Source organism: Pseudorasbora parva, chromosome 7 (assembly GCF_024679245.1).
Source record: "Pseudorasbora parva isolate DD20220531a chromosome 7, ASM2467924v1, whole genome shotgun sequence".
Classification (NCBI taxonomy): domain Eukaryota; kingdom Metazoa; phylum Chordata; class Actinopteri; order Cypriniformes; family Gobionidae; genus Pseudorasbora; species Pseudorasbora parva.
Window position 1 is genome coordinate 11,219,034 of NC_090178.1, and position 72,089 is coordinate 11,291,122.

At 37.5% G+C, this 72,089-nt stretch overlaps 2 protein-coding genes across 9 annotated transcripts in view; both read left to right on the forward strand.

The window, feature by feature from the left end:
* Positions 1-239: 239 nt before the first annotated feature.
* Positions 240-59,253, forward strand: cspg5a (chondroitin sulfate proteoglycan 5a). Of its 7 annotated transcripts, none has more exons than XM_067448118.1 (6): positions 19,655-20,162; positions 32,294-33,254; positions 45,003-45,191; positions 49,451-49,526; positions 53,333-53,389; positions 58,508-59,253. In XM_067448118.1, exons 1-6 carry the CDS (start codon positions 20,066-20,068, stop codon positions 58,676-58,678), a joined length of 1,551 nt encoding a protein of 516 aa, XP_067304219.1. In that variant the 5' UTR covers positions 19,655-20,065; the 3' UTR covers positions 58,679-59,253. The 7 variants fall into 7 exon arrangements, with proteins under 7 accessions (XP_067304222.1, XP_067304219.1, XP_067304217.1 ...); XM_067448117.1 differs by having other exon boundaries at positions 19,657-20,162; positions 49,448-49,526; XM_067448121.1 differs by lacking the exons at positions 19,655-20,162; positions 53,333-53,389 and adding an exon at positions 240-385 and having other exon boundaries at positions 49,448-49,604.
* A 10,111-nt stretch (positions 59,254-69,364) lies between these two features.
* Positions 69,365-72,089, forward strand: part of ppox (protoporphyrinogen oxidase) — a 16,547-nt gene continuing 13,822 nt past the window's right edge. The window contains exons 1-4 of one of the 2 annotated variants that reach the window (XM_067448122.1): positions 69,373-69,471; positions 69,846-69,944; positions 70,121-70,229; positions 71,413-71,547. In XM_067448122.1, coding sequence (XP_067304223.1) covers positions 70,143-70,229; positions 71,413-71,547 — 222 coding nt within the window. In that variant the 5' untranslated portion in view covers positions 69,373-69,471; positions 69,846-69,944; positions 70,121-70,142. Of the gene's footprint in view, positions 69,472-69,845; positions 69,945-70,120; positions 70,230-71,412; positions 71,548-72,089 lie in introns of both variants that reach the window. The other variant, XM_067448123.1, reaches the window with a different exon arrangement.

Consider the following 72,089-nt stretch of genomic DNA (forward strand, 5'->3'; position numbering starts at 1 on the left):
AAAATACAATATATTCCCATCCAGATACCACAATGTTCTCAGATGGCATTTCCAAGAGTCACTCACATAAATTTCATAGGGACCCGGAGCCGGGGAACCAGCTGTTGGCAAGTCTGAAGTCCACTAAACCAGTAGTCTTTCAATATTTATAACAATTACTCTGCGTTTCTTTTCACATGGGTTTTTTTGTGGATGTGACAGGTTGTTGATTGGTGAGCTCCAGTGCGGGTGTTGGAGGAACTCATTAAAAATGGAAGCTGTGAAAGTAGGCCAGCGGTTCACTGATGTGAAGGCAATGGGTAAAGAGAAAGGAAAGTAGTTCCCATGTTCTCCTTCGCCTATCCCATGTCATTGTCTACTCCTAGTCCATTCCCTGCATGAAGAGGTTGGTGTCTCCATTTTCCCAATTACAACTATCTATTAAAACAACATCTCATATACAAATGACTTGCACTGTTTTGAGTGAGGAATAAAGCCTACTTGATTGAGTGCTTTCAGACAACAGGAGAATAATCACTGCATTATTTATCTCTGCTAAAAGTTATCCAAATATTGAAGCCAGTTTCTTCTGTTTTTGAAGCTGAGGAATTAAGTTTAGTTCTGTGTCTGCCAAATGTCTAGCCTAGAAATCTAGCGGCAACAAATCTAATCTGCCCGCGAGTGTCGTCTAGCAACTCTCAATACCCTTCTGAGCTATATTTGCCAAACTCTTGCCCGGCCAATCACATCGTGTATAGAGTCGGTGGGCGGGGCCATAATGACGACGGCCGAGTTGCGTTTGCGTGCTTCTAGTAAACACAGAAACTGGCGAACGCCGGCGGTCTTTCAAATCAGCTTTGACCGCGACTCTGAAAGACTTGGAGTTAAGCTTTTCTCTGAGAAAACAACAAAGAACGGCACTGAAGTCATTATTAAAAAGGGTAGATGTGTTCGGAGTTTTGCCGACCGGATACAGCGAATGTTTAATCTATCAACAAGCTCTGTTTCACCTTCATTGCTCTGGTTGGTTGTAGCGCTATCCTATCGCGTGCAGAGGGAGTTTGAAAGACAACCGTTCATCCCGCCCCTTGGATTGAGCCCTGTCTATGGTGAGTTCCCAGACCAAATATCTTGATGTGGGTCTGGCTTGTCAGGCTACCAAATTTCATCTTTTCTTGTAAAAATTCCCTCACTACTTACCATTTCTTTTTTATGTCAACAAATTTACTCTGTTCAATCTTTGTAATGCTGAATCTCTCATTTTTTGCCAAGACAGAAATGTTCCTGGATCAACATATTTTGTTCAAAAATGTAGTCCTATCCAGTGTTGGGTGTAATTAGTTACTAAGTAATAAGTTACTGTAATTTAATTACTTTTCCCATGAAAAAGTAAAGTAAGGGATTACTCTTATTTTTTCTGTAATTTAATTACAGTTACTTCTGATGTAATTGAACTAAATACTAAATCTAATTATACAAAATTCAATAGTGGACTTAACATCAACATTTAAAGGCTAACTTTAAAATGCATATTTTTATGTATCCTTCTCACATTTGTAAAACTTTGGTCAGTTAATAAGAGTATTTTTTTGTAGTTTTATATTATGTATTTGAATGAATTAAGAGCCGTTTCATGTCTGACCTTGAATTCCTTAACTCAAGGGGTGATTTAGAAAGTAATTAAAAAGTAATAAGTAATTAAATACTTTTTGGCGAGAGTAATTTGTACAGTAATCTAATTACACTATTGAAGATGTAATTAGTAACTAGTAATTAATTACTTTTTTAGAGTAACTTACCCAACACTTGTCCTATCACTACTCATAAACCTATCCGTTACCATAACTTGTCCTTAAAATCAGAGTGAAATGATAATAATAACTGATGTAGAAGCACCTAAACCTGGTTGTAAGCCCAAACTTGACATAAACTGTAAACTTGTCCCTCAAATCTGATTATAATGTTGTTCCAGGAAGGATCAACAAAGATGTTGATTCAGGAAAATGTTGTACTTGGTGTAAGCACGTTCACCATGCAAAGCTGTTGGAAATTCAAGCATGTCTTTGCGTCATGTCTGTAAGTCTGTATAAAGAAAGAGTCCTTCATTTCCTGGCTCTTCCAAGCTTTATAATACAATGAATGGCTTTTTCTGTTTTAAGTCCATAAAAGTGCATCTATCCTTCATAAAGTGCTCCACACATTAGATTTAAACTACGATTTAAATCGAATGTGTTTTTTTCCCTCTCAGTTGGTCATAACAAAAGTGGAAGACATGCTACTTGCTCAGATGACATTTTGCATATTTTGGTCATAATTCCAAGACGTAGAATCTGTTATTCCGAAGAACAGTATCCACACCGGTGTGATGAATGAATGATAGCCATACATACTCCTCAAAACATTAGATTCATTCGCGCTGAAGAGCCATACCAATGCACAACCCACGTAAAAACGATTATTCCGCAAATAACTGCAATTGCAGGTTTCAAACAGAGATGGCAACAAAGAGGCAAATCTTACAGATTGCAGCTTTAAATGGTATACTTGTTCATTTTTCTCCACCGGCACCTGGTAGCTTTTTCAAATATTTTGTTGTATAAATATCTGAACAAAAAGAATGAAAGAAAGAACAGAGCCTCTGCTTTTAAACAGACAAACAAAAACGTTTTATTCTAGCTTAATGCATTCTTTTTTTATCAACACTTGAATCTGGGTAAGTTCCAACACCCCAACAAAAGCAACATTTTAAGCAAAAATCTGAGAAAATCACATTTTTGTCAAAGACTATGTCTGGATTGGATTCAGGACGATGATCAAAACAGTAGATTGAATGTATCAACAGCCCCAAAGCTTGCACAGTCCTATAGCTCGCACCTGGGTCGACATTTCATTCAGTCAGGCCGTTTTGATTAATATGCTGTTTAATGTTGATGATCGTGTTATTTCAGCTTTTTAGTCATCTGTTATTTGATCTGGATATTCTGTACTCTTGCAGAAGATGTCGTAGACAGACACGTTTTAACTTGAACAGAGTTTACTGTCAAGTACCTGACCGTGAAAAAGACGCAAGATGGTTAAAGACATCAGTTTAGGGCGTATTTACATAGAAAAACAATGGGAAAGCAATGCAGTGTAATGCAAGAAAAACATGTTGTTTGTAAATGGCTCCTAAGAATTGTTATAGTTTCCATAAATTTGCCAGCAAACATGTTGATTTCTTTGCAAGAAACATTCTGATGGAGGGACTAATGGATTTGCCCCAGTAAAAAGAAATATGAACAAGACAGTGTTTAATCTTATGGACTTTTCTGTGGACTTGTAGTCTTATTATTCTGACTAATGCCATCATATTAAATCTCAATTGTTCATTATTACAATAATGTGAACACTGGGAAACATGCTAAAAGCTCTAAGCTGCCGTTTCGATTTACATTTGCTTCCAAATGGATTAAGGAAGTGCCGTTAGCAAGCTTTTTGTTTTTGATTTATACTTAAAGCTACACTGTGTAACTTTTTTTAGTTCATTCTTAGCAAAAAACACGTAGTTCTTTCTAAAAATATATGTGCTCATTAATGTATATTTACTTCTTTCAAGTTATAAAGTATTCTCGTAAGTTTATAATATGGCATTGAAAATACATACGGGTGAAGGGTTTGAATGCTGGTCGCCATGTAGGCCCCTCCATCTTGAAAGTACATTAGCCAAAGAGGGACATACCCATAAATTCAAGCTTCGCCTTTCACGTTTTAACACTTGGTGGCACCGTGTCGAATGTGAAGAGGGGGATTGCCATATTAATCTTGGACTAAATCGGCCACCGTAGGAGTTAAAACGAAATCAGAATTGAGAGGAACAGAAACTAATATTCCCTGGATGGTCATATACCTTTTCACCGCTAGATGGGGGAAAATATCACACAGTGTAGCTTTAATAAATGGAAAAGAAAGCTGGAAACAATTGCCAGAGCAGACCAAACATTAATGAACACGTGAAGTGAACTTATTTGACCATCCTCATTTTCGGACTATTATAACCTGCATATAGCAAGGCTGAATGCCCTTTAACCGAACAAAGAGTGACAAACATGCCATTGTGCTTTGATTGTCCCATTACCTTCATTCCCTTTGTTTCCAATTATCTGAACCCTTCATTAGAAGCTTTAGTGTGTTACATAACAATGGACTTCATTGTTTTCTGTCATTTTGTGACTTGGTGAGAGTTAATATAGGCAACTGTTTAGCTGTGTGGGCCATTGGCAACCAGACTGCACCGCGCAGGACTAAAAGATCTGTTTAATTTGTTTTGTGGTATTTGTATATGGAAAAACGCGGTTTAATGTACATACATGCTGTTGCCGTTTTGCAGCAATTAAACCTCGTTTTGCACTTCCCGTATTCGTCCTTAACATTTTGGCAACTAGTAACAGAACGCAGCACTGCTCAACACTAGGACTGTTGAAACTGGACTGCAATATTCCTACAGTCCAATATTGAGATTCCACTCTCCAGTGTTCTGCCAAGTGTCTATTCAGTAAATCGTCTGTGTACCATGCGCCACGATTAGCTTGCAGTGTGTATGTTCTATTCCTACTCAGGTGTCCTTATTTGTTCTAAAGTCTGCGGTAGGAGCGTCATAACTGTCTCTTTCTCTCGCAGTCTCCCTTATATTTGATGTCCATTCTGAATGTCACCTCTCCTGCCAGCATCTTTGGTTTGATGCCACAGCTAAAGCACACTTGGCCTGTATCAGCCAGTTCTCATTGCCTTTGAGTCTAACATCTGGATCTGACAGGCTTCTGATTGGTTGTTATGATTCATATGAACCATATGTTGTCCTTGCTGGTCTGTCATCATCTGTTCGCTTCAAGCTATTCCCAGAAGGAATTTGTTTCTTGACTGGAGAATTATACCATCACAATTACATTTCGTCATTTACTGAAATATATGCAGTTTATTTAAACGCTTTGTTCACATTGAGCTCAGTTCTGATTTAGATTTTCAAATTTGACTGTTTGCATCTCATTTAGCAGGTGTGATCAATATCTGATATATTTATATTTGACTCCAAGAGGCTTTCGTCCACATTCCACAGCAGTCGAGAGTGACTGTCAGTATGGCATGAGAGGATGGAAATCTGAAATGTTATTAAAATCTGAAAATTCTATTGCATTATAACATTTTACACAGTGATGCATGTAAAACCATCCTTTTGCAAAGCAATTTTTTTCTACTTGTTTTTACAGTTTCAAATTATATCATTAAAGAGAACAAAAAAAAACATTTAGGCATTTGAACAGCTGTAGATATTAATCTGAAAGGACTAATGAGGTTGAAATATTTCCAACAATCTGATTTTAATTGGAAATGTTTTTTTTTATAAAAAAGGGACTAAGCAAAATGGTGGCAACCATATTAATATAGGGTGTTCCTGTGGTTTGAATGGTCACACACACACACACACACACACACACACACACACACACACACACACACACACACACACACACACACACACACACACACACACGTCTGGTTCACTATCTTTGTGGGGACTCTCCATAGACGTATGGATTTTACACAGTACAAACTGTACATTCTATCCCCCTACACTGCCCCTGCCTCTAAACCTACCCATCACAGGAAACATTCTGCATTTTTACTTTCTCACATAAACTCATCCTGTATGATTCATAAGCATTTTGAAAAGTGGGGACCGCTGGCTGTTTCCCACAATGTAGGTGATCTCAGGTTTTATCTTATGGGGACATTTGGTCCCCAAAATGTAATATAAACAAGGACGGATGGACGGACACGCACGCGCACGCACACGCACACACGCACGCGCACACACACACACACACACACACACACACACACACACACACACACACGTGGTCAAAATTATTGTCTGATCAAAGATGGCTGTAGATATAAATCTGCTTTGTTTATGCTTTTAAGGGGTACTTCAGCGCTGGGAAGATTAATCTGTATTTAAACTGGGTCATCAATGTAGTAGAAAAGTGAAATTTGGTGCCTTCTAGACTGAGAAAAGACAGAAAATTTATTTTTGTGTCATGGGGATGAAAGACTACAATTCCCAGAATGCTTCTCTGCCCTGTGAGGCCGTTCCCAAAGCCAAAGCTACTGGATTACTGTGACTGAGTTGGAGAAGACACTACAGTTAAAAACTGAACGTGTCTGTTCAATATAATGAGTGAGTCACCGCGCGAGTATCGCAGCACTGTGCACTAACTGCAGTAGTCAGATAAATGAGCTGATGAGCTCTCGTGATGAGAGCTGAGGTAATCGCGACTATACACTCGCGGCATACATTCACAACGCGAGTTCAGTCTGGCCTGTTTCAGTTCATGCCTTTGCAAGCTTAACTTTCATAGAAATTAATTTGAGAAGTTTAAAGACTTACATTACTCACCATAGCTCTGTTTAAAATGAGTGCCTGTAGCTGAGCTGAGCTTTGAGTGTGATCTCCATCCCCCATGCGTGGGTTCAAAACATGCGGAAATGGCTCTATCTGCTGGCTGTAGTCTTAAGCCTTTGGCCAAACATTCCTCCTATGATGCAAATATCGTCAATTTGCATCATAGGAGGAATTTTTCCAGAAATAAAATGCATAAATCTCTTGTCTCAGGGGGATATGAGGGGGGAAAGCACAATCATTTGAATATACTCCACTGATACAAAGCCATATGCTAATCGCTGAAGTAACCCTTTAATATTAAATTATTTAAAAAATAATTCATCAACCCCACTCCTAATATTTCACTGAAGTAAAATATTTGAAAATAGGGGGGAAATCACAATATGAAATGTTTTTCTCTAAAACACGTTTGCAACAATTATTGGTACCCCTTGAATGTAAGTTTATGAGTCAAATATCTGTGAAGTACCATATATACCCATTATTATTTATATTTGTCAATCTAGGGTGACTAGGAACATTACAATTTTCTAGCTATGACTTCTTGTTTCACAGGAGTATACATATGAGAAACAAAAATTCCTTGAATCTTTCGCCACAATGAGTTACACCAAAGAAAATAGTTCTGAAGTGCAGCAAAAGATTGTAGATTCACAGAATAGAAAATGTAAGAAAATGGCTAAAGCATTGAAAACCCCTATGTCCACCATCAGGGCAAAAGTTAAGAAGTTACAAACAACTTAAGATGTTACGGCTCTGCCTGGAAGGGGACGTGTCTGTATCGTCCTAATGCACTGTGAGAAGGAGAGTTGGAGTGGCCAGAGACTCTCCAAGGATCACAGCTGGAGAATTGCAGAGATTAGTTGAATCAACAACAAAAAAATCAAACAACCATATGTTGTTTGGGAGGGTTTTAAGAAAAATCCTTCTTGCTCATCAAAAAACAAACTCCAGCATATTCAGTTGTCAGACTGAAACTTCAAAAGGGACCTGGTTAAATGGTCAGATGAAACAAACAAAAAAAGACCTTTTTGGAAGCAAACCAACAAGATGGGTGTAAAAAGTACACCATACCCATGGTTAAATATACTGCTGGATCTTAAATGTTGTATAGGCCTATGTTTTTTTCGGGAGGTCCTGGACATCTTGTTCAGATATGGATTCTAACAAATACCAACAAATTAAATTAGATAAAAACCGTAACTGCTTCTGCTATAAATCTTATAATGGGCCGTGGTTGGATCTTCCTTCAGGACAATGATCCAAAACAAACATCAAAATCAACACAAATATGTGTCACTGAGCACAAAATGAGCTTCTGCCATGGCCCAGTTCCCTGGCCTGAACCCTAAAGAAAATGAGAGGGGTGAACTGAAGAGAAGCATCAACATGGAGGTGGGAATCTGAAGGATCTGGAGAGATTCTTTATGAAGGAATGGTCTCTGATCTCTCAGGCGTTCTCCAAACTCAGCTGTTATTGGCAAAAGGTTGAAAAAGTATTTAATTATGGCCAATGTATTTTGGAGAAGAAGAAAGGGGGGGGGGGGGGGGGGGGGGGGGCTTGATGAGCATACGAGACTTCTTTCAAAAACAATACTGACCCCCAAAATAATGCTGTGCAGGACACTTGAACCACAGGAACTACATAAATGAAATGAAGTGATATCGTTGATCATCATGCTAATCCACACTGCTGTGTTTTAATGCTCGTCAATAAAAACATGGAACCACCGATCATGTTCCTGTAATCTGTTAATATGGCTTTAATATGTCACCACTCGCACAAGTCAACATGACATGAGTGTGTGTGAGATATAAACACTCCGCTGTATAGCAATGGAGCACAGCCGAGAGAGACGGAGCATTCAGGGAGCACAGACGGGGGGATGGGCCACTGCTAATGGTGGGGAGGGGGGCTGCACAAACAGTTTAGTTCTGCTCTGGTTGGCAGCACATAAGCCTGTATGATCCAAACTCCAGCCTGTCCAGAGCCAGGAATAGCAGCAGTGCGCTAATGACACTTGAATAAAGGGAAATAAAAACGCTGAAGTAGTTGTAGGAGAAAAAGGAGGAGGGGCTTAGCTCTGGCCATGTGGGAATTGGATTATAATATATTTTGCATATAGCCTATACTACAAATTAGTAGTGCTTGAGTTGATTGTCTGAGTAGGTACTACATTTAATTTACCTTGTGACCACCAAAAACCCAATGAAATGTATTCTGAATGAAATTCAGACGTTCTACATCCTGTTGTTACTGTCACGTGACCTACCAGGGCCAGTTTTGCTTCACTGTCATTTATAAATCCCCACCTTTGGCCTTACAGGATGGTAAAGTGTCCATCAAATGTATACTTCAGAATCTGGGCGATAGTTGTTCATCCGGGGACTTTTTCCATACTATATAGAGTGGGGCAGGTATGATGTAGGCCAATGGGCAGCATCGCACTGGTTCCCTCGTCAAAAACTCAATAGGATTATCACAAAAAACAATGTACTTAGATGTTTTATCTATCAAGATAATTATCATAGATGAACACAACTGAATTCTGAAGCCAATGCAGTCGTCAGAAGTAGGCTAAAAACGGACTACAACATGTCCTGCGATTTCAACGTCACCCTCACTAAGCTTCAGACAACTCTTCCAGTCTTTATCTAAAATCATTTTCCCAGAACATATATGAGAATAATGAGGCTGTAAAAGCTGACTGAGCTTACCTTCTCATTTCGATGACATCTCCCCGACAGCCTTTGTAGTCCCATTTAGCCCTTTGTTAGTAACCACCTTTTTCAAAAGACATAAACGCCTTAAAAAAATCAAGAGTAGGGTAATACTGGTCGATTTTATGTCATAGAATAAATGTGAAAGTGTCTTGGACTTGTGTTCACCACAAATATTATTTCAGCCATTTAAATAAAATCCCATTCAATAATCCCATTGACTCTGGGACGATGGAACCGGAAGTGCTAAAATGCTAACTCTTGCTAAAGAGCTTTTGCATTTTGCCCTACAAAGTGATGTCATACCTACACAACTCTATCCACAAGTTTCCCCCCATGAAGACTTGCGTCAAAATGTGTGAAGTAAACAAGTAGGATGTGACACTTATGACATTGACATTTAATAACTGACAGTCATTCAAGCTATCCAAATGTGCTAACTATGTGGGAAGACAACCTCAACAGATGTTTGGGTGGTGTTTTTAAGTTCTTCAGCCATATTCTTTTTGCTTAATCGTTTCTTGGGAGGCAATAGAAGCTGCACCATCGTTGGCAGGAACAGATTTTTTGGCTTATGTTTAAAACACTTTGACACACGTTTACGCCAATGAATTTAGTTTAGTCTGGTTATATGTACAACCGTGAACTAGACATGTTGTCCCTGAGCTCTTCAATGACGTCACTCTTAAAGGTCCCATTCTTCGCGTGTTTTCGAAGCTTTTATTATGTTTACAGTGTGCAATATAACATGAGTTAGTCAACAAACGGTTCTAGTGACGTCATTACATCCCTGCACTTCCTGCTGTAGTCCAAACCGGCCATTCGCTGTAGGCTTTGAAAGGGAACTTCTGTTAAATAAAATATCTCGCTTGGCATTGAACTTTGAGCTTTATAATTTTAAAGGTATTATTTATGCTCTAAGAGAAACATTACACACTAACTAAAGTTTGAAAGATGGAATCGCGAAGAACGGGACCTTTAAAGGTTTGCGACTTTACACAGTAAACAATGCCGATTACGATTCTGTAATTCCGATAAACACTTAGCCTCTTCACTAACTAACACACAAAATGCCATTGGTACACAACTTCCGCCACCTCTCCGGAAGTTGTACCCACGTTCTTTTTTTTACAGTAGCACCCCCTGGAAAAAGGTGAATAGTAGGGAAGTACTGAAATTCAGACAGTGCAAGCAAAATGAGATCAGGGCTGCGTCCGAAACCTGGAAAATGCTGCCTTCGGAGGACACATTTGAAGGCAGGAAGGCATCAAGCTGCGTCTGAATCTAATATTTGCTTCACTTCCTGTCTCCTGAGAGACCTTCACCTGATCGATTTTTGAAGGCAGCGTACATATTTTCTTAGCTGCCTTTGATATCCCACAATCCTGTGCTGCGCTGACAGATGAGCTGGGAAAAAAAGATGGCGTCCAGAAGTTGCGTTTGCGGGTCAGTTTGTGTGTAAGTGTACGATTTTTACCAACATATTACACTTCTGATGTCATTTCTAGCAAGAAATCACTACTGTAGTAATTAAATATGTGTTTAGTTCTCACCAAAGCTCTCTCTATTTTGCTGTAGATCATTTAACTGATACACTGCCTTAGAAGTCTGATGGGACCTTGATACTGCGGCTCCACCTCATGATCACTACGTGCAAGATGTCAACAACCATTCTGGGAAATGTTGCCTTTATTTTTCTACAGTTTCTGAATGGAGACATGCCGTCCATCTTTTTTACAGTCTATCGGCTGAAAAGAAGTTAGTTTTTTTCTTTTCTTTTGCATTTTTTCCCCCAACAAAATAGGAAGCTTGCAAGAGCTGAAAGATGTATAAGTATACACTCATTCAAGGTTATATTTAGGAAATATTTACATGTGTATATAGACGCAATCGATCAAAAAGAGAGCTGTAAGATTTTTAAATGTTTTTAAATAAGTCTCTTCTGCTCACCAAGGCTGCATTTGTTATATATCATTTTAAAAAAAGAAGAACTTAAAGAAATTAATACATTTATTTAGCAACGATGCATTAAATTGACCAAGTGACAATATAGCTTTATATTTCAGATAAATGCTGTTTTTAACTTTTTATTCATTAAATAATCCTAAAATAAGTGTACACAACTGTTTTCAACTGATAATGATAATAAATATTTCTTGAGCAGCAAATCGGCATATTAGAATGATTTCTGAAGGATCATGCAACTCTAAAGACTGGAGCGATGATGCTGAAAATCCAGCTTTGCATTACAGAAATAAATAGCATTTTAAAATTTGTTAAAATATAAAAAAGTTTTTAATTGTAAAACTGTTTCACAAAAATGATGTTTTTGCTGTAGTTTGCTGTATTTAAATGCACCCTCGGTGAGCAGAAGAGACTTTCTAAAAAAACATTTTTAAAAATGTTACTGTTCTCAACACATACATAAGTGTGTGTATGTATATGTATATATATATATGTATGTATGTATATATATATATATATATATATATATATATATATATATATATATATATATATATATATATATATATATATATATATATATATATATATATATATATATATATATATATACATACACACACAAAGGTACACAGATATTATGTAAACACTTTTATTTTGGATGCAGTTTATTAATTTGACAGCACTAGTTTTTTTAGAACTCAGTATTTTAGATGGATCCATCAGTTCTTGGGAGATAACTGTACTTTGGGTAACTGTTTTTGTTATTTTGGGGATTAAATATGTTCCATATCTTGTTCCTTTTTAATTAAACCAACGGAGCTAACGCCATCAAAACAACACTATAATGCTTAAGAGATGAAAGGATTATGATGCATCTTTAACCTAAATATTTTTTCTTGACTGCCTATATTGGTATTGTGACATTATTATTTTTGTAGGTAATCTGCTTGGGCCTTACACACTAGGAATTAATACAACGTTTTATTTACTGCTTGTCCATCTGATGAAATTTTGCTTGTAAATCAACTATAATTTTTGACAAAAGAAAGTGTGCCGCTGATACTCCATGTGTAAAAGCGTCTGTGTTTGTACAAAGAGCAAATATATTTAATGCATGCATTTATGATTGATTGTCTGTTGCAAAACTATTCAACATACCACAACATTGTTTTAAAGTTTAACTTTGGCACCACAATTCAGAGAAGCTCTAGAGCAGGATGTTATAATGCAGGGTTAAAAGTGGCCTTTAGCGTGGGTGAAAAAGACCTTAAAGGTGTTATAGATTGCATTGGTACAATATTTTAAATTGTTCTCTGATATCTATAGAAGGTATGTGGCTTCGGTAAAGGCAAACATTCTCCAGATATGATTTTACATGTCCCTTTACAACTCTAGGATTTGTCCTTAGCATTTTTTTGTTTTTGCCTTATTTGGAAGGGTCATGATGATTAATAATGCTGAGCTCTGCTCTGATTGGCTGTTTTACAGCAAGGCTCAGTTCAGCAGCAATTCAAGGCTCAATTCTGCAAACACAGTCGCAAATAGTCGAGAGATTTAAGCAGAAAATCTCAAATGTAGATTGCTTAAATGCAGCTTACTTGTTTATTGGAGTTTTCAGAGTTTGCGTGCGCATGGTTGCCAGATTGCAAATTTTAACCGCAAGCATAAATACCGAAACTTATTTTATGTCATCTTTTCATTAACTAAATGAATACTTGTCAGAGCAGCAAACTAGCAATTCATTAAATTGGTGCTATATGAACTATGAATTAATTCAGTGCTGTTATACATAAACATAAACCGTTCTGTTCTGTGGGAAGGGTATGAAAAGTGCTCACATCCGCTGCACAGTCTGGATCATAATATTTATATCCATCCACGATTTGCCATTTTCGCTGTTGTCCTCGCTTGCTTGCTTCTCAAGAACTGCAGACTTCTGATAAATCGGCTTTGCAGGTCTATGTTAATACTGCCTGGCCTTGAACATGGGCTGGTATATGCAAATTTTGGGGGCATAAATATTAATAAACCCGACTGTTATGTCACAGTCCGTGTTATGTTGGGATTCAATTCAGTGGTCTTTTGAAAGCACAAGATTTACATATGAAGGAGGAAACAATGGTGTTAGTCTCGTGGTATATCAGTTTTATGTACAGAACGCTATTCAACTATGCCGAGGGTAAATAAAGGTTTCCACTCTATGGCACTTTTAAGGGTTAGGTGTAGTTTAAAAAAAATCCTGCTTACTATTTTTTTGAGGACATGTTTGTTTGTGTAGTGGTTAGAGCTTACAACAAGTCCAAGGACAAAGTGAACCACCTGATCTATTTGTGTATTCTTGTGTTGTCGTGTGTTTTCCCAGTGGGGTGTTTTAGCTTTGAAAGAGGAAAAGGCCTAGAAGGCGTAGTGCCGGCAGTGCTCATCCAGGGGCCTTGTCTTTACTGATTTTACACTTTAGCCAGTCAATAATGGATCATCATTTACAAATGTTAAAAATACAGAATGTAATCCTAAATAAATGTTTACACCAACATTCAAATTTTCTTAAAACTATATTTAAAGCAATATTGCATTTGAATAAAGTTTAACAGAAACATCTCATAGTGCACTGCCCTTAGCCTTTCACAAAGATGGATAATCATTATTATTCATTTTTAATAGGCATTCCCGCTGTGACTCTATTTTTAAACCTAACCTTATTAATAATACTCATTTCTCATGAGTGCATTAAAAGAAACCTATACTGCATTCATTCATAACCAGATAAATGTGCATGTTCAGCAGGGAAAACGTGCAGTTTTACCTCTGGCAAGTTTGTTTAAAATTTTGGGAACATTTTTCATTTAAGAAATTAACTTTTAAGACTGCGTTAAATGGATTTTAAAAAAAAGACAGGAAATACATTTATAATACAAAAGCCCCGATAAGCATAAGAAAAAAAAAAGATTTTTTTTTTTTACCAAATCTTACCAACTCCAAAATTTAAAACAGTTGTGTATTTTTTATATATATATATATATATTTTATTAAGCCTACTTATAATTTAAAAAAAGTAAAATCTATTAAATTTGAAATCTAAATATTATATCCACCTTTGTCCTATACCCCATGGCACTTTGCACACATTATGGAAGAAACTTACATTAAGCTAAGAACAATCAGTGAAAGGTTCGCTCTATGAATATAACAATAAGCGAGGTTTTTTAACTATAGTTACAATGAAGTGACAATATTCTACTCACCCTTCAACCATCAAACATTAAAAGAAAATGTATAAGTGTAAAAGCATTACCGAAATACGTCAGATAATGAATAACCCACAAAAGCTTGATTATTTCCACAGCAATATTACAGACATGTTAAATATCTCTGTAGTAATATTATATAACTTGCGTTACTTTAAAGATGCAGTCTGTAACTTTTTTGGGTTACAAATTATCCAAAAATCAATTTTAGCAAGTACATACCCAACCAGTGTTCAAAATGATCTCCTTACCATAGCCCGATTCACAACAGTAAGCTTGTAATGTTATAATTTGAGTGGTACTGGTAGCTTTTCGCGGGATATGCGAGCTAGGTTATATTGTGTAAGTGGATGCTGCAGGTGGTGGATCATTTGTGGCCTCTTCTTACAGCAGCTGGAATGTAATTAAACTTGTAATTTTGATGCCGGTTTATATTCCAGAAAGTTCAAAACGACAATCATCGTTGACAATGTGTGTGTTGATAGACAACCCACACATACACCTCAAAACATTAGGTTCTTCCACACTGAGGATCCGTGCTGATGCACAATCTACGTAAAGAAGCTAATTCTGACTGCAATTTCAGGGTTCAAACAGAGATGGTAACAAAGTGTTGACACTTCCAGACTGCAGCTTTAATCAAAAATGTTCATTAACTTTAGCATAGAGTGATACTATTTCAAAGTGCTTTGTCATTTCGACATTACTACGGTGGCCGAGAGAGCTCAATGAGCTCCAACTGAAAAAAACGCATTCAAATATAAAAAACACCAATAAATTAAGAAAACATCATCAGTTTGACAACAAATGCTGCAAATACTCACAATGCAACCAAATACAGGAACGTGCTGCAAAAATTTACAATGCATCCAAATACAGAAACTAGTGCTGTCAAAACAATTAATCGTGATTAATCGCATCCAAAGTAAAATTGTGTTTACATGATATGTGTGTGTGTGTGTGTGTGTGTGTGTGTGTGTGTGTGTGTGTGTGTGTGTGTGTGTGTGTGTGTAAACTGTATATAATTGTTAAGTATGGACACATTTTTATTATGATTAATCGTGAGTAATCGGTTTGACAACACTAAAAGAAACACACTGCAAATACTCACAATGAAACCAGATGAAAAAAATGCATGCAAATACTCACAATATAACCAAAAACAGAAACGTACTGCAAAAAACTCACAACTTCTGTATTTGGTTGCGTTGTGAGTATTTGCAGGCGTTTCTGTATTTGTTTGCGTTGTGAGTATTTGCAGGCATTTCTGTATTTGTTTGTGTTGTGAGTATTTGCAGTGTTTCTGTATTTGGTTGCGTTGTGAGTATTTGCAGTGTTTCTGTATTTGGTTGCGTTGTGAGTATTTGCAGTGTTTCTGTATTTGGTTGCGTTGTGAGTATTTGCAGTGTTTCTGTATTTGATGCGTTGTGAGTATTTGCAGTGTTTCTGTATTTGGTTGCGTTGTGAGTATTTGCAGTGTTTCTGTATTTGGTTGCGTTGTGAGTATTTGCAGTGCTTCTGTATTTGGTTGCGTTGTGAGTATTTGCAGTGTTTCTGTATTTGATGCGTTGTGAGTATTTGCAGTGTTTCTGTATTTGGTTGCGTTGTGAGTATTTGCAGTGTTTCTGTATTTGGTTGCGTTGTGAGTATTTGCAGTGCTTCTGTATTTGGTTGCGTTGTGAGTATTTGCAGTGTTTCTGTATTTGATGCGTTGTGAGTATTTGCAGCCATTTCTGTATTTGATGCGTTGTGAGTATTTGCAGCCATTTCTGTATTTGGTTGCGTTGTGAGTATTTGCAGTGTTTCTGTATTTGATGCGTTGTGAGTATTTGCTGGTGTTTCTGTATTTGGTTGCGTTGTGAGTATTTGCAGGCGTTTCTGTATTTGGTTGCGTTGTGAGTATTTGCAGGCGTTTCTGTATTTGATGAGTTGTGAGTATTTGCAGGTGTTTCTGTATTTGGTTGCGATATGAGTATTTGCAGCCATTTCTGTATTTGGTTGTGTTGTGAGTATTTGCAGCCATTTCTGTATTTGGTTGCGTTGTGAGTATTTGCAGCCATTTCTGTATTTGGTTGCGTTGTGAGTATTTGCAGTGTTTCTGTATTTGGTTGCGTTGTGAGTATTTGCAGTGTTTCTGTATTTGGTTGCGTTGTGAGTATTTGCAGTGTTTCTGTATTTGGTTGCGTTGTGAGTATTTGCAGTGTTTCTGTATTTGGTTGCATTGTGAGTATTTGCAGTGTTTCTGTATTTGGTTACGTTGTGAGTATTTGCAGTGTTTCTGTATTTGGTGCGTTGTGAGTATTTGCAGTGTTTCTGTATTTGGTTGCGTTGTGAGTATTTGCTGGCGTTTCTGTATTTGGTTGCGTTGTGAGTATTTGCAGCCATTTCTGTATTTGGTTGCGTTGTGAGTATTTGCTGGCGTTTCTGTATTTGGTTGCATTGTGAGTATTTGCAGTGTTTCTGTATTTGGTTGCGTTGTGAGTATTTGCAGTGTTTCTGTATTTGAGGCGTTGTGAGTATTTGCAGTGTTTCTGTATTTGATGCGTTGTGAGTATTTGCAGTGTTTCTGTATTTGATGCGTTGTGAGTATTTGCTGGTGTTTCCGTATTTATTTGTGTTGTTTTTGCAGCACATTTCTGTATTTGGTTGTGTTGTGAGAATTTGCAGCATATGTGTTGTCAAATTAATGTGTTTTCCTAATGTGCTTGTGTGTTTTTTCTGTTTTCTTCAGTTGCAGTGCTTTGAACTCTCTTGGCCAACATAGATCACAAATGCTGTATTTACCTGCTTTAGAAATGTTTCAGTTAAGCACTGCTAACGGGGATAACAAGTGAAAAGTATAGACAATTACATTTTAAATCATCTGTTTAAAAATCTGTTTAAATACAAAGCGTTATGTTATTCTTCTTACGTCTGAAAATAAAACAATAAAGGTGTTTCACAGCTCATTCAGTCAAACTGATAAGAATTATTATCGCATCCTTATTATTTGAAATTATCTATTTCAGTCTTTTTAAATGGAAGTCCCCCAGACAAGTCTCATAATACAAAACGCTGGATAAACAGAGCTACTATTTACTGCTGTATGGAAAAGAACCAGGACACCTTTTTTGTTTCACAGAAGAAAGTGATATCGGTTTGGAATGACATGAGACAAGATCCCTTTAAGCATATAACTGATCAAAAGCATTTTAAGATCTGAAGCATAAATTCAGTCAAGTGCATGCAAACCTTTGACTAGTACTATCAAACAGTGTTTCTCCCAGCACCTATAAGGGAAATGGTATATGGTTGTATATTTGTATTATTGTAAGAGTGCTGGTTGGAGACCACAGTACACCAGCTCTTAGCTTCCGCGGTCTCTTTGAAGCTGAGCCTGTTGGCACTTAACCCGAATCTTGCACACGGAGAGCAGTGTGGGAACCGGTAGGGGGGGAGAAGGAGGCATAGAGACAGGGTTAATGAGTCTGTGGGAAATATCAGTTCTATGGGATTTTTTATGGACTATTATCAGTTAAGATTTTCTTAAGAATAATTTATTATATAATGCAGTGTTTTTATATATATTAATGTATTTTGGTGTTTTTTATATATTGCTGTTGCAGAAACTCACTACAGTAATGCCGTACCAATATAACTTCAGTGACCAGAGGAAAATAATATATCCTGTTTGAAATATTTATGTAGTAATAGTGTATGACCTCTGCAGGGTCAGGAAATGCAAAAAGAAAAAAGCAAGAAAAGCCACCCAGTGAGACTTTCCATAGATTTTAGAGCCTTTTCCTTAATGAATGGATTATTTGTCTATACAAGTGCTAAACAATTGCTATCTGCAATTGTTACCTGATGAAATTAATAGCTAACATGCCCCTTTTAATACAGTGGTATGAAACTTACAGAAGAGCTTTTTTCATTAAGAAAAGCTTTCAGAGGATTTTATTCTCCATACCTCAGCTTCATCAAGCTTGGGCTAGCTGAATAGGTTTAGATGAAATTCACATTGTAAAATGAGGGGTATTCTGGTTCATTCGTCCCATTATAAAAGGACAGTCAGTCGCTTTATTAATTCTTGATGGTGCAATGAATTTTGTGTTCTTCCCTTTTTGCTGATAGCATTATTAGTTATTTTTACTTTGGTCTATTAACACACACACACACACACACACACACACACACACACACACACACACACACACACACACACACACACACACACACACACACACACACACACACACACACACACACACACACACACACACACACACACACACATAGAACACAAACCCAAGGCATTGGTGAACCGCCTGTTGCTGGTCCCTTGTGTTTCTCAAAGGGGCTGTGTGGAAGAATGCTGCCGACCCCCACCGACACCTCCAGCCCTCATGCATTCATCACCACAGCCAGAGGAGTGTATCTCATGCCTCCCGCCCCTCCTCTTCCTTATTGTCCTATTCTCCTCTCCCTAAACCATCAACCCGTAAACAATCTGGACCATATCACAGCCCTCCATAACACATGCATCTCCTCTGCCCTCTTGTCCACTATTAATGGATTTAAATTCATTATTCAAATCTGCATGTTTCGGCATGTAAAGGGCTCGGTGTATGAAGCATTGCTTGATAATGGTCATGAACAATTTAGATTATTTTAGGTAAGATAAAATAAGATGCCCCCTTAAAATATATTGAAAAGCACTGAAATGTATATATTTATTTGTTTATTTAAACATTTATTTTTGGCCTTGTCTTACTCAAACATTGCACAATATAAAAATATTATTATGGTAATTTATGTAATTTACAAAATTATACAAAATAAACAATTATATATACATATTCAACAATGCAGTTCTATTTTCTTCTTTCATATTTACCATATATGCTAATGTTTGAAAATGAAAAACTAAACCACAAGCAGTAAAATCCACTTATCCACTTTATTTATTGATTTATTTAATGTTGACTTTGTCTTAAATGGCTTAGACTTTCATATTTAACAAATGTATTAATAAAAATAAAATCATTTGAACAGTATTGTTATATGTAATTTACAAAATTATTCAAAATAAAAAATGATATACATATTCAACATGTGCAAATATTTGAAAATGAAAGATGCAAGCAGCAAAATCAGTTCCAGCCACTGCTCTACCGTCAGTGGTTCCAACTATCCCAGATAAAAGCCCATTGGATGAGTAAAGGAAAAATCGAGCTTGTACAATGGAGGGCTGTTTTTGTGTCTGTCAGTAGTTGAACATTATTGAAAGGAGTAAGAACTTGGGGAGGGGTTGGGGAGAAGAGGGGGTGGGGAGACAGTGGGAGTCGAAATCATTTTCCCTCTCATACTGTGAGAACGCGTAGAATCGCATCTCTCCAAGTGGACGCGCGTCGGTTTGGTTTCCGGAACCGATTGATTCGGCCAGCGTCCGTCCGTCCGTCCGGTTCTCAGCAAGATCACCGACTTGCATTTGGTCTGTGGCAATGGGATCATAAAGGAACAAATTCCATCGCACGAGAAAAAAAACAGAAGTAAACAAATACGACAAGAGAAGACACCTCACAAAAGAAGTGGACATGGAGAAGCGCAGAGGAGATACGATATAACAGATCGCACCAAACGCAACTAGGATTTACTTCTCGAACTGAACATTTCTGGTTTCCAGGAGACTATAGAATTTTTATTCTGCTAGATTTCTTAGTTACACGCAAGCATGAACCGAAAAGAGATGAGGTTGTGTTCGAGATGCTGGAGCGTGCCGATGCTCTCTGTCCTCCTGGTTGTCTTCTTGACACCGCTGTTTGCACATGGTAAGATTTTTTACACGCACATTAAATCAGCTGATTAGTTCAAACTCGGTAGCCTTCAAACACGAGGTGGCATGACAGAACATCACCACGAAATGAGAATGTCGGTCAGTAGTGCAGGGTTTTGCAGCGCGTAAATCATGACTGCGCGCCGGCTGCTGCTGATGTGCCTGGACCGGCGCCGTGGAAATGTAGGTTAAATGTCGAACTGGGATATTTGGGGATTCGTCCAAAGTGCACATCATTAATTAACCCACATTAAAAGAGAGAACACCACAGAAAACATCTGCAAGCAATTTGCAACCTTTTTATACATATATAAATCTTAAATAATTGCTCATAATGCGCAAATGTATTTTTTCTCCTGGCCATTTTATGCAGTAGTATTCGTAGTAGTAGTAGTAGTGTAGAGTTACTGCGCTGTGGTTACGCCAAAGAGCAGCTGTTGTCACTATGGCAATGATGGAGGCGCACAAAGGCAGGATTAGAGCACCAAATAATTTATGCTCGGACATTCGCGCGCAACAAATCACACTATTTATCCGTGTAGTTTGATTTTACGCGCAGAACAAGAATGCCTTTGTAGTTGTAATGGTCAGTCACTTGGGTTATTTAAGAGATTGTGTCGTTCAGCCAGGGAAGGATGGAGGACCAGCCCAATGGGAGCGACTGTTCGACCCGTTGTGTGTTTCAAATTCCGATAGATCCCAGAGCATTAGGCATGATCTCATTGACGCGCTCAGTGTTTGTTAAAAAAGCCGGCCTTTTTATTAAACATTATAATGTATATTGTATAATTCTGCAGTGGTGGTTTGGAAGGCTCATTGTCCATAGTAGGATGCTCAGTTCCTGCATTTTGTCGCCCAGCAACAGGACAGGGGAAATCTGATGTCTTAATGTTCTTGAATCTGTTAATAGACATGTGAATATTTACGAGCTTTATCTATACTATGTTGTTTCTTTTATCAAATTTTACTTGACGATGCCCCAACCTGCACTAGATCAGCAGTACACCTTTGTTAAAGCTGTGTGATGGCGGTTAGTGTGGTCAGGTAAAAATGATGTCACCGGTGGCCATGCCCTTTGTTAGCTGCATGTACCGGCTTTTGATTTTTAGTTCATTCACTTCATCTCTTTGTTTGAACAATGCATTTTTAGAGATTAAAAAGCAATTTTCGGGTTCTTTGTTGACTGCTGGTCATTCGAGTAGAAGAAGAGTGCCAATGGCCATCATAGACAGCCTTTTCTAATCCATTAGGTCCTTAGTGGTGCGGTGAAACCTTGCAGGAAAATTATATTTGTGCCAGTAACTGGTTTAAAAATGTATTCACTTTCAATATTTGCTGAATCGCCTTTTTATTGTCACAAGAGCCCAATGGACACACTTGCTTGTGCTGAGAGATTCAGCTGCTGCTAGGGAGAAAAAGGTGTTGCCCGCCTCATCTCGTCTTGATTTTAACATCATTCTAATACGATTTTTTCACACATTGACACAAGGACGATTAAAAGCAGTTTGTGTGCCACCTGTTACTGTGCATCAGTCCAAAGCCATGAACGCTTAAAGCAGAATTCTGATCTCAATCCCCTTAATTGAGGAGGATATGGCGATACTCTGTAACCTCGGACACTAGCCCTTGCTCAAATTGAGGTAATTCTGTATGCCATTATATTTATCAATCCCCACAAATGGAATCCACTGTTCTGAATGTTGGCTACTATATTCCCAAATGAGCCAAGGCATGCAGTTTTAGTCATTTTTAATACATGTCCAATCCCCGAGTATTTCAAGGATTGCAGTTCTTTGTTCCAGGGATATGATGTCATGTACACAGCTACTTGATAAAAATTAAGGTTCTTTATTGGCATTGACGGTTCCTTGAAGAACTTTTAACATCCATGGACCCTTTCAAGGTTCTTTAATTGAAATGATCTGCACACTAAGAGAAACGGTTCTTTTAAGAACGGTTCACTGAAAGGTTGAAAATGGTTCTCATTTTGGCACCGTGAAACAACAACAACAAAAAAACCTTTTGGAACCTTTAAGGTGTAATAAGTCTTATTGTGCATTTTTGTCCTTACATTTATGGCTGTTGTGCGGATACATTTGTGCATATGAATCGGATTTGTAGGCAAAGGGGCTGTGTCTTTTCTGCTGGATCTGTTGCAATGTTCACGAAAACAACAGCTCACACGTTTTAGATGGTTTTAGGTGAGGTTAATCAGATTTGCGTTCATTCATAATCATTTGCTGCCAAACAAAGTCAGTGCAGTCTGTTTTCAGAGGAAGGGGGAAAATACATTATTGGGGATTGAGTTTATTTGTTTGAGCAATCTTTTGAAGGCATTCATGTTCTTTTTTTCTTTTTTAAATGAATTAATTTAAAGCAACCAAAAGAAGGGGGGGGGGGGTGGATTATAAAGATGTGCTGTGTTAATGTGGGCTGCTGCCATTTTGTGTTTCATCAGAAACTGATCACCCCACCCTCATGTATCTACCATCTGAATTCATACATGTAATGAAAGCTTATTTAATTAGCTTATCAAAGCAGAAAAAATGACAATGGAGAAGACATATCAGCGGTTGTGCAGATGCTAGAAGATTGAGTAGTTTAAAAGACAGCACATATTTGTTTTTCAAGGTTTTTACTTGAAATTGTGTTGATGTGGACGAATGAATTTGAGATGATGGTTTTTCACACAGCGCATTCGAGCGCCACCGTTGCATTCGCTCTGCACAGTGAGGGCAAGCTGGTTCCCATGGCAACACATCCCTCCTCCATCCAACCACCTGTTGAGTACAGAAATGGAAAGATTTATGCATTGGGAGGTGGAGAGATGTCCAGTGGCAGCTGTGTGACCATGTTTCAAGGTCAAAAGATCTGACTGCTAGTACCTGCATAATTAGCTACGGTAAACTATTGGGGGGGATGGAATCAAAATGTACCCCCTATTTTTTGCACAGAAAACTAAGCCGATTCACAAAATCCTATTGAATAGAGGCAGCGAGTTACATTTTTTTCCATCTACATTTTCTCCTATGCTCCACATCCCTTATTTATATTTCAGATTTAATTATTTTTAGTCTTTGCAAAGTTCTGGAGAAATACAGACAGTGATTAAGGTGCTTCATAATCAATCTCTTTTGGCACCAACTCCCGGATGTACTGTCTCTCTTGAAACAGACCAAAGGACAAAGATGTCTTTATTTACAAGTTCATTGGCTTGGTCTGCTGTTTTAGGGGCCGTTTACACGACACCATTTTCAACTGAAAAATGAAATTGATGCATTGTAAATTGTCCGTTAATTAACATGACATGGCATTTTGGGGACCTGAATGCCATGTATGCCTATGCCATTTTAATTATATATATATATAAAAGGATCATGTGACACTGAAGACTGTAGTAATAATGTTGAAATCACAGGAATTAGTGACATTTTTAAATATTTCAACATAGAAGACCTTGTAGTAATATTTCACAGTATTACTGTTTTACTGCATCTTTGATCAAATACATGTAGCATCGTTGAGCTTAAAAAACATATGTCCTTAATACATATTCCCAATCTTATTGTTTCATGTTATTCCAAAGAAACTTTTTTTCTTTAGATTTTTATATTCAAAGGCCCATTGAAATGCCTTGAAACTTGCAGCATAATTTCCACTGAAACAGGAATACATGACATATCGATCAGCTCCTCCCCTTAAAAAAAAAGCCAATAGCATTTAGTTTATATCACAGACAGCTTGGCCAGAGCCGTTGAGCTTGGTAAAGCCACATCATTTCTAACCGTTCCTCCTAATCTCTTCCATATCACTTTGAAATATAGCATTCTGTGTAGAATTCAAATGGATCCGATACGTTTTATACGATGCGCTCTGTGCTATTGTGTCTCAGGTCTCTGGACACTGTAGCGATTCGCATGTCACTAATGTTAAACTAGACTTCATTTGCACAATGGAAAGCATATTTACACAGTATGAATAGTTCCCTATCCCCTATATAGTGCCAACTATGTGCCATTCACAATGTCGAAAATTGTAAATGCGTGAGCAAGTGGTTTTAGCCACAGCGTGTAGTGGACGGGACGCTTCAGATTCTAGAGAGGATTTGATTGGACAGAAAATCTTATAAGAAGTTGAAGTGCAATGTGATGTCATCAAAATAATTTATCCAAATTGGCAGAAGTGAGAGATTGTTGGTCCTATTTTAATGGTCTGAGCGCATTGTCTGAAGTGCATGGCGCAAGTGCACTTAGGGGCATGTCAAATTCCAACGTTTGATGTGCCAGGTGCACGGTCCAAAAGGGTTGTACTTATTCTCTTAGTAGTACTTATTCTCTCTTCATACTTGTAGTTCGGTTAGTTTGGTCCTGGTCCGCTTAACGTTCACACTGGCATTTTTTAACAGCGAACCTAAAGTTACCGAACCAAAGGCAAGGCATGGCACTTTACCTCCTTGTTACTCCACGTTTGCCCTCTAATGTTAACGTTACTCATTTTGGACACACGATCTTTCCGCATCATCAAATCAGCTGATTTGTAGCGTCGCATCTTGTGACATTACCTCCTGTTTTAGGTTTGTTTACGTATCTTTGGTCCGTGTTGCGTTTATATATCAGTCGAACCGCACCAGAGTTCGTTTGGAAGCGGACTGAGACCCATCTATTTAGCAGTCTCAGTCCGCTTGTTTGGTGAGCACCAGGGTTCGGATGACAGCGTTCACATTTGTTCAAATGAACCACACTAACCAAGCAATCGCACCAGTGTTTGTTTTAATCGAACCAAACATGACAAGTGTGAACGCACCCATATTGAGTCATGGCATGGGTGTGTTTTGGGCTTAACATGAAGCAAACCAATCAGAGTCTCATCTCCCGTTCTCTTTAAAAGTTAGTTGCGCTAGCACCATGCTGGATTCGCTATTTACATGGCAGAATTTGCAAGCTCTTTCCAAAGAAGAAAACTGATAAAGTATATGCTTTAAAAACAAAATTACTTGGAAAGTAAAAGTACTTCAATGCTGTCCGCCTTTGGTGCACACACCTATAGGCACATAATACTAACGCGCTCTTTAAATAATAAAAAAATACTGTGCTATTGGCTTCAGACCAGGTTTTAGACTTTAGACCAAAAGCCAAAAATCTTCCGTTTTGATTTCATGGTGACTTTAATATTCATGCGCCTCTCTCCGGCCACCACTTTTCATGATTCAGCCAATTCCTTATATGGATGAAACTAGATTTTTTTTCTCTTTGAATATTTGAATACATTTATTGCTGACCTCATAGAAATCACAATGTGACTAGACCTATAGATGACTGAAAAACGTTAAATGAAGCTGTTGGGTCCATGGTCTCTGAGTTGTTCCTCCCACAGTTCTTGCTCAGGCAGTCTGCCATCAGAAAAGCATCTGAGGTACAGACGAGCTGTCAGGGCTCTTCGCTGTCCTCCCTTCCCTGTCTGCAGTGCTGCACAAACAAAGAGTCTGGCATCTCCCCAAAGTCATGCAACCAAGACCCGTGGCCATCATTCCTCCAAGCCTGGCCACTAAATAAGGGCCAAACCCCAAATTACCTCCTCCCCTCTGGGCTGCATTGGGGTGCCTGAGAGAAAAAAAGGGGTAACTGAGTATTATGTAACAAGATTTGACCATCTGAGAGAAAAGGGGAAACACAAGGACCCTTTTGTGTCCGCTTTGCCAGGGGCCCCCGGGTTCCTCGCTTCTGTAGTGCGTCCCGTCTGGGAGACGCATTATGGCAGGAGATCTTTGATAATGCCGTGGCTGTAAAGATCTAACCCAAATCTGGCAATTTAACCTACACAATCTGCAAAACCAGCATTCCAACCATAGTGTCAGATGTTTTTGCACTGAACAAATAGTCTTGACTGACTGACCGCCTTGGTGTATTTTACAAAACGAAAAGGAGATACATGAAGGCGAATGTGAAAATCCTGCTCCTAATTAAGTTACCGGCAAGTATCCATGACACGTTTGCTAATGGTTGAAGGACGACGTGCATTAACTGTTCGCACTTATCAAATTCAGACCTTCCACACCAGAGTTTGGTTTCCTATCCCCAGTTTAATCACTGGCTGCTCTCTACATGAGTCACACTAAAACATTGTTATACAATTTAGCAGATACGCTAAACTGAAAATATGATTATGCTACTCAAATGAAAGCTTTATTACTTAGCATTGGCCATGATAATAGTGTAAAAGACTTTAAATGTAGAGATCATGTGTTTTAACTACACATCTGGTTTATATCTATTCTGATTAATGATGTCTTCCTGTATTAGTCATCATATTTAAAACTACTTTTGTATTAAAATAAACACTGGACTCATTTTTGTTTTGTTCTGTGCATGTTTTGCTAAACTGGAAGAGATATTTGTCTACATAGAGTTTTGATTTTTGTACCTTTAGTTCCATCAGACAAATCAGATTTTTAGGACTGACTGTGCACAGTGATATTTTGCACTTTCACCATTGAAACGTTTGGAGACAGGAAGATTTTATTATGATTTTGAAAGAAATGTATACTTTTATTTAGCAAGGATGCCTTAAATTGATCAAAAGTGACAGCAAAGAGATTAACAGTATTATGTTACAAAAAAAATCTATTTTTAATAAATGCTGTTATTATGAACTTTCTATTCATCAAAGAATCCTGAAAAAAATATTTTAACAAAAAAAAAAAAAAAAAAAAAAAAAAAAACTGCACAACTGATTTTAACATTGATCAGAATCCAGACAAACGGCTCCTGAAAATTAGCCTAGAAATCTAGACGCACCCTATCGGCAGCAAATCTAATCTACTGCGAGTGTCGTCTAGCAACTCAATACACGTCTGAGCTGTAAAAACCAAACTCTGGTCAGGCCAATCACATCGAGTCGGTGGGCGGGGCTTAACATAATGACGGCCGAGTTGCGTTTGCGTGCTTCTAGTAAACACAGAAACTGGCGAACGGCGGCCAGTTTCTGTGAATTGTTTTGACAGCACTAGTTTCTGTATTTGGATGCATTGTAAATTTTTGCAGCACGCTTCTGTATTTGGTTGAATTGTGAGTATTTCCTAGCCTAGAAATCTAGATGCACCCTAGCGGCAGCAAATTTAATCTGCCCGCAAGTGTCGTCTAGGAACTCTCAATACCTTTCTGAGCTGTATTCTTCACAATCTGGACGGGTCAATCACGTCGTGTATAGAGTCGGCGGGCGGGGCCATAATGACGACGGCCGAGTTGCGTTTGCGTGCTTCTAGTAAACACAGAAACTGGCGAACGGCGGTCTTTCGAATCAGCTTTGACTGCGATTCTGGAAGACTTGGAGTTAAGCTTTTCTCTGAGAAAAGAACAAAGAATGGCACTGAAGTCATTCTTAAGAAGGGAAGATGTGTTCTGAGTTTTGCCGACCGGATACGGCGAAGGTTTTGGTTGGATTGAGCTGTCTATGGTGAGTTTCCAGACCAAACATCTTGATGTAGGTCTGGCTTGTCAGGCCACCTGAAAATCTGAAATAAATTACATTTTAAAATATTTATAAACAGAAAACAAAATAAATAGTAATATTATTTCACAATATTGCATTTCCCCTACAAAAATAAGTATACTTCAAGTTAATTTTATTAAGTATATTTATATTAGTAGTTCAAGTATTTTTAAGTACACTTTATTATGTATACTAATATCATTGTTCTAGTAGTATACTTACAAGTGTATTATTTCAATACTATTTGGAACTAAATTGGCTAAATTAGTATACAAAAGTATACTTTAAGTGTAACAGAAGTAAACTTTGACTACACAAAAACCAGTTAAACTGTTTTTTTTCTTTGTACTGCAACTATACAAGTATAGACATACTGATAGTGTACTAGTCAAACTTGTATTTTTAGTTTATGAAGGTACACTTTGAAGTAGCTGTTCTCAGTAAACTACTAGTTTTTTGTTTTTTCAAATATACTTGTACGTTTTTTTTTAAAGTGAACTTAACATTGTACTTATGGGTCCAGATTATTAAAACAGGGCAAATTAGTGAACGTGAACTCCAAAATAAATATTGCAGATAGGAGTGGAAAATTCTGCCCGTCATCTACTAATGACATGGAAATGAAAGAACACAGCCGTAGCAGATCATTTACATAATGACGAGCGCAATCTTCAAGAGAACCGCAAATTAGTGTCTGGTTTAAGACATTTTTTGGGCTGTAAATAATGGTGCAAATACCAGTAAATTGACAAGCACAAACTTTAGTAAATCACCTTGCATGATTCATTTAAAGACTCTCCTACCATACATTTTGGATCTGGAAAGGGAAACTCCTACAAATGCATATGCAATAAGTTCAGACGCAAAAATGACCCTGTCCAAATTTTCACTGCGTGTCTTTAGTAAATCCTGTTTAGTTTTTTTTATTCCAAAAGAGGGTTTGTGCAGGTACAAACGTTTAGTGTATCTGGCCCATAGTTAACTATTTAGGCTATACTTGTGTTATTTTTACATTAAGTATACTTTCATTTTTATACTTGAAATATACCTTTAACTGTACTTTAAGTAGATTTGAAGTATGCCCACTACCAGTGGACTACACAAATATTTACATACTTAGAATCTGTTTTATAATATTTTGTACAATTATGTGAAAAAAAGTATTAATAGACTACTCAACAGTAAACAACTGCAAGCTCAAGTAAACTTAGAATACTTAATTATACTTTTAAGTATATCTCGATCATGATCTGAGACTGAGTACAAGACTGAGTACAAGTTTAGGCCAAATATGCTTCCAATTTTCTGTCTGTGTAAGTCAAGTACTTAAGTGTAATTTTAAAGAACTGCTATATTTCCGAATTATATATTCGGAAGAATATATAGAATTATATAAAAAGTAGACTTAAAGTATAATTTCTTTAATTTTAGTTTAAAAGAAGTATGCTAATAGCACAATTTAATAAACTTAAATTGCATAAATAAATGCAGACTTAAGAGGTGTCTAAATATCTGTTGTTTCTTTTCTGTTCAGTCTACAGAAAACTAAATGGAAAAAGTTTCAAAGTGTTTGTGTGCTGGCTATTTGGTGTCAAAATTGCTGATGTCTTGAAAACAGCATTGATGGCCTCCTCACCCTCTATGTTGTGTGTGTTGTGTTTATTCAAACTGATTTGACATCTGTGTTTGAAAGGCCTGCATGAGTGCAGAGATCTAAATGCTAATTTCTAGATTCCCTAACGTCTAATGTTACCACAAAGGAGCTGTATTAGATTCATCTCTATCAGATTTGTCACATAAATACTACATTAGTGATTCGTACTCTAATAAAATCCAGACCAAGCACATCTGGCCATTTTTGGGAACCTTTTTCTGAGGGAGCATCTCTGTGCCAAAGATCTTAGTCTCCACTGTCACATGTTATGTCTCCGGCAATATACTCAGTTTATTTCTTTATTAGTCACTGGTTTTAAGTGAAAAAACACAGATGTTCTTGGAGCAAAAATGTCTTAGCAATACAGAAGTAAATAAAATAATCATCAATAAAGCGGTCAGATAATGGCACAGGAAAATCAATGGAATGTTCATGTACTGTAAGTTTGCTTAGACTTTTGCTCTGTGCGACAGGACAGTATCACAAATCCACTGTTTTAAAGCACACTGTTGACTGAGTCCATGTACCTGTTCAGAAGATTTGCTATTGCCATTCTAAAAATACACATCATTTTCGTGATGTGTGTAGTGGAAGCAGCAACATATTTTTGAGCTTACAATACACAAATATCTTTGTTTGGTTTCAACTGCGGAGTGTTTTACCAATTCATTGCGTGAGTCCATGCTTAGTGTTCCTGGGCATATTATAAAAGATCAATTTGGTGTTCTTACCATGTTTTACACACACACACACACACACACACACACACACACACACACGCACACAGGCACACACGCACACACACACACACACACACACACACACTGTAGTTGCCTGTAGTTGTCATCATAGGTACACTTCACCTATGAGAGACAGAATAAGGGGGGTGGGGGGTGGGTGGATTGGGATTCCAGAAACATCACATTGTCTGATTTTTAAATAATTGATTTGCAAATTATGGGGGAAAATAAGTATTTGGTCATCTACAAAAAAGCAAGATTTCTGGCTCTCACAGACCTGTAACTTCTTCTTTAAGTGGCTCCTCTGTCCTCCACTCATTACCTGGAATAATGGCATCTGTTTGAACTCGTTATAAGTATAAAAGACAGCTGTCCACAACCTCAAACAGTCAGACTCCAAGCTCCACTATGGCCATGACCAAAGAGCTTTCAAAAGAAAGCAGAAACAAAATTGTAGACCTGCACCAGGCTGGGAAGACTGAATCTGCAATAGGTAAGCAGCTTGATGTGAAGAAATCAACTGTGGGAGCAATTATTAGAAAATGGAAGACATATAAGACCACTGATAATCTCCCTCAATCTGGGGCTCCACGGAAGATCTCACCCTGTCAAAATTATCACAAGAACGGTGAGCAAAAATCCCAGAACCGCACCGGGGGACCTAGTGAATGACTTGCAGAGAGCTGGGACCACAGTAACAAAGGATACCATCAATGATCCCAAACACAGCGTCCGGGCAACAAAAGAGTGGCTTCATAAGATCTCAACCCCATAGAAAATCTTTGGACGGAGTTGAAAATCTGTGTTGCCCAGCCACACTCCCAAAACATCTCTGCTCTAGAGGAGATTTACATGGAGGAATGGGCCAAACTACCAGCAACAGCATGTAAAAGCCTTTTGGCGACTTAAAAAAAACGTTTGACCTCTGTCATTGCCAACAAATTATTGAGATTAATTTTTGTTATTGACCAAATACTTATTTTCCACCATAATTTGCAAATAAATTCTTTAAAATCAGACGGTTGTTTTTTCTTATTCTGTCTCTCATAGTTGAAGTGTACATATGATGAAAATTACATGCCTCTCATCTTTTTAAGTGCGAGAGAACTTGCACTATTGGTGGCTGACTAAATTGTTTTTTGCCTCACTGTATATACACACTATGAAAACATGTATAAAAAAGCTTTTATTTATTTGTCACCAAGCCTTGTTACTTTAACAAAATGACATTACACCTGATGTAATTTTTTGTTGTTGGATTAGACCTGATAAGATGACAAAAGAATTTGTTCTTTTCTCGTGGTCAAAGATGTGTCTTTTTTAGCTAATCATTGCTTCGCTGGGAGCCCCTATGATTCAAGTCTCGACCCCTAATCCCTAATCCTGCCTTTGAGAACCATGTACATTAGTAAAATAATTGCACCTAATCTCAAGGCTTTCTAAAGAGGCTTTTTAAAGATATTGGGAGACCTACCACTGAGAATGAATAAGCAAAGAGTTAAATACAAGTGGCTTTACTGTTTGGATGAATGTGAGACCCTGTTTACACCTGGTATAAAGATGCGTTTTGGACGAGCTATAGGTGCAAACAGGGCCTACATTTTTTTTAGCTTGTCTACTTTCAACCACTTCCAGAGGTAATCAAAAACACATCCGACCAGATTGCTTTCATAGCTTTCATAGTGACTTTACTTTGTTTATGCATTAAGTCAGTAGGTGCAGAGTCGGTGGTTCGAACACATTCAAGTTCAACCCACCTACTCTGCACCTACTGACTTATTGCACAAACATGATGTGAGGCACGCTAGCCAAATGGGATTTAAACTTTCTCAGTTGAAGACCCAAGTTAGGTTTGTAGATAGGTTTGTACCAAGCACAATGTTCTCTCACCATTCCTTATTTCTAACATGCACTCACCGTGTTCGTCGTGGTCTCGTGGCTGTCTCCATATGCTTTTATGTTGTCTCCATGCGCGTTTACATGTAAATTGTGCAAGCTTATTTTGTCCATTTGATCGAAAGATCTGAAAATACACATACATTTTCCCACCCATAGTCTCTGTCCTCAAAGAAATCAGGACAGAAGTGGTTGATCAAAGACAAAAGAGATGGATTAAAACAGGTGTAAATGGAAAAGCATCTCCCTCGTCTACTTGTGATCCGACCAAAATGCACCTTAATACCAGGTGCAAACAGGGCGTAAGGATTTTCATTCTTTCTAACTGTTATCTGCTCCTTTCAACAGGTAACTCTGTGGTGGGGAATGAAACTGAGGCTGATAGTGCTGTTAATGGGACCTCCTTGTCTACCGAGGGGGAGGAGGAGAAGATAGAGGATGTGTCACAGTTCTCCATCTTGTCCAGCACCTTAGACCTGACTCGCACCGGACAAAAGCTCGAAGATAAAGAAATAGGCAGTGGCATGCAGGAAGAAATGTTCTCGCCGACTCCAGAAACTCCAATTTCTAGTGAGGATGCCACAACCACTTTGGAAAGCCCAGAGATCAGCCCCGACTCTGCTGAGGATGAACACTTGCTTCCCCATGGGCCTGTTATGCCTGAAACCGTGAAGCCTTCAAGCTATGAGTCTGAAGAGAAGCATGAAGTGGAAGAGGAAATGAGGCAGCAAGTGCCTACACAACCACCCCGGCCGGATGCTAAAGAAGACATGGAGACCACTGTGCTTGACCTCGACCATGAGCAATCCCCCACGACCGTGTCCCCAACTCATCCACCTTCCCCATCTGACATAATCGTAGATTTCATAGACTCCACCTCCCGGCCCAAGAACCTAGACCCACCATCTCAGTCACCGCACGAGCTTCAGGGTGACCCCACCTCCTTGTCCATGCCCGACAACTATGACTACATGACGCCCTATGACGACGGCGTGTCTCCCACTACTGACGATTACCCCTACAGCAGCACTACTGAGTCTTACGATGATGACGTCTCCCCTACCCCTCCTTCCAAATACTTCCCTCCCCGATTGCCCTCCAACCCTGGTTTCTCGTTTCCCAAAGGAGCTACTGTGAACGAAGACACCCGTGCTCCCCCTGGTGTGATCGACTCAGTTAATGGCTCAGAATGTCGGCAGGGCTTTGTCCGTATCAATGGTACCTGCAAGTCTCCATGTGATCTGCAGCCCAACTACTGCTTCAACGGGGGCCAGTGCTACATCCTGGAAGGAACTCAAATGCTCTGCAGGTAAGCGTTTAGAAGAAGCAGTTCATACACTCAGCTAAGAATCACAATTAATTTAGGACTTTTGGTTTGTTTAGGACAGGTGTTCTATTACTTTTCTATGTGATTAGACTTGCAATTTTCACTTAGTGGATGTTAAAACAGGTGACAAAATCCCATAGGCTTACATTGAAGACATAACCCAATCCATATCTAGTGACTAGAGTCCTTGAGGGTCTGCTTTTCTGATTCTGCTTTTCTTGCTCACTGAGCAATCATCCAAAAACCCTACCAAACCCAGCAAACATTCAGAGCACATTAGCAACATGGCTGCATGCCATTCAGAATTCAGTTGAGGGTGTCTTTTAAATTCCTGATGTAATGAATGGAATACAGAATTAGAATGGAATTGGAAAGAAATTCAACTCTAGATTTTTTTAACTACAAAAACAATGTTTGTCAAAATTTGAACATTGGCTACACATTGGCAAACCTTTTTTTTCTTTTTTTCTTTTTATTTTTTTTTACGTTTTGTTTAGAAACAATGTTGATAACCATGAACTTTAAAGGTTTAGAGGCCTCAGAGAGAACAATACAGATCAAGATAGACAGACAATTGTGGCAATTTCGATTCAAATTCACAATCATATTGAAAGTGAGCCAATCTGAATTCTGAATTTTGCACATCCCTGTCTGTAACCACATAAAAATGCCCTGGCAACCTCCCACAACGCCCTAGTTTATGCATGAGCAAACACCGCTGGTATTTTCTTTGGAAAAATCTAGTTCTAAATTGGAATGAAATGGAGGGAACCTCTCAAGAAGATTGGCCTTTACTCATGGCACATCTGGTCACAAGGGGAACTAAGGACTTGCACAAGGACAGACCGAGTGCTGCAGAGCAGAAAGTACCACATGTTTTCCCAGATTCTTTATGAGGAAAGTTTATTAGGAAACTTCCCTCTCGCTGCCAGATTATTTTGAGCACAACTGTTTTTGCCCAAACATGTGACCAAACATGAAACATGCACACAGTCTAGTCACACAAGATTGTTTTCATGTGTCTTGTATTATGCCTAAAATCCTCTCTTTTACTAAGAAAACATTATTCAAAGTCCAATTTTGAAGAATGTCAATAACAGCATGTTCATTACCTTCAGAATCACTGCAAATACAGAACATATACCATAAAAGCAAATGCAGGGCCTATAACAGTTATAAAGAGGTCATCATGAGGATTATGTTTAAGCTGAAAATAAGTATGAGGATATATGAAATTCAGCTTGTTCAAGGGTAGATTAGGTCAAAATGGGGGGAGGATGCTTGAGAGCCGAACTCATTGCTTCCTGAAAAGCTGGAAAAGCTGGATGGATGGATGGATGGATATTTATTGAGATATATATATATATATATATATATATATATATATATATATATATATATATATATATATATATATATATATATATATATATATATATATATATATATATACACCGTATGACTGATGTAAAAAAAAAAATTGTACATCTATAACATTTTTTATCTATCTATCTATCTATCTATCTATCTATCTATCTATCTATCTATCTATCTATCTATCTATCTATCTATCTATCTATCTATCTATCTATCTATCTATCTATCTATCTATCTATCTATCTATCTATCTATCTATCTATCTATCTATCTATCTATCTTTCTTTTTTCTTTTTTTTCTTTTTTTTTACATAAATCACATATTTATGATATTTTGCTGGTTTGGTAGGGTAGACCTTGGGTTAGATTATAGTGATCTCACTACTTCAGAAATGTGATACTGACCGACATTCTCCCTCTACAACTTCACATTGTGATTCCCTTGCCAGTCAGTGCTCTATTAACAACCTATTCATGGTCATAAATCTCTCGTCCCTCCCTCTTTTTGGATTTGTGCAATGACCCTGACTGTATCCCTAACCTTTGTCAGTCCAGAGGTCATGGTTAGCTGTACATTTCAGATTGAATCACATTTATACTTATGAATTTAATTCCAAATTGAAAGTTTTATTGCTCAGAGGTTGCTCTTTCATATTAGCTCATGAGATTTCTCGGGTATGCCTCGTATAAGGACTTTGTCTTAGATGTAACTCCTAAGACATTGTTTGCATTTAGGATGGTTTAGATGCATTTTGGAATAAATATAGATTTATTTATGAATGAGTAAATAGATCATTTGTTTTTAGAAGAATGTGAGAAATGTTTGAGTACATATTGAAATTTATGGTTTTTGATAATTGAGGACAGTTTGAGACTTTTTTAAGATCTAAAACTCTAAGAAGCATGAGACTTAGACCTACATTTGCTCTGTTTAATCTCTTTTTTTTCTTTTTTTACAAACAATCGTCTTTCTGCCAGTTGTGATGGATTAAAAATCTTTTTTTTCTGCCTTTCCACTCTAAATAACACCATAGTAACATAATATGAGCAGTCTATGCTCATATTAAATGATCTTGCTGAAAACTTACTCCCAGATAACACCTAGCCATCATAATTACAAGTGTAATTTATTAAATCTCTAGTCACGCTGAATAAGAGCATCTGCTAAATGTAATCAAATATGATTTTTAGGAGCTGTCTCTGAGTTCCGCACCATGCCCATGTACTTGAATTGTAAACAGACGTTTACCCTACCAGTAACCCCCCCTTTGGGACTGGTTCCCCTTACTGACTCCCCGAAACAGTATTGTCAAAGTGGGTCAGTGAGGCTCTGGGCAGCTGTGTCCCATGTTGGCTTTGTTTATATGAGGCTCGCCTGAACACACTGATTTATTCACCACTGCAATCTTATTAAAGGATGAATGTTAATGACTCAGACATCTTTTCAGAACACTGTCCTTCCCCTCCCCTAGCAGAGCACAAGCCTCAGTTTTAGTGACCTATTGAGAGCTTTCTGTGAGTGTGGATATATGATAGATGTGTCTTCATTTCAGTTAGAAAACTGTTTTTAACTGTGATTCTAGTCAGTGAAAGTTAATGTTAACATCCTTTTTATGCTCTTTCATAGATCAATAGACCTAATATTGTTCTCAATTACACTACTGTTTGGATGTTTGACCCTTCTGGTCAAAAGTGGCTAATCACCTCAAATACTGCAGTCGTGGGCTAATGTTCAGAGTGTCAGTTTGGTAACCTGAAGGTTGCAGGTTTGACTCTCAATACCGGATGGAAATGACTGAGGTGACCTGGAGCATGGCACCTAACCTCTAATCGCTCCCCAGACGCCACAGCAAAATGGCTGCCCATTGCTCCGGACCCATCAACTTGGATGGGTTAAATGTAGAGGACAAAGTCTGTGTGTGGGTTACCATACCATAAGTGGCCTTCACATGTCACTTTTACTTTCACTTTCAAATGCAACTTCTTTTCTGTAAAATCAATCTAAATTTTAGTGCAGTAATAATATCTTTTTATATTTTGAGGGACTTTCATGGTACTAAGTAATATTTATGGATTAATTATGACCTGTTTCAGAAATGTTGCTAACACTTTACAATAAGGTGTCATTTGTTAACATTAGTTAATGTATTAAATAACCTGAACTAACAATGAGCAATACATTTTTTAATCTTTTTTAATGTTAGGTAGCAAAAATACTGCCATTCATTGTTCATGTTTCTTCACAGTACATGAACTAATGTTAACAAATTCGGTTTTAAACACTTTATGTGGTACATGTATTCACTATTAACTACGATTTCTGCCTCCTTAATGTTGTCTTTACTTAAACAAATCAAGTAATCTTGACTAAATATTACTAGTTTAGTCTAGAAACTCAAAAATAGTTATAACTTATTAACCTTCAAAATACATAAACTTAAGATTTCAAGTTGTATGAACACAAAATCATAACTACTTAAAATAGCTTACTCTGGTCTTGCTTTGTGATTGGCCATGCAAGGAGCCATGCAAGTAGTTGCACACATGCATTGGCGAGCTGCGATGAGCCAATGAAGTGAAGGTGAGCCCGTAGGAAGCAGTGTCAAAAAACTGCTGCCTACGACTCCTGAACTGTCTCATTCATATTTTTCTGCTCTTTATCTTTTGCTTTTTTGCTGTCTAAAAGAAACAGAGATTTAACATTTTTCCCTCTCTGTTCACCTGTGGATGACTAACACCCCATAGTCATCAACATGTGGACATGGAAAACTAATTCAGAGAGTTCAGCGATTTGAGATATGTGTTTAAAAGGGAGAAAAAAAATCAAGTGTGAGTCAGACTTTGGCTCAGTGTGCCAGTGTGGAAACAGATTAAGGCATGCTGGAGATTAATATTTTGTGGTAAATGTTTTGTTTTTGTTTTTGTTTTTGTTTTCGTGAACAAAGCTCTCACGTATGAGGTGGAGTCACATGAATTACTCTGAAGCAGGTCCCCACTACCTTTCTGGGACTCAAAAGTGGTATTTGCATAGGCTGTCAATGGAGGGACCGAAGGCTCTCAGAATTCATCAAAAAGATCTTTACTTGTGTTCCAAAGATGATCGAATGTCTCATGTGTTTGGAACGACATGATTGTGAATAATTAATGACAGAATTTGAATTTTTTTCAGTGAACTTCCCCTTTACCCAACTGTATGGTTTGTTCATTTAGATTTTGAAAATCTTTGAGCGCTTCATTCTCTAGATAGAGGGTTGTTGTGACAGACACAGTTGGACCTGATTAATGATTGTTCTAATCCAGTCCTGATCCTTCTCAGTCACTGGGTTATTACCATTAGTGGTCTCAGAGTAAAAGCGTTCTCCATCTGGGGATCGCCTTTATACCACCCCAGGGATCCGGCAAGGGATCAAGTGGGCCGCAGCCTCTCGAAGCCCAGTCAACTGAATATTGCAAACATTTGTAACCCTGGTAATTTGGGGGTTTTATTCAGGATTTGATGAGTGATGATTGTGGCGGTAGTGCTAAACCACATGTTTAGAGTTAATGACGGGTGGCTACTCATGGTGTGGCTGTGTTTAACATGACAAGCTGTACTGACACTTAATTCAGTGATAGTAAAAAAACACATTTTAGTAGCTCTGCCTAAAGTCACAATTGCATGGTCCCCGCGAGTTCCTAGTTCCTTTGTAATGGGAGAAAGGTGGCAAAAATCTTATTTAAAAATCTGTGTACTTTGTGACACAGTAACTATTGTAAAACCTGTTTATATATATATATATATATATATATATATATATATATATATATATATATATATATATATATATATATATATATATATATATATATATATATATATATATATATATAAAAAACAATCAAGCAGTTGAGGACTATACATTACATAGCACTTATAGCCTGACAAGCCACACCCACATCAAGATGTTTGGTCTGGAAACTCATCATTGACAGGGCTCAATCCGAGGGGCGGGATAAACGGTTGTCTTTCAAACTCCCTCTGCACGCGATAGGATAGCGCTACACCAACCAGAGCAATGAAGGTGAAACAGAGCTTGTTGATAGATTAAATATTCGCCGTATCCGGTCAGCAAAACTCCGAACACATCTTCCCTTTTTAAGAATGACTTCAGGGCCGTTCTTTGTTCTTTTCTCAGAGAAAAGCTTAACTCCAAGTCTTCCAGAGACGCGGTCAAAGCTGATTCGAAAGACCGCCGCAGTTTACTAGAAGCACGCAAACGCAACTCGGCCGTCGTCATTATGGCCCCGCCCACTGACTCTATACACGATGTGATTGGTCTGGCAAGAGTTAGGGGAATACAGCTCAGAAGGGTATTGAGAGTTGCTAGACAACACTCGCGGGCAGATTAAATTTGCTGCCGCTAGGGTGCGTCTAGATTTCTAGGCTATAGCACTTACCCAATACTGTTTATATTTGGGTAAAGTTGGTTATACTTATAGCAATTGTATAATTTATTATTAATTTGTTAGTTATACATTAATTCATTATCTGTGGAAAATTTGTGAACTGCATTAACAGTCTGACCTAAATTTTCATTGGTCTTGGGAAATAATGTTTGCATGACTTTCAGTGGATTTGCAGCATTTTGTGACACGTAAAATACGGTGTGTAACTGCACTTATGCATATTTTTGAGAACAGAAAAGGTTTCTTGACATTTTTATTACCACCATCTGTATTTATGTTGCTCTCGAAAGAGGAAGAGATAACCAAAGAAAGAAAGAAAGAGAAATGGTGAAATGGAGGGGAACAGAGGGGAGATTTGGTCTTAAGAGAGATATTAGTGATGGAATGACATGTCATCACTACATCTGTTTCAACTACTGCTTACTACTGCTCAGCTGGGGCTGTTTGGCATCCATCCATCTCAATACTGCATGTAACACACACACACACACACACACAAACACAGTCTTAGACGCACCATCTGTCCACATGGCAGCTTTATAAACTGACCATATTTATGCACAGAGACTAATGGCACAAATTCAACCCTCATCTAGTTTTGCTTTTTTTACTTGGTTAAAAGAATAGTTCACATAATCATGAAAATTCTGTCATTATTTACTCCCCCTCATGTTGTTCCAAATCTTACTTTCTTCTGTCCAAGCAACAATTTTAGGGAAGTGTCTTCTTTTGTGCTCCACAGATAAAGGAAAATCACAAAATGAGGATGATTTTAATAATGATAGTAACTATTTTAGCTTCTACACCAGACGATATTGTTCTGTTTATTCATAGCGCATGCTTGTCCGCTGTTTAAATTCTTCAGCTTGTTATAGCAGGATAGATTCTGATTGGCGGTTAATTTTTATCGTTCGAAGATGGATAAAATAATTCTGAAAATGATTCCAATTATTCTAAATTATATTATCATTTCTCTATATCATTATCGTTATAGCTGTGGTGTGTGAAACCTGCTATTTTTTAAAGTAGCACTAGGTAACTTTTCAACCTTCATAATATATTTTCAAGACTCTTGTGATGATACATGGACTTACAATAGGTTGAATGACACGTCTGCCATAGCTTGACGTGGTCTGTGTCATTTTTAATCGTACTTTTAAACTACGGGGTTCGGGTAGTAACCCGAGAACAAAAAGAACTACAAAATTCGACTGCTTTACGGCATATACGCCACTTCCACCAACACCCACACTTCCGACGTGCGAGCCCAACTTTGTTTGTCGGATAATATAGTCATGTCCGAAGCAGCACAGACAAATAAGAAAGAAAAGGTTTTGTTGGAGGAAAGCAATAAGAGGAAACGAAAAAGTGATGGGATTAAAGGCAGGACGAGGATCAACATGTGACCAGCGTTTGCTCGTTGGCGTGAGCTGAAGGAGGCGTGCCCGACCGATGCTGTCATGCTTGTTATGGTGATTACCTACCACTCAAACATTGAACTGAAGTATCATATAGATTCTGTAAAACGGTAACTAATAGACTACTATAATGACGCTAGCATGTAAACGTGAGCATCACGATTATTTGGCGTTTGAAAAAACTATAAATACTATATGAAACTATATTGATATGACATGCTGAAACATATGCCACTGCCTGTATCTGGGATGAAGACATTTCACACGCGACGCCAGCAGAACAGCTGCATGTGAACTCCTCCTGCAGTGTTCAGGGGAACTGTTAGTGCTGCACCAACCCGCAGGGCCACTTTTATGAAGTTATTTGGCCCGCACCACTGTATATATTTTTACAACCCGCCCTGCACCCGCGACCATTAAATAGACATACGGGGTCCGCGGGTTATGAGACGACCCGCACATCACTAGTTCAGGGCTATCAGGGTTGTCATGTCAACAAATGCACGCGCGATGGCATCCCTTGTTGTAGGATGACAAGAGTTTACGACAGTAGTTGAGGACATTATTTTTTCCCAACTGTAGGGGGACCCCGATAGCAAAAGTTACCCAGTGCTGCTTTAAAGGTGCTGTATGTAAGTTTTTCACTTTACTAAAGCATAAAAATACCATTTGTTTGCAGATATTTAAGAAAGATGCTAAATTCACTTACTTGTTTCTCAGAAAAAAAGTGCCAATAGTTATTCTACTTTTAAAATGTGCTTTCTGTGTCGGAATGTCTGTTTTTGTTTTGGTCTGTGCGAAACTGCAAATTGTCAATTCAACCTAATATTTCAACACCCCTGGTTGCCAGTTGACGGAAAACACAGCGTATTGCCGCCATGGAAGTCAGCAAATAAACTGGGTCAAAAATGACAGATTCTATCTGACCAAGAAAGCCTCGGCATCCATCTAAAAATCTGTATGAAAGGGGTGGTAAAACAGGACTTCACTTTTCTAAATTTAGCTAGTGTGTATAGCTGTTTGAGCATTAACAACATATGCAAAGTTACAAAGTTTAAAGGAAGTGTATGTAAGATTGTGGCCAAAACTGGTACTGCAATCACTATCCCTTCTCCCCCTCCCCCCTGACTCGAGGTTGCCAGATATGCAGCAGGATCCAGCAGGACTGTTTGTAGCTGCAGCTGTGGTAAAACTAGAGCTGATCTGGCAACCCAGATGCCGAAACACTACTGACTTTGTGATTGGTAGATAGGTGGAGGGCGGAGCTTCAGGCCAAAACACAACATGTCAACATCAACATCAGTTGAGGGCTGCAACAACAACTTTTAAATGACAGTATCCTAGCCGGACTACTGTTGTCAGTGATATAAGTATTTGAAGTGAACTTGATTTCTTAATGTCTAGTGACATATCAGGGCCATTTTATGATTAATTGAAATACATTTCTTACATCAGTTCCTTTAAAGCAAAGGGAGATAATTGCTTTAAAAAAATCTATTTACATATTACACAAATCTCGCTCTCTGTGCTGCACATTTATGGAGAAAAGCTTCCACAATCTTCGCGAGTTCAATGCAGAATTCGCACAACGGCTTGTCCTGAAATATAGAGTAATTCCAACTTTAAAAATGGGCCACAACCTTTAAGTATGATTTATTTTTCATCTGTGTGTTTTCCTGTAATAGTTTGTATTGTTAATTGTACATTGTAGCAAGGAAGTAAACAAATGACAACGCTGTTTGGCTCTGCAAGAGTTTGTTAAATGTTCATTCATACTTAACATTATCCGACAAAAATCTAACGTTACAAACTTTTTAAAATCTCAACAGCGAACTTGGAATTAGTGTAAATTATTAGTTGATTTCATGCATTATTTATCTACATGCTTGTTCATCTACAGGCATGCTAAACACGGTTCTGTGTTTGATTTGTCTACTATAGTAATGCCAATGTTTAGTGTTTGTTTTGGGTTAATAGTTCTTGCGACAGATATTTGGCTATAATCGTTCTAAAAATACAAAAGGTGCATCAATAGCGATCACTATAGATCCGCAGTCTTTACAGGCTCCCGGTGCACTAGACGGTTAGCGAATCACAACACACTGGGCCAGCTAACCAATCTGAGCCCATTGCGTATTTTTGAGGGAATGATGCAATCAGAAGGTTGTGCCGTTATAAACATGTGTTAGAAGAGAGACGGTGGATGAGGGAAGGAGATAAATAGGAACATAAGAATACAACAAAGAAGGAAAAGATCTTGACTAATAGCCCCGAAAAGAGGGTTGGCTTGGAAAACTGGCAAGAGAATGGGTGTAGAATGTAATATAGCATGCAAACTTTTGTCGAAGAAACAAACACAGTTAAGAGAGTGTTGAGATCTGGGAGGGTGGATGAGAAACAGCTGAGGGGCTGAATAGACAGGCTGCTTTATACAGCCCACTGTAAGGATGCATTTATATGCACTCACATCAACACGCCTGTCACCTCTCCCTCCTGGGATTGAATGCCCTCGGTGGCACCGCGCCAACCCTGTTCTCCTTCGTCTCACTCTGGGTTGGCTCAGGCACAAAAGGGCATACAGGATGTTGTAGTGAAAAGAAGTGAAACCTCAGACCCCCCTCCCGTGACCACCAAGACTGTGAATGAAGACGACTTCCTTTCATTATAGACATTTACATCTGAGTGTGTGCATATGTGGATATGAGTGAGAGAGAGAGAGAGAGAGAGAGAGAGAGAGAGAGAGAGAGAGAGAGAGAGAGAGAGAGAGAGAGAGAGAGAGAGAGAGAGAGAGAGAGAGAGAGAGAGAGAGAGGCAGTCAGGATTGAAGTCTTTGCTGATCATTTGGGGTTGATTGCTTGCAAATGTTTCCGTTATCATCAGATTTGTGTTTTTTTCCCTTCTCCAGCTACTTGTAGCGCTCTTTCCCACGATTATCTGCATGATGCCTGACCATTGAAGCTTTTTATCACTTTACACAAGGTGCATTTCACACTTAATGTGATTTGGACATGTTCCTGGAGCAAAATCAACAATGGGATGAACCACTCAGATTAGATTTTTAATATAAAATATGTAAATTTGAATGTAACAAATTCTAAATAATAATGTTATTAAAATATTATCACTTCTATACATTATATATAAAGTGTAATATATTTTTTTTAAATAAAATGTAAATCATATAAACTTCAGATTAGATTAAATTTCAATATAATATTAACATAATATATGCATTATATATACGTGTATATACAGTATATATATATATATATATATATATATATATATATATATATATATACGTGTATATATATCTCAGTTTGTATTGTTTTATATATATATTTTATATATATATATATATATATATATATATATATATATATATATATATATATATATATATATATATATATATATATATATATATATATATATATATATATATAAACTAATCATCTCATGCCATTTCATGCCTGACTTTTATCATTAATGCTGGTGGGGTCTGGTCAACAGATACATATACAGATTTCATCCTTTAATCTGACAGCAGCATCTGCACCTCTGGTGTTGTTTGCTTGTCTGTCCTCTAACAGATTCAATACACTGTTTATGTGTAAAATAGGGGATGAAGAGTTTAGGGAACTGATGGAGAGGATGCAGATGCCCATGGGCTTTTTTTCATGACAAAACACAGATGCAAAGTCCAGCGTTCTGCGACCTTTTTTGGTAGCATGATTTTCATACACGCTCAAACATAATTTTGTGACATTGGATTGCCTTATTGGATTTTCAAGGCAAATGTCACAGAGTTTTAATATGACAGATCTTCACAGTCTTTGAAGTTAGTTCAATGACTTTACTTCTGGAACAGGTTCAGAATTGATGTTAAATCTAGTCTAAAGCAGTATAGAATAAACTTAAGCTAAGATAAAGGCGGTGAACTTGTCATCCATCCAGGTGTCTGCAAAAATGAATGGTAAAAATGCTGAAGGCGATGAATTTTAACTCGCCCTTGGTGTAGGAGATGCACTGAGCCCCCATGAATAATTCATATGGAACAAGAGACCACATGGGGAACCAAAGCACATTTTTGGGAAGCCATTAAGGATTAAAATACTGTCTCTCCTGTGTATAATATAGTGTGTTTAAAATGTGGCTCACTTCAAATTGGCATGATACTGTCTGTTAAATTAATCCCAGTAAGGGCCTTGTTGTTTTATGTTTTTACTGGAAAGAGGCAAACAAATTGGCCTTTGAGACCTGCTGGTCTTGAACCAGAAACAAGGTAACATCAAACACATTGTGTTATCAAACATGCATTCAGTGTATGTTCCTGTGTATGTCGAATCTGAATTATTGCCATGAATTTTATTCATTGTATATTGAATAAACTTTCGGCCAATGCATTAAAATCTGCTTGTCGAAATACAAGCGGGTTACCAATTTTTTGGACAAGGCTTTGCATACATTTTCTTCCTTTGTCTTGCAGGTGCAACATCCAGGACTACATGTGGCACAAGGGTGCCCGCTGCGAGTCTGTCATCACGGAGTTCCAGGTAATGTGCATCGCCATCGGGGCCTCCGCTCTCATGGTGCTCCTGCTCTTCATGATCGTCGTTTGCTTTGCCAAGAAGCTGCACATGCTCAAGACTGAGAATAACAAGTTGCGCAAGCGCAGGTGAGACTCCAGCATGCAGTGGGAAGTTGGCAGGATAGAGTTAAATTCATGAAAATGACCCCGTGTGGTAGAGATTTTTAGAGAGAGTAAGACAAAGTAGAAGGGTTTTATGGATTAAAAGCCTTAAAACCTCATGTTTTGTGGCGGAATTAAAAGTCGCACACCATGGAGCTTGCCAACGTTTTGTGTAGTTATTTAAATAGCTACTATTCAAATCCATGACCTTTCTCAAGCACATAAACCGGCAGCCAAAAGTTCAGAATAATTAAGATTTCATGTTTTTGAAAGACATCACTTATGCTCATCAACGCTGCATTTATTTGACAAAAATACAGCTCACTTATTATCAATTATTAATAATAGTTCTTCTTATTAAACGATATTTAAAAGAGTTGTGCTGCTTAATATTTTTGTTAAAACTGATATATTTCAATAAAAAGTTTAAAAAAAACAGCATTTATTTGAAAATATTTTTTTGTAACATTATAAATGTCTTTTTTTATCCTTTTAATGCATCCTTGCTGAATAAAAGTATTAGTTTCTAATAACTTTTCCTTTTTATGTTTTACATAACCAACATTTGTGAATGGTAGTTTATCATAGATTAACTACCATTCACAAATGCAGCAAAAAAAAAAAAAAAAAAAAAAAAAAAAAAATGATGATGATGATGATGATGATAATAAGAAATATTTCTTATATTTCTTTAACAGCAAATCAGCATATCACGCTGAAGGCTGGAGTAATGATGCTGAAAATTCAGCTTTGCCAAAACAAATTACATTTTAAAATATATTAAAATAGAAAACAATGATTTACAATAATAATATTGCAGAGTATTACACAATATTATTCAATTTATAATAAATTCAGCTTTGGTTAGAGACTCCTTTTAAAACTTTTGGCTGTGTAGAATTACATGACAAAATAAATGTCTTGACTATCTTCTTGAAATATTTCTTTAATGTTTAAATAAATGTTGTGTTGGTTTGTTTATTTGCAGTTGGAAAAACTTGCTTATTGTTAACGGATCTGATTTGCTGTTTTTCTTAAAATTATTAGCCTATTATATATTTTTTTTATTATAATGAATTTTGGTGACTTGACTTAGACAAGCTTGGCCAGGCTGAGACCAGCTTAAACCAGCAAACCAACATTAAGCTGTATTTTACAGCAGGCTATAAAAAATATAAGAAATCTAAATAAAGGTTTAGCTGAAAGAAACAACATAATAGTGTAGAAATGGCTTTTATAATGTCTGCTGCATTTTTAATTCCCTAAAAAGTGTCAGCTGTCGGAGGCTGCAGAGAGCAAATAAAGCCGGGAGTGGATGGCGTGCTAATGCTTAGCGTTCTGCGCTAGCAGCGGGCAGACTGCATGATGTCACTAAAGCTACAGCTGAAAGTAGGGCAGAGGGGGAGGGGGGGCCAGCTGACCTACATACAGCTGTGAGACCCAGGGGGGTGTGGGGGTGGACGCCGCCAGGAATTAAACAGCACACACCCTCCTCAAAGAAGAGAAGGAAAACGATGAGGTGAAAAGAGGAGAGCAGAGGAGGATAGCAAGTGCCAGTGGAGAAACGGAGAGTTTTATAACAGGCTGCAGAGGAGTGGTGGCCATGTTTGGAGGTGAGAATGATGGAGGGGAGAAACAGGCAGCAGGGCTACAGATGAGACTCGTGAATACATCAGACGCCCACCTCTCCATCTGCTACAAGTAAATGTGCTTAAGTTCTTTCTGCGCTAAATGAGATCAAATATACAAATCGTATAAGATAAGATGGGGCATATTACAGCAAAAAAAAAAAAAAAATGCATTGGCCCTATAAATTCTCAGGCGGTTTTATTTCAGAACCCAGGTTAACATCATGTGGTGACCCAAAACATTGTCAAAATTGTTTATCACCCCAGAAGTAAGTTAAAATGTCCTTGAAATCAAAGAAATTGTATTAATAATACTATATTACTAACTGCATAAGCCCAACAGTATGTAAAATCACACGTAGGCTATGTTCCACATCATATAGGCAGATATATGAGTGTATGTATATATACTCAGACACCCTTGTTTTTAGCAACATTTTTGCATGTAAAGTCCACACGTAATGTAAAAAAGACGGAACCTGATTTAATGCCCTGATATACTCACTGCAAATTTATTTTTCGTTCTTCACTTAGAAGTAATAATTAGTTAAGTAAATACCTTTGCAGCGCTATACTTTCACCGAACATCCCGATGCTGTCCACACTGCTGAGGATGATGGTTAGATAAACATGTAAATTATGTGCTGTGCACTTTCTTAATAAAAAAATAAACACAGTAAAAATCCTTTGGATTTCCCCTGAAAAAAACATCCTGAATCCTTCGCAGACAGAACAGTCTATATGCTTTTATAGAAAACCCAGGAAGTCTGGAAATTTCAAATTTTTTAACCTCTTAAACTCCAGGACCATTTTTTCTAATATTGTATGTATTTGTTAGTGCTATTGAAAGTCATTGTAATGTAATGTTGTAATATTGTGTGCACCTGCCCGCGGACTGCAGATGGAAACTAGCACTAGCTAATTCTGGTACAAAACATCTTTTCGTAAGATTAATGTATTTTGTACACCTTTTTTCCTGATATATAAACTAATTAAATGAATAAATTTAACATTAATTAATAAATTTCCGCTTGGATTTGGCCTACCCAAATTGAAAAGCTTCCCAAACAAACATACAGTGGTCTAAGTTCATGTTGGTGTCATTTTACAGGAAACCCTTCTAAGTTACATAAAACACTGCTGAAAGTCAGAAACATGTAAGTATATGTTGTCTAAGCTGTAATAACCCCCAAAAAAGTAGGCGCTTTTGGATTTTTTTTTATTATATAAATGTATTTTTGAAAGTGTGTAACTCAGGCCCTGTGTGCTATAGGACCCTGCAGACACTTTGGGCTGCTTTCACTAAATTACAGAAGTTTGTCTGTGTCATGTTGATTTATTAAAATGGGTCTGAAGGGATGACCCCCCCCCCCCCTCCCCCCACCCTGCTACCCTCCACCACCCCTCCCCCCACCATATACATTGGTATAAATGCAATATCCGAGTGTTATTAAATTAATTATATATGCTGGAAACAGCCCAAACTGTCCTAGAGCACACAGAGCCTGAGCTACACACTTTCAAAATGAATTTATAAGATAAAATAAAATAACGCCTAATTTTTTGGTGGGTTATAAAAGCTGAGACAACATATACTTACATGTTTCTGACTTTTAGCAGTGATTTATGTAACTTCAAAGGTTTTCCTGTAAAATGACACCAACATTTTGAACTTGGATCACTGTATGTGTGTATGGGAAGCTTTTCAATTTGGGTAGGCCAAATCCAGGCGGAAATGGCACCAGAGTAATTTATTGTAAATACATTACTTTGTCTAAAAAAATTGCCAAAGTGATGCATATCTCCAGAAAGTAGAGTCAAATAGTACCACATATGACGTCACAGCTCCTCCACAGACATTTAAAATTTAAAGTATATACATAACGATGTCCTTCCGGTCCACAGAGTTTAAGTGGCTAAGTTCCGTTACAAGCTGTTCACGTATTGGCGATAAAAAAGCAATTAATACATGAAAATTCTTACACAACCCCTTTAAAAAATAACCATATTGTCCAAAATTTCTATATTAGAAGTTATGTCATTGGTGAATGCTAACCTCCTCTCCCTCTCTTCCTGTTCCAGCCACTTCCATTAGCCAATGATGCAGGTTATTAAATTTTATATATAGTTATAAACATTTATGTATATTTGAGAACAGGACGAGTGATGGAATGTTTGGGTCGGAAGTAGGAAATGAAGGATAAGGGAAGTAAAAATGGGAAGAAATAGCGATCTACACAAGCCCAAGAAGCTTCATTTGTTTATTCATTTGAGGTCATGAAATGTGTTTAAAACTTCTCATGTTTTCCAATGGCGTCATTTTGTCCTCTGATATGTTGCATCACAGGTTGTAAACTGAATGTGTGTCTAAACTTCTGTCTCCAAAGCAGTCCTAGAATTACACTAATGCTCTTTTATCTTGCTTTTCTCTCTCTCTCTCTCTTTCTATCTTTCTCTCTCTCTCCTCTGTCCCTCATAAACTCTTCATTCTAATATTCTCCCTCTTCATTTCCCATTGTGTCCTTGTCTCTATACCTCTCATTTCCCCACAATGCTCCCTCCATTCCATCACTTTCCTTCTTTCTCTCCCTTTCGCCCCCTGCCACCTCGCAGCAGTAAGTACCGTCCTTCCTCGGAGCACCACAATGATAATTTCTCGTTGTCCACCATCGCTGAGGGCTCCCATCCAAATGTAAGGAAACTTTGCGACACCCCTCCTAACCTCCCTCATGCCCGTGCTTTGGCTTACTATGATAACATTATCTGTCAGGTAACGTGTTTCTCGTCTTTCTCTTTCCTCTCTCCCTCCTTCCCCTCTCTGCATGGACCCCGAGCGTAACCTTTTGGTAAGGGAGGGGGTGCACAGCGCACAGAGAGATGGGAGCGTTTTCTCCGCTGAAAAGGTCTGCTCTCAGATAGGAGCGTGGTTACTGAGGCAACAGGTGTTACCATAGCAACAGGGTAACCGGGAAACAGGGGGGAAAAACGGGGCTTTTTTTGTTGCGAGCACCGCTTTTGATGCTCCGTTAATGGTTGTGCTCTGCGATGCGGCTGACCTTAGTCTGTCTCTGTCTGTCAGCCCCTCTCCGACCAGCCATCCATCTCCCCGGCTGTGTCTCTCGATGAGCAGATAGTCTGGCCTGTAGACGCACTCTTTAACAGCGGTTTGAGAGACTCGTGGGAAAGCGACTCTATTGATCCCGCACAAGAATCAATACAGAGGCAGACCTGGAAGACACATTATCCCCGGGAACATTCATATGCATACACATGCAGGCTATTTGTATTAAACGTAAAAGTGACAAGGTATTATTAAGCACATGGTGTAATTTGCGCCTTAGATGTCAAGGTGCTATCTTAAAGGGATAGTTCACCCAAAAATGAAAATGTGATGTTTATCTGCTTACCCCCAGTGCATCTAACATGTAGTTGTCTTTGTTTCTTCAGTAGAACACAAATTAAGATTTTTAACTCCAACCGTTGCAGTGTGTAGGTCATATAATCATGTGAATGGGTAACAATTCTATGTGAGCAAAAAAAAAAAAACATGCTTAGACAACATGCTCAAAGAGCCCTGTGGCTCATGACGACACATTGATATCTTAAGACACAAAACGATCAGTTTGTGTGAGAAATCGAGCCGTATTTATATATTTTTATACCTCAATTAGAACGCTATATCCAACAGCCGGAACGCGCTTCACTTCCGTTAAGGTCAATATACACGCTCTGGTGTCATGTACGAGATTCACTCCTGATCGTGTATACCGGAAATCATGTCTTTACACACACGACGCTTGAGGGTGAATAAATGACATTTTTGGGGTGAACTGTTTCTTTAAGTCCAGAGCTTGTATATTGACCTTACCGGAAGTGAAGCACGTTCCAGGCTGTTGGATATAGCGTTCTGTTTGAGGTATAAAAAAATGATATAAATACGGCTCCATTTCTCACACAAAATGATCATTTTGTGTCTTAAGATATCAATGTGTCAAGAGCCACAGGGCTCTGTGTGCATGTTGTCAAAGTGTCGTCATGAGCCACAGGGCTCTTTGTGCATGTTGTCTAAGCATGTTGTCTTTTTTTTTTTGCTCACATAGAATTGTTACCCATTCACATGGTTATATGACCCAAACACTGCAGTGGTTGGAGTTAAAAATCTTCATTTGTGTTCTACTGAAGAAACAAAGACGCCTACATTTACTTATCCTCATGTCGTTCCAAACCTGTATGAGTTTCTTTCTTCTGCTGAACACAAAATATGATATTTAAAAAAATGTTGGTAACCAGACAGTTGCCGGCACCCATTGACTTCTATAGTAGGAAAAACAAATACTATGACGTCAAAGTCTGGTTACAGACATTCTTCAAAATATCTATGTTTGTGTTCAACAGACGATAGAAACTCATACAGGTTTGGAACAACATACGGGTGAGTAAATGAAGACAACATTTGGTGTGAACTATCCCTTTAACGTGATATTTTATGGTTAAGAGGAATATTTCTTGCTTTATGTGCGAGATGGTGCGAGTTTGAGAATGGATTAATTATATATTTTAAATTTAATTTTAATTGATGTATTTTATTTAATTGATTTTTTTAAAATAATGTGCATAATTTTTTTATTAAATGTATTAATTCATTATTAATTTTTTCATAAACATTTCAATATATATATATATATATATATTTTTTTTTTTTTTTAAATTAGAAAAACAGAAATGTAATTATTGTTTAAGTTTAATTTATTAATTTTAATTGATAATTTTATAATTTCTGATTTTTCGAAGGTAAATGAGATTTGCATCAGTTGGTCAGATGGTGTTTAAATAATGGTGCGTATTTGGTTGCATTGTATTTTGTGATTGTGTTTCTCTGGAATGGAGAGGAGAACGTTTTCTAGCTTGTAGGAAAGAAGATAATACATGATGTCAACTTTCTTGACAAGGGTCTGGAAAAGGCGACAATACCCTCAGTCAGATATATTTTTCAGCAAACACTATGAGAGATCCCACAATGACAGATTTTTACGGGTAAGGTAAACGCAAGATCTCTGGTTCCCGCAATGTGCCCTGATTGCAGACCTTGGACTCCGCTGAGAGAGCCCACCCACGCCCACCCTCCTCCCCCCATCACCCTGCTCCCCTTCTCTTTTCCTCTGCATCGCTGCATGTCTGACTATTCACATGGACCTCATAGTGGCCCTGTGATCTGCTGCTGCTTGTCCACTGCATCGCATTAATATATACCTGTCTGTCGTTTCACTCGTTTATCCTGGTTCAGAAAGATGAGAGGGTGAGCAGGTGATCTCCCTGTGCCAGATCTCACCAAGCAATGAAGTGTTGAGCGTAAAACGCAGGATAAACATCTGAGATGCAACGTCTCACTGCTGCCTATGGGTGGCGTAACACTTGGCTAACATGTCTGCGGCATGGTAGATGTAGATCTAACACGGGCGTCGTTCTCTTCTGTGGGATAACCATAACACATCTCTCCTCTCGTTTCAATTATTCTAATCTGCCTTAAACAATGGAAAACACAATATTCTTTTAGAAAAGAATAGCTATTCCCTTATAATATGTATAGTTGAGACTCTCAAGAAGCATAGCATCTTCATAAAATAGAACCAGCCATCCATGTGTATTGCCGTCGATTCCATTTTAGTTGCATCCGTTAGAGTAAAGGATTTTATACCCTGTAGTGTATTTTTAAGGTTTTATACCCTTTTTTAAACACTTTGTGTCGAGGGACATGTATTGTGTCTTCTAAATGTCTTTAGGACGTGCCGTCAGGATAACAAAAAAACAGATTTTAATAAAATGATATATAAAGTTGTTCAACTCAAGGTTTTTAAAGGGATAGTACACCCCAAAAATAAGATTCTGTCATTATTTACTCACCCTGATATCTTGCCAAACCCATATGCTCTTATTTATTTAAAAAATGAAAAATAATTAACTTTGCCAAAGATATTTTTTGCCTCAAAAATCACTTTTTGTCAAAAAAGAACAGAAATAATTATTTAAAAAAAGATCATTCTAAAAAAAATAATCATTAAAAAAAACCATGCATATGTCTGTGCTATTCAGATATTTTAAAGCCATATGAGTTATATCTGTGATGAACAGACAAACATTAACTAACTTGTTAAATCTGAATGGATAAAACAGCATACAACACCATGAGGGTTACTCATTTTTCGTTATATATCCCTTTTAGTACACTAGTGCACAGTAAATGTGTGTATAAATATATATATAATGTTTTTATTTTGTTGTTTTTTTGCCTCAATGTCATTTAAAGGGCCGTATACCTACACCCAGAATGTTGAATAAAGCTTAAAAAAAAAGTATGATAATTTGGGTCTAATGCAAAGGACCCTTTCCTTTCCCCTCTGTCTGTCTTTCCCTGTCTCTATTAGTCTCTATCTCTCTTTCTTACTAAATGGAAATGATATTCATGAGGTATATAATCCTCTCCATGCCCCCACCCCTCAGAAAACCATGAGCAGATACACCTGGGAGTGTAAGACCAAAGAGGAGCCCGGCTGTGAGGTAAGATTTACAACCCCACAGCTTCGCCCAAAGTCACGGCAGCTGTCCCTTCATTGTGCTATTATCCTGTCAATCAAACTGTAGTGACCAATGCTGGCCCTCCCTACCTTCGTCATCGTCGGGTAACCAAACCCATTTTGCTACAGTATGGTCCATTTGACGTCCTTAAGGAATAGTTTACCCAAAAAACATTTTTTCAACCTTATGTCATTGTAAGTGTATTGTTGGTCTTCAAACATGATTTTAAAAAAGCACTACAAAAGTGGTTTGTGTTGTGTTGCATCTGGAAGGAACACAGATCCTTCTGTGTTCCTTCTGTGTTCTCTCACAGATCAGACAAGGAACTGTATGAAATGCATTTCAATTAATCATAAAATGGCCCTGATATGTCACTAGACATTAAGAAATCATGTTCATTCCAAATACTTATATCACTGACAACAGTAGTCTGGCCAGGATACTGTCATTTAAAAGTTTTTGCTGCAGCCCTCAACTGATGTTGATGTTTTGGCCTGAAGCTCCGCCTTCCACCTATCTACCAATCACAAAGTCAGTAGTGTTTTGGCATCCGGGGGATATACCGCTCTGCAGTCATTTGAAAGTGATTGCAGTACCATTTTTGGCCACAATCTTACATACACTTCCTTTAAGTTTCATATTTGAATTCATTTTGACAGAAAAGGTGAACTGAAAGTTTTTCAGTGAACAGAGAATGGAAGAAGTTGTTTGGAACAACATGAGGGTGAGTAAAAGATTTTTGGGTGAACTGTCCCTTTAAAGAACACAATAGTATATTCACTCAGTCACTGTTTACACAAAAAATATTAATTATAATATTCCATTAGTGGAAATCACATCTGTGGGTGTATAGTGTTTCAACTAGAGTCGTCTGCAGAAATTTAATATGCCAGTGTCAGATCAAGAATGAGATAAATACTCCAAATCCTTTCAAACACTCTGTGACCTTCAGACAATATAGGACGCTGAAATTGATTGTCTCTCCCACCCACATGGAGGCTTGGAGCTCATGATCGGAGAGGAAAAAAAAAACTCCGGTAAATGAAATGCATGCCATGAAACGAGGAAACGAGGAATCTCTCAAGACGAGAAGGGAGGGAGGGAGGGGGGCCAATTGTGGACAGTCAGGCCTCTTTATTACCATCAACTCAGAGCTTCTGCTCCACAGATCGATATCCGCTTGAGTAAAAGAGCCCAGCTATAGCAGCCAACCCAATACACCCCCCCCCCCTTCTCTCTCTCTTCCTCTCTCTCCACACACAGTCCCAAACCCTCAGGGAGGGTCTATGACTTGACAGATGTTCTGGAATTAAATAGACCATATATAAACTAGAGCGGAAAGGTCAGATAAGTAAAGTGGTATAGCTGAAAATTCTTCAGTCTGAGATTTTCACTGGACTTAAAGAAACAGTTCACCCCAGAAATGTCATTTATTCACCCTCATGTGTTGTTCCAAACTTAAGATGTTGTTTCTTCTGTGGAACACAAAAGGAGATGTTAATCCATACAAGTCACCTGAAGGCTGTGCAGTAAGTAACAGCGAAATTTAAAGATATAGTTCACCCAAAAATTAATCACCCTCATGTCGTTCCAAATCCATATAACTTTCTTTCTTCTGTGGAACACAAAAGAAGATATTTTGAAGAATGTTGGTAAACAGACAGTTTCGTTTCCCATTGACTTACATTATCTTTTTGACCATACAATAGATGTCAATGGGAGACGAAAACTTGGTTATACTGACAATCTTCATAATATATCCTTTAGTGTTCCACAGATGAAAGTCAAAGAGTTTTGGGATGACAGTTGTGTAAATGATGAAGAAATGTTAATTTTTGTTTGGATTATACCTTTAAGTTCTCTGCTTAAATAGCATATGTCACACCAGGTTTGATGTAACTTATATTAAATGGTATTGGTTCCAATGTGTCTTATAACCTGTAATAATGTGCCAAATTTTAATATGCACATATTTAAATCAATCAAATGAAGTTTGAGAGCTATGCAGCATAATTTACATTTCAGTCAGTTTTTTTTTACACAAAAACTGATATTATTACTTCAAAAGACTTGGAATAAAGCTCACAATTCATATAGACTATTGTGATGCTTTATAATGGTTTGATGGTAGAATTTGTCAATTCTAAACAGTCATAAAGTTATGTAGAATATTCATTTTTGGGTGGACTGTCACTTTAAGACAACACATGGACCATGCTATGCACCTAAGAAGCTGGATCTGTCCAACCAATCACCAATCCATTGGATCTCTTTCCTCAGCATTTTCCAGATAAGAATGTTTTTACAATGAAATATTTTACTTTATTAATAGAATATGAGTGTGGACCTAGACCCTCTGCTCTATTCCCATGTGTCCTCTGTCCTTCTGTCCACTCCAGTTTTGTGCTATAGTGAAGGCACGACAGTGATTCCCTTCCTTGTTCCCGTCTCGTCATCTTAGTGTCCTTCCTCAATGAGTTAGCCACAACTGACCCTCATGCATTGAATGCGAATGCTCATTTACCAGTTTGTTTTCATTAGAAATGTTCTCAACCGCTCTGTTCCAAAACCTATAGCAAGCTGCTTTGTGCGCACTGTTATTTGTGCTTATAAGAGCAGGGGTTCTCAATCTTTTTGCAACTGAGTATTCCCTTTCAAGACCAAACTTTTTATGCGCTACCAATCAGTTGCAATACAATTGGTGATAACATGGCAGTGAACGGCCTTTTGCTCCCAGTGTTGCCCCTTTAGGGCCTCTGTAGTTTTCACATCATATGAATTCATACAGAAATCACCACTTGTGAGATTGGGTTCTGTTTTTTGTTTTGTTTTTTTTTAGCTGGACCCCAGCTGTATAAACGCCATATTAGAGTATCATGTTGTTAGCTTAGCAACATATGCTAATGCTAGATCTGTAATCAATTGTGAGGTTTGTTTTGTTTGAGGAACAGTATATGTGAGGAGGTGCTCTTATGCACAGCTTATGCTTCAGAGTATAGCAATAAGGCCATTCAGTAGGTTTTGGAACAGAGCTATGATGTGTATAACATTTAAAATTATGTAAAATGGATGCATACATAAATTACATTTTAGCCATTATACACAAACAACTTAAGGTGGAGTCTAAGTTTCTCCCATTAATCTTAGGATGAAATAGCATTGAAAATACTACATTCAGAGTAGCTGTACAAGTTAAGAACAACATTGCAGTCACCAATTCTCTAGATAATGTTTACAGGAAGGATGCAAACTATACATCAGTCATCTCCATCATGGCACATCCAAAGCGATTTCCCTTTTAAAGTCTCAGGAGAAATGTAATCCCCACCCCATCCAACCACAATTAAAAACACATTTTCTAGTTTCATGCCGACGGAAGAAAGGACGGCCCCTATCCGGTAACCATGGAGGTGGCGTATCCCCACGTCCTGCCCGAAGTTACAATCTAACTCATCATTGAAAGGGTAAATCTTCAAAAGATAAAAACGTGACACACTCGTGCCTTAGTCCAACTACACCAAAGGACCCATGATGCTTCATTAGCTTAAAACTAGCTTAGCCCAACCAGTTTCCCCTTTAAAAAACATGGAAGGTCTGCAAGCTTCACCAGCTAGATTGAGGGTGTCCCTAAATCAGTTTTTATTTTTAAGATCATGCCATTTACTTTGAGGCTCTTTTTCGATGATCAAAGGATGTGCAGGTCTTCTCTTATTAATTTGTTTAAATGGTTATTCCACAGAGATAGAGAGAGAGCTTTGCTTTATTGCTTTGGCAGGTGAGCTCCTCTTGCCAGAGCTCTTGTGTCAGTTCAAGGCTTTTCCTGTTCACTGGTGGGACAGGAGTGTGGGATGGGGCTGTATGAGCTGTGATGGGTTTGCATGTATGCATGTGTGTCAGGACGAGTGGATCATACAGCCTCCGCTCTGCCCAGAGGAGAAAACAGCCTCAGCCATTGATCGACTGCAATCAATTGATTTATTTGCTGCAATATCTCTTTCTGCAGTGCAATCACACTCCCAACTACCGGTATATGAAAGTGTTGTGGATAAAATATCTACAAACTTATGTTTCAGTTTAAATTTATATTTCATTTTGATTAATATTGTTTATTTGAGTTTATTTGGTTTACTAAAAATTATGAATTGAAGGTATACTAATAAAGGACAGGCAGATACAATATTTATGTATTTATTTAATTATTTATTTACAAAATTCAAGAATTTTATTAAAGTAGTATGGAACCTATGAGCAATATACAATATTTATTTATTTATTTATTTATTTACACAATTCAACAATTTTATTAAAGTAGTATGGGACCTAATTATCAATAGACAATATTTTTCTCTTTTTTTTATGTTTATCTATCTGTTTGTTTACTTTAATAGGCTAATTTTATGTCTTTACAATGGCACATTACATTTAAAACATATTTGTATTAAAGGAGTTGATGTAATGAGCAATATAATTATTTGTTTATTTATTTATTTTGATCATTTAATAACTTTACCATTTTTCATTTGTTTACTTTAAAAATGTAATGACTTACAATGGTACATTATTGAATTCAAAACAATTGTATTAAAGTAGTTAAAGATGTAATGAGCAATATGATTTTTTTTAAATAAATATTTTTTATTTTTAATCATTTAAAAACATTACACTTGCACATTATTTAACTAAACACACAAAATAAACATGTATTAATGTAGTATGAGACTTACTGAGCAATGTTATTTATTTATTTATTATTATTAAAGGTAGTTGGAGATATGATGATTTATTTATATTAATTAAATTATTTTTATTTGTAAGTATTTAAAAAACTTTCACTTTTTAATGTACACTTGCACATTATTAAATAAAAAATTATTTAAAGTAGAATGAGGCTTAATGAGCAATATAATTTTTTGTCAAATTTGTTTTGTTTTTATAATTGCACATTATTATATTACATTTTTTTATTAAAGTAGTATATATTATGAAAAATTATGTATTTATTTGATTATTATTTATTTCATAATTAATTTGAATTATTTAATAAGACCACAATTGCACATTATCCACAAATTTTATTAACACGGTACTATCGTTTCTCAGGATGATCCTAATGCCCAGAACAAGCTGGAGGACCCCGTGAAGGCCCCCCCACCCAAAGAGGACGAGTCGCTGAACATCCAGAACTCGCTCACCCCTAAGCACGAGAACAATAAAGTGCTGGGCGAGGAGAACTCTTCGGAGGTAAACTCGCTGCAGAACAACATGATGTAGAACAGAAAAAGAAAAAAAATGGAAAAAAAAATCCACGCAACCACCTCCACGATCACTTATAGCATTGAACCGCAGACGGTACGAGCAGCCACACCCACCACACCATCAGCACATGACAGAACACTTTGAAAACCCGCCCCTCATCCCCACTCAGTCTCCGCCTCCTGCCCCGCCCCTTGTTGCAGTCTTTTTGCCCCTGTAGTCGACCCGCCCCTGACTCAGCCCTTATATATACACACACCTACCCCTGCCTAACTGAATTATGGCATGCGTTGGTGTATATTGTAAAAAAGAAGAAAAAAGTTAAACATATTCGGGGTTTTAAATATAAAACGTTGTCATAAAAGAAAACGCTACTGAGAGGTTTTGATGTTTGTCTGACTAATTCAGTGAGTATGTATAAATATATGGAAAAAATGCTTGGATTGATATAAAGAAAAAAACACAATGTGTCTTTGTTTTGATGTGATTTCTAATCCTTTGATGTACTTGTTTTATTTTGTACTTTTTTGGGAATATAAACTACGAAGATAAAAAATCTGACAGTTGTTGAAATAAACCTTTTTAACACTAAAGTCCTTGTCCCTGTGTGGTCCTAGCCTGTGTTTTTTCCCCAGCCAGATGCTGTCTTGCACTCATTATCTCTTGCTTTGCTTGAAATTACGCATGGCTTTTTGACACCTGTTCAATGCCCTGAAAACTGCGTCAGTTTAGACCGTCACACTGACACCGTTGTACACAAGCCGCTAAGCCTATTATAAGCCTATTATAATCATACACACATTTCTGCTATTTCCCTGACAAATATGAAATTTAAAGCTGTTAGGGATCAGCTAAAATAATCTGACCCATATTAGACATATTAGATATTATGTCTCTCTTTTGGTGCACTCAAAGGTTTTAGTATTTACCTTTGTGTGAAGATAATATGAAATTGTAAACTAGTTTTTATTTTATTTTCTCTCACAAGAATTCATTTTAGAAACAGAGATTGGACCCCCCTGTTGAAGTTTGAAAAAATTGTCTGTCATGATGACTTGGAAAAAGCCCACATACTTGGAAAAAAAGTACAGATCAGCAAAAAAGTCTCCATTTCAAGTCACCAATTCTAATACAACTTGAGTAAAAGTCTTAGGCCTGGTTCCAGACGTGGTTTAGTTTATGCCAGGATTAAGCCTTAGTTCAATTAGGGTACATGTACACCAATATCATTCAAAAGGGTCTCTTCAATGTAATGGATAAATAAAATAATTTAAATTAAATGGTCGAAGACTATACTTGTACTGGACATGCTAGTTGTGGCCTGATCACCGGCTGCAGTCATATCCTCATCTCATAAATGAAACACCTGTGATTCAGCAACTACCTGCTAATACTTACATTGAAGTATCCTTGTTGACAGGTTTGGGTGAGTAAGGGCAAAACCCTAGACTGTAAAAAAAATATCTACTTAGTGGCCGTGACGTCACCCATTGGATTCCGATAAGCCGTTCTGAAGCGTAAAGTAGAGACGAGCTAGTCGTTGCTATCTTGCAAGAGCGTCATTGCACAACACGTCCGGATAACAGAAAATGGGCAAAGCGGCAGGATGTGGGCGGAGCTTAGGTGACTCAATGACTATAGACAGAGGATAAATGGCTATCCACCTGTCACTCAACGTGGCCACGCCCTTAATTATGCAGAACTTTGAGGCTTTATATAATATAAATGAGTATGTCTTTTTAAATCACCCCCCTCACAGTTGTTATGAAGGGAAAAAATTAGCTGTATAGACCAAACCTCCAATTTGTACCAGGCTGTAAACATTTTACGTTTTTCAAAATCAAACTTTTTTTTCTGCTGTAAATTTGGGAATTTCAATATGGGGCTCAATGAGATTCTGCTCCCTTCTGGAGCATTCAAAATTGTGGGGGAGATTCACAAAGAGTGGACTGCAGCTGGAGTCAGTGCTTCAAGAACCACTATGCACAGATGTATGCAAGACATGGGTTTCAGCTGTCGCATTCCTTGTGTCAAGCCACTCTTGAACTACAGACAGCATCAAAAGCGTCTCATCTGGGATGAAGACAAAAAAGGACTGCTGAGTGTCCCTAGTGGCCAGTCGAGGAATTGCAGTTTAAATTACTTCCGTAATGGCTTCAAGAGAGATTGTGGGAGGTTACCGCTTGGGTAAAACACACAAGATGTACTTGCACCCTATGGATGGCAATATCAGTTCTTTTGTAGCAGAATTAAACTGCTGCAGAAAAAATTTGGTTCAACGCAAAATGTGAGTAATTGCATTACTTATCACAAATGTATTGGAGTAGAGAGTGCATATACTTATTCAAAAATGTAGTCAAGTATAGAGTAAAAGTTTCTAATATCTTTGATACTCAGTAAAACTACAAAGTAGCCGAAATGATACTTAAGTACAGTAACAAATTACATTAAAATACTTTACACCACTGAGTTACACTGAATATTGAATCCCTCATAAGAATCTCCCTGGAGCCGGTGCAGTTGTCAAACGGACCCTCCGAGATTCCTTTCTCTGTTAAATGAATCACAGGTTCTTTATTGTGGTTTGCTCTTATAAGTTTTTGACGAGGAGGTTTTTTTCGGCCCAAGTGCAAAGACTCCTTCCCCTAACCTAATAGAGAGTTCAATTGCCACCAAATAGGAAGCAGACGCACAGCTGAGGCAATTTTGTTAGTCAGCCATTATTTTTTTATTTATTTATTTATTTATTTTAATGTAATAATATTAAATAATAATCTATAGCTTATTTTGTTGTTTTTTATGTTTTGTTTGTTTTGGTGTTTTTGTTTTTGTTATTTTAGTTTTGTTTGTATTTGTTTTTATTTTTTTATATTATTTTATTTTTGTTTATTTTGTGTTATGTTGTGTCATGTCTTATATGCATAGACTGTAAAAAAATATGGACGTAGTATCCGTGATGTCACCCATAGGATTGTGAAGAGCATAAAGTAGAGACGAGCTGGCCGTTGCCATCTTGGCAGTGAGTCCGAATAACAGAAAATGGGCAAAGAGGCGAGATGTGGGCGGAGCTTAGGTGACACGATAAATGGCTATCCACCTGTCACTCAAAGTGACAACGCCTTAAATTATTATGCAGAACTTTAAGGCTTTATATAGAAGAAAAACTGAGTTATAAAAAAATTCACTTCCTTCACAGTTATCATAAAGGGCAAAATTATCCATATAGACCAAAACCACAATTTGTACCGGGCTGTAAACAAGTTTTTTTTATGCTCTAAGGTTGGGCATAACATGGGGCTCAATGAGATCCTGCTCCATTCTGGAGCCATTCGATGAACTGCAGTTTAAATTACTTCCGTTTTGGCTTCAACAGAAACTGGGGGAGGTGGCCGCTTGGTTATATGTTGTGTTTTTAGCTTACTTTGTTTCATCGTATTGCTTTGTATTTTGGTTTGGTTTTTAGTTTTCATTTTATTTTAATATTTTATCTTTATATTTTCTTTTACCAAGGGCCTCTGCTTGTCTTTGTGTGAATCTGTATAATGAATAATAGGGACCACTTCATCCTCTCATACACAGAGCAACACAAGTACCTTTTCAATGCACCATGAGATCCGGGAACATATAGAGTCTGGTTATATTGTCTGTGAAGCTCAGTATGTTTCTACTTCAGAGCTTAAGAGCACTTTGCTTAGTTTTGGCCAAATCTGAGTTTGTGGCAGCTCCACTTATTACGTCCTTTTTCCTAATCTAATTCCTGCTCGCTGCCATGACAACAGCATATACATAAGTATTAAAAACAAAAGAGTGTTGACAACGTGTGCTACATACACTAAAAATAAAAACTGCCCTGAGGTAGCCCTCAGACACAGTGAAAAAAGGACACAGTATTAATGTCCCCGTGCAGGGGCTGCTGTTTCAAGTTTTGGTTGAAACAAAACCAACTCGATCTCACCACGGCTCTAGCATTCTTTCTTCTCTCTCTCCTGTTTCATTGCTTTCCTTCCCTCCCCTTCCTTTTCTGCCATGTTGATCTTAATGCAAATGCAATTCTTGGGGGGTGTAATTGTAGAAACACATTCTGATATGGTCAGGCATACAGCAAAATACAAAGGAGATTTGCCCGAAAAAGCACAACCCTCATTTACATACAAGTAGCATCAAAAGTATGGATACTTATGCCAGACGATAGGTTGTTTAAAAGAAATTGCACAAATGGTAATAAAAGTGAAGTTAGATCTGAAAAGGTCAGATATAATTTGTTTGCAGATGGCATTTTGGTTTATTATATGTTTAAAATATTGCCGTTTATACATTAAGTAAGGCCTACGGTAAGTGTCCAAATACTTTTGGAGAGATGCACTACATCATATGCTATTGTTACAAAATTTCCTTTTAATTCTCCTTTAACCTAAATGTGAAGGAAAGCAGTTTTCCAGCTGACACATCATTAACAGTATATTTTATATGTATACCCTCTGACGTCAAATGCTGTATGAGAGAGAACATTTCATGCTGAGGTGTGGCAACATCCGCCTACACTCCAACATGGGTACATGCATAGAGCATCCCTGCTTCCCCATTGGCTACAGATACAGTGGAACGATGACATACAGATCTCAGACAGAGTTCAGCCATTGGCCATTTGAAATTTGAGGACACACATGTGTACACACACACACACACACACACACACACACACACACACACACACACACACACACACACACACACACACACACACACACACACACACACACACACACACACACACTCAGAGTATTGGTTTAGGAGATTTAGATTGTGTGGGTTCATTAGAACATGCTGAACTAATAAGGAATGCTTAAGATTATTAATGAGGCCTTTGGAATTTAGGCTGAGAAGCCTTTATAATGGAAATGGGTCTGATAGATTATGGCTCAAAAGCTAAAAATACTCCCACGCAGGGCTGTAGCTGGGGTATCCAGGGCCCCGGTGCAGGTTTTGGCTGTGGGTCCCCTTGAAATCGTGTTCCGGGGAGGCGGGGCTGCACCCCTCGGTTGAAATCGCAGGGCCTCCCTAAGGCCAGGAGCCCCTAGAATCCTTTCACCCCGCTAGTGACGACCCTGCTCCCACACCCTCCTTTTCCCCAAGTGTGTTTTGTCCTGCTAAGTTTAGCACATTCTTTTGATGTTGAACATCACGTGAGGTCTTAAGTAGCAGGTGCAGTTTCAGGAACCGGGACGGGAATGAGAGTGACAGAATGAGATGGAATCTCATGAAACAATTCTAGGTCACATTTTTAAATATATATAAATTCATTCGTTGTTCATTCATTTTTTCATTCATTCATTTTTTCATTCATTCATTTTTTCATTCATTCATTCATTCATTCATTCATTCATTCATTCACTCACACTCACTCGCTCACTCAGTCACCCCCCCACCCACAAGTCTAAATAATATGATGCAAGAGTAAATCATTTCCTTTAAATAAATTATACCTAGATCAAGAGATTGATTCCCAGGAAATGCATGATGATTAACATTGATTCCTTGAATTTATTTTACCACAGTAATTAAAATGAATTAATTACATTCCACTAAGAATATTTGTAGTAATAATAATAGCTGAAGGCATTACAGTAAGGATATTTGTCATGAAAATGGGTGTTGTTTATTATATATATACACACACACACACACACACACACACACACACACATACACACACACATATAACATATATGCACACTCATGCATGTATATATTTAAGAAATATTTGCATGTATATACTGTACTATATATATATATATACATATATATTTATACCAGTTGTATTATAAATAAAATTTTTTTAATAAATATAAATATTTTATTCACAAATAAAAAGTATTGAGTACACACATATATTATGTAAACACAAACTTTTATTTCAGATGTGATTAATCAATTTGAAAGCACTAATTTGTATATACAATTAATTTAGAAATATAATGAGAATAAAAAAGAATATGTTCCTAATTGTTATGACAACACAAAAAATATTGATGGTCCCAAAATAAGTATAATTTTCTAAAAGCACAATAAAATTGCACATTTCTATAATTTCCATTTTTTTGTTTTTAATGTGATTTTGGTACCAAACGTGACGACTAAACTACACACTGGGACATGCTTATGTCTCTAAGGACACATTTCATTAGTATTAACAGACATCTCTTTGTGTGCCAATGGAAATGTGCTTTGTGCACGTGTCTCTGCCTGTGTTCTCTTTGCAGGGACGAATGACAATTGACGTGGAGCTCCACCTTCCCAAAAAAGCCAAAATCTTACCCAAGCCCAACCCGCTAGTCCATTACGATGTGTTCCTTTATAAAGTGGCTAAATCGCCTGTGAATGGCAGGGTGAAGCACAGGGTGAGATGGGAGGACTGTGAATACTGTGTCTATGAGTCTCCCTTCTACAGCCCGGTCAGCACACGCTCGCTGCCTGCAATCATCAACAGGAAGACCTCGCAAGGACATGACACGCACTCCCTGTGTGCCCTCTGAGCAGAGACTCTGGACAGTCACACACGAGCAGGCTTTATTTATCCCTCATGGTGCTCGATCAACACTGAAAACTGGAGACATTTATACAGACATACATACTTGCTTAATAAAATGGTGCTTAGACTGTGAATATAAAGTATCAACCAAGTATAATGTGATAAGATAGCTAACGTTCTGGCAAGGTTCTCTTAAAGTTATGAACAACCATTCTTCCAGTAACATTAATAAAATATTCGCTCAAAGTTTTCTGTGGTCTAATGTTATCAAAACGTTAATCATTATTTATACATCATTCATGGAGTGTACTTTTGGTAACACAATATTTTAGTGGTCCACTGGGTGTCATCTAGTATTCATTGGAATATTAGTAGACTGTCTGCTTAATATCTGCAAGCACTTTATTTTGATGGTCCTGCAAGAGACATGCAAGTAAGCAGAGTGTCTGAAGTGGATCACTGAAATAAAGTGTTAGCAGATATTAAGCTCACAGTCTACTAATACTCTAATGGATGCTAGATGACACTTATACTTTTAAGAATGTCTAAAGTAAATCATTGAAATAAAGTTTTTTATGAAATGTTTTAGTTGGATGTTCATCAAATTTTTTAATTTTATTACTTGTTTCAGAATGTTCAGAGAACATTCAAAAGTAACCTTCACATAATGTTTGCTTAGTCAAACGATTAATCGCGATTAATCACATCCAAAATAAAAGTTTGTGTTTACATAATATATGTATGTGTTGTGTGTATTGTGTGATTATTGTGTATATTTGAATTCACACACATTCATGTTGCCATGGATGCCAGCCAAACTTAGCCCCGCCCACAACCTTTGAGGTTGGTAAGTAGAGAAGTAAAGGCTTTATATGATGATGGACATATGATCAACAGTAACGTAAGCATTGACGTCACCAAAGAGCGTTTGGGTTGAATTTATTTTAATCCTAAATGGAGAACTTGCTCGTATATGCATTCACCTTTACAATTTCTCTCAAAAATAGAACAAAACCACAATTTGTACCAGGTTGTAAAGATGGTTTATTTTGTTGTAAAGTTGGGAATTTTAACATGGGGCTCAATGAGATTCTGCTCCCTTCTGGAACCTGTCCCTAGTGGCCAGTCGATGAATTGAAGTTTAAATTCTGCTCCCTTCTGGAGCCTGCCCCTAGTGGCCAGTCGATGAATTGCAGATTAAATTACTTTCGTATTGGCTTCAAGAGAGACCGTGGAAGGTTGCCGCTTGGGATAACTGCACCCTGGAGAGGATTGTAAAAACAAAACCCATTCAAAAATGTGGGGGAGATTCACAAAGAGTGGACTGCAGCTGGAGTCAGTGCTTCAAGAACCACTATGCACAGACATATGCAAGACATGGGTTTCAGCTGTCGCATTCCTTGTGTCAAGCCACTCTTGAACAACAGACAGCATCAGAAGCATTTCGTCTGGGCTGAAGACAAAAAAGGACTGCTGCTATAGTGGTCGAATGGTATGTTCTCTGATGAAAGTACATTTTGCATTTCCTTTGGAAATCAGGGTCCCAGAGTCTAGAGGAAGAGAGGAGAGGCACACAATCCATGTGTCTTGAGGTCCAGTGTAAATTTTACACAGTCAGTGATAATTTTTGGTGCCATGTCATCTGTTGGTGTTGGTCCACTGTGTTTTCTGAGGTCCAAGGTCAATGCAGCCATATACTAGGAAGTTTTTGACCAATTCATGCTTCCTGCTGCTGACCAACTTTATAGAAATGCAATTTCATTTTCCAACAGGACTTGGCACTTGCACACAGTGCTAAAGCAACCAGTACCTGGTTTAAGGACCATGGTATCCCTGTTCTTAAATGGCCAGCAAACTTACCTGACCTTAACCTGACCTTGTGAAGAAGAAGATGTGATATGGCAGACCCTACAATGCAGAAGTGCTGAAGGCCACTATCAGAGCAACCTGAGCTCTCATAACACCTGAGCAGTGCCACAGACTGATCGACTCCATGCCGCGCCGCATTGCTGCAGTAATTCAGGCAAAAGGAGCCCCAACTAATATTGAGTACTGTACATGCTCACACTTTTCATGCTCATACTTTTCAGTTGGCCAAGATTTCTAAAAATCCTTTCTTTGTATTGGTCTTAATATTCTAATTTTCTGAGAATTGAATTTGGGATTTTCCTTAGTTGTCAGTTATAATCATCAAAATTAAAAGAAATAATAAACATTTGAAATATATCAGTCTGTATGTAATGAATGAACATAATATACAAGTTTCACTTTTTGAATGGATTTAGTAAAATAAATCAACAACCAGCACCTTTACCTCACTTACTCCGTTGCTCTGATTGGTTGTAGTTTATCCAAATGATGTTTTGGTTGAAACACCCCATAATCACAGCCCAATAGAGCATATTCTAACTAGAATCTTAGTAGCCTGTAAGACTACATCAGGCTAACATTCATGTATATATTTAAGCAATATGTGCATGTATATACTGTATATGTGACATTTATTATATATATATATATATATATATATATATATATATATATATATATATATAAAAATTTAACAAATCTTTCTTAAATATATACATTACATGCATATATGTGTATTCAAATATACATAATAATTAGCCTATACACAGTATGCACACATATTATGTAAACACAAACTTTTATGTTGGATGTGATTAATCGTGATTAATCATTTGACAGCCCTAAAAATTATTAAATGGAGTGTTCCTTTAACATTCGCATAACCAATTTTTTTTCTTTCTTTTTTTTCCTTTTTGTCAGAGAACAATAAGATACAACGTTTTAATAACTTTACATGAACATTAGCAAAGCTTAGAACACATTTTTGTTAGCTGTGATGTTCTTGATGATGCTAATTTAATGTACTGTACCATAATGCACGAAATGCACAGAAAATGAATAAACTGGTCGCTAAGCTAATAAAAATGAACATCTCTTGGGAATATATCATCAGCAGATTGTTTAGAAAAACCTTTCTCTGCAAACAATAAATCAGACTTTGAAACAGATCACCTCATGTTTTTGCACACATGCACATTTTATAATTTATAGGCCTAGTATGGTAAACAGGTTGAAAACATGAATACATGCATCCACATGTGCCACTGCAAATTCGACACACCAAATGCTCAACACAAAAGATGATATTTTGAAGAATGTCTGACAGCTGATGGACCCCGGCTAGTTGTTTTTCCATACTATGGAAGGAGAATCCCCTTTGGAACAAATTGAGGGTAAGTTGGCTAAATGACGACAGAATTTAAGTTTTTGGATAAACTATCCCTTTAAGAGAGCTTAATGTGATATAGAATTAAAAGTCAAAGTATAAGTATTTAATTTACCCAACCCCCCTCCACATGCTTACAAAATATGATCAATCTACTTAACCTGATCTCCGTTTGAGAACATGTTAGGTTTGGCTAATATGGTTTGTAAAGTTATGACACAACCTAATGTGAACAACGACGTGTGGTCAAAGAGGCCCCCGCAAAACCGAAAGCAACAGGGCCGTCTCTTGAACCGCAGGGAGCTTCAGAGCCCCTTTGTGTCCCATGGGATTAAATTAGCATGGTCTATTACCTTCTCTGTGACACAAACACACAAGGGCCTGCTAGGGAAACCAAATACACACACTGTGTCAGTTTTGTTTCTCACACATTTTTGTGAAATCACAGATATACGCTGATATTTTCTACAATGTAACCACTGAAAATTTAATTATTAAAGTGTCAAGAAATAAGGTATTTGACCGAACCCTGTCAAGGTGATAATCATCCACAGTTCACCATAATGCATTACGCATGCCACTATAAGGCATACATTACATTTCTCCCTGAAATATTAAAAAATATAACAAAATATAATATGTTCATAACAATTGTCATTGTAATAGACATATTTTTGTCTTATTTTAAGTACATACTAGATGACAAAAGAAGACCACGCCATTATATATTTAGAAATGCTGCATATATTTGTGGCAGTCACCGCCTATTGTTTTGAAAAATGGAAAATGGCGTGGTCTCTGTAGCCATCTAGTGGTCGAGTATTGGTTACATGCCGAATGAGTATACATGAAGTGCGGGAACTGGATGGGGCTTTTATTTTGAAACATTTATTTTGAATTTTTTTCTCATCATTGTTGTCTTGATTACTACGCGAGACCAATGACCATAGCGCGAGACCATAGCGCGAGATCCTTGAGTTACTATGTAACTGCAGAAGCCGAGCTTAATTACATAACTATATACAGGTAAGAAGTGTTTTTACCCACTTTTTATAAATGTAATTTGTATCTAATTTAGCAGTCATTCTGTGTTTTTAGGCAAACGTTTACACATTTTGTCTCGTTTTCTGTATGTCAGCAAAGGCAAGTAAAGCATGTTAGAAAGTCTGCAAACATTGACATTCATTTTTATGTCGCTTTCTTCTAAATAGCCATAAGAAATAATTATTATTTGCATTGTTTGTCGTCAGTTTTATAATGTGACTCAGCCATTCTAGTCTACATTGTAGGCTAAGGATAAAGTTCAACTCTGACCAGTTGAACAGATACCGGTCAGTTTGTATTGAATTACATTTTTTTTCTGCCCTCTTTTGTTTGAATATGATAAATCACCTTATCAGGGGCCACCACCCTGTTACTCCACCCTGGACCTCTACTCGTGGCAGTGCAGGGCCCCATACTAGTGTTGAAAACCCTTCTTAATCTTCCAACTGTCAGAAGTGCATTCAATGCTTATGACCAAATGACACAATGTTTCTCAATTTGAATTATGAAAGGACAGATTGCATGCCTGAGTAGGCTAACTCTGCGTGTTTTAATGGTCAATAACACTTCTGTATTCTTTTCTCATGTCTTGCTGATGAAAATGTTTAGACTTTGGTCTGTCTTGTTGCAGGTGTGGAGGTATTTGGACCTGAATGCAGAAGATTGTAGCAGTGCTTGGTGGGGGGATTGGGGGTCTGTCAGCCTGTCATCATCTGAGCAAGAGTTCTAATGTTTCCAAGGTACAGTACAGTACCAGTGAATAATTTGCATAAAAAGGAGGTTTTAATGTTTTTGAAAGGAGTCTCTTGTTCTCACCAAGGCTGCAAAAAACATATACTGGGGATAATTATATATTGAGTAATGTTGTGAAATATTATTAAAATATTATTATAACTGTTTTATATTGTATAATATTTTAAAATGTAATTTATTCCTGTGATGACAGCTTAAATTTCAGTCTTCGTTGTCACATGATCCTTCAGAAATCGTTCTAATATGCTGATTTGATACAGAAACATTTGTTATTATTATCAATTTTAAAAACAGTTGTGCTTCTAATTTTGTATAAACTGTTATACTCTTTTTTTTTTTTTAATTCTTTGATGAAAGTTTAAAAGATCAGCAAATCGTTTACTGTCACTTTTAATTAATTGGTTGCATACTTGCTGATTAAACATATTAATTTCTTTGCAAAAAAGAAAAGGTAGGGTAGATACAATAATAATGTGTTCGATTTATATAGCGCTTTTCAAGGCACTCAAAACGCTTTACATTGAAGGGGGGAATCTCCTGAACCACCACCAATGTGCAGCACACACCTGGATGATACGACGGCAACCTTATTGCGCCAGAACGCTCACCACACACCAGCTGATTGGTGGAGAGGAGACCGAGTGATGAAGCCAATCAGGATATGGGGATTATTAGGAGGCCATGATGGACAGGGGCCAATGGGCAAATTTGGCCAGGATGCCGGGGTTACACCCCTACTCTTTTTCCGAAGGACATCCTGGGATTTTTAACAACCACAGAGAGTCAGGACCTCGGTTTAACGTCTCGTCCGAAAGTCCGAAAGATATAATTGATGTTCAGATCACAGGCAAAACATGCTTTTCAATTGAAAAATATAATACACCATTTGCTGTTTTGATCATTTAAATTTTAGATCAAGGGTCTTCAAGCTTTTTCATGCCAAGAATGAAATGCCCTTTTTGCATAATGAGTCAATGTGAACATGATGATAGATTAAGCTTAATTTTTCATGTGTTTACAAACATAATTTTGGGATCAAAATTGTAAAAAATAAATAAAAAATCAGGCACTTTCTTAAAAAGCAAATAAACTTTCACTGCTATCCTCAGGACCTAGACCGCTTGTTTTAATCAACAAATTTACGGATTAAATTTGCCTCTGCTGATGTAGATCGTGCTGCTGGAGGAATCTGGGAGATGTGGGGGTTGGTTGAGCTCCATGCGGAGGGATGACGGGGCGGTGTTCGAGCATGGACCACGAGGGGTGCGGCCTGCAGGTGCTACTGGACGGAACACTTTGAATATGGTATGCAGATGTGAATTTATGTACATAGAAAAAACTATATAACGTTACGTGAAGGTTTACAAGCACATTTACATTTCATTTAGTAATTTAAGAATATCAATTCACATGATCACATGGATGTAATCTCTGATATTATAATTGGTTTGTAAAATGCATTTACAAAGAAGTGCATTCATTTTGAATCAGCTTCAGGCAGGAATTGAGTCATTTTTATAACAAACATTTTATATCACCCATCTTGAGATCATGTCTGTCTTGGCTATTGTTATTGTTGTTCTTTTGCATGGCCACAAGAGGGCCACATTTACATTTATTACTTATACATTTATATTAACAGATGCTTTTGTCCTAACTAAGCTTTGTGTTATTTTAGTTTTAGTTTTATTATAGTTTTATTAGTATTTTAATTTAGCTTTTATTTTTAGTTTTCATGTTAATTTTTATTCAATATTTTTGTAATTTCGTAATTATTTTTTTATTTTAAGTTTTAGATCCTTTTAGTTTACTATTTCCACTTAATAATCTTAGTGCTTTAACTAAAC

Coding starts and splice junctions, on each gene's coding strand:
- cspg5a (XM_067448114.1), top strand. CDS start 20,066: ATGAACCGAAAAGAGATGAGGTTGTGTTCGAGATGCTGGAGCGTGCCG. Junction 33,255..45,002: donor GGAACTCAAATGCTCTGCAG/GTAAGCGTTTAG, acceptor TTTGTCTTGCAG/GTGCAACATCCAGGACTACA. Junction 49,605..58,507: donor ATGATAACATTATCTGTCAG/GTAACGTGTTTC, acceptor ATCGTTTCTCAG/GATGATCCTAATGCCCAGAA.